The sequence below is a fragment of the Dipodomys spectabilis genome, unplaced genomic scaffold (genome assembly GCF_019054845.1).
Source record: "Dipodomys spectabilis isolate Male_0828 unplaced genomic scaffold, ASM1905484v1 ptg000436l, whole genome shotgun sequence".
Taxonomy (NCBI): domain Eukaryota; kingdom Metazoa; phylum Chordata; class Mammalia; order Rodentia; family Heteromyidae; genus Dipodomys; species Dipodomys spectabilis.
Window position 1 is genome coordinate 5,277,018 of NW_024871113.1, and position 72,089 is coordinate 5,349,106.

General features: G+C 36.8%; 1 protein-coding gene and 1 non-coding gene across 3 annotated transcripts; both read right to left on the reverse strand.

The window, feature by feature from the left end:
- Nucleotides 1-22,487: 22,487 nt before the first annotated feature.
- Nucleotides 22,488-50,962, reverse strand: Map9 (microtubule associated protein 9). 2 transcript variants are annotated; one of them, XM_042668454.1, is made up of 14 exons: nucleotides 50,850-50,962; nucleotides 49,098-49,213; nucleotides 48,245-48,329; nucleotides 46,376-46,696; nucleotides 41,140-41,363; nucleotides 38,707-38,800; nucleotides 36,853-37,094; nucleotides 35,229-35,299; nucleotides 33,852-34,020; nucleotides 33,085-33,174; nucleotides 31,861-32,022; nucleotides 31,587-31,732; nucleotides 31,297-31,429; nucleotides 22,488-25,616 (listed from the first exon to the last, which is right to left on the reverse strand). In XM_042668454.1, exons 2-14 carry the CDS (start codon nucleotides 49,170-49,172, stop codon nucleotides 25,494-25,496), a joined length of 1,935 nt encoding a protein of 644 aa, XP_042524388.1. In that variant the 5' UTR covers nucleotides 49,173-49,213; nucleotides 50,850-50,962; the 3' UTR covers nucleotides 22,488-25,493. The 2 variants fall into 2 exon arrangements, with proteins under 2 accessions (XP_042524388.1, XP_042524389.1); XM_042668455.1 differs by lacking the exon at nucleotides 50,850-50,962 and having other exon boundaries at nucleotides 49,098-49,245.
- LOC122097880 lies at nucleotides 34,305-34,431 on the reverse strand. Its single transcript, XR_006145602.1, has one exon. It is a non-coding gene; the product is annotated as a small nucleolar RNA SNORA40 (small nucleolar RNA).
- Nucleotides 50,963-72,089: the final 21,127 nt, after the last annotated feature.

The window sequence follows — 72,089 nt, forward strand, 5'->3', positions numbered from 1 at the left end:
TCAGAATGTGATACATTTTTCTTCCACATTGTTTCAATCTTCTTAGTGTGCACAAAAATGCATAAAATTTTCTTCAGGTTATATGTATATATTTTTTGAATGTGTGCTAGCACTGGAGCTTTAACTCAGACTAATGCTCTATTACTAAAGTAGACCTTGGTGATTAATTAGAGATAAGAATCTTATGAACTTTCTTGACCTGGATAGCTTTGAACTACAATCTTTTGATCTTAGATTCATAAGTAGCTAAGATTATAGACATAAGCCATCCGCACCTGGCTCATAAGTGAATTATGTTTAGATTTGGTTCTCTACATATCTTATTATGTAAGTATGCAAATGAAAATGCTACAAAACTGTGGAGAATATCTGAGATTCAAAAATCTTTTATTCTCAAGCATTGTGGATAACTGATATACAACCTGTATCATGAGGCCAGTTCTAATTCATGGCGTAGGAAGCAGTAGTTAATGCATTCTTTCAAATCTAAGTCATGCTTCATTGGACTTGTGTTTCCAATCCTCTCAAACTAGAATTTATTTTGAATATATCAGAATATTAAGCCTCTATCTTCCATAAAAAAGTTTGCTGGGTGAAATCCCAAGTACCAGGGTCAATATAGTTACATCCAAGGTTCACTCATGGCAGTGAGGCTCTGGCTGTGGCATTTCTGTGATGCTCTGTCTTACTGCTATTAGGAGCCTGTCAAAGCTGTGAAGCCTCTTGTCACTGTCTTATTCCCCCTTAGATGGGAAGAAGAGACTTACAGCACCTGTATAAGGGCACTGTCACACAAAAGGATCATTGTGGTAGGATTTCTTGTCTCAAGAGATACTTGGAAATAGGCATTATTACTGTGTATGTGAAAGGCTAGACTAAAGGCCCACCCAAAAATCAAGGTTGGCATAAAGGAATTATATTGTCTCTATGGATAAGGAACTATAAAAGATCACCCATATAGCACAAACATTGTGGAACTTCAAAATCACTGATGGACCATTCAGAGATGACAAACATGTAGATTCTTATGTCATATCCTGGTAATGGTAAGTTTCCCTGAATGACCCCAGTCTTTTTGTTCATAGAACTTCCTGAAATATGATTTATAAAATGCAAAAATAATTTAGGTAGAGGCTGAAATTGTGCAAAGTATCTTAAAAAACTACAAAGGGACAACAAATAACTCTTGAATGGTAATTTTGGTAAAAATAGTCTAGCTGAAACCTAACCAGATGCTAATTCTTGTAAATTAAAAACTTCTTCTGTTTTCTCCTAAATGGATAACTTGCAAGGTGATTTGATTTTGTCTCATGCAGACAGACATTTTGTGCTCATGTCCTAGGAGAGAGACAGAAAGACAAGACAGGAAAGGCAGGGTCTGTGGTGGCAGAGGAACCCATCTCTCAGTATGGCTGGATGCAAGTGTCCTCTTTAGTGGACAGGAAAAGCCCTGCTCCTGGAGTCATTATCCCTCATCCCCAGTTTTTGACACAGTACATCTGGAAAATAAAAGAACTATTTTTTTCATAATTCTGTATAGATCAAATGAATAAGACTGGATTTCCTCTAACTCCAGAGTAATCAATTTAGTGTAATGTGTCTGTCTTACCATTCAAACAGTGCAGTAATTGGCGCCATGCAAATTCAGGAACAGAGAGACAGAGAGATGGGAGACACAGAGACACAGAAATACACAGAAATGCAGAGAGACGAGGTAGAGATAGAGAGATCACTTCATTTGGATGTCCTTATTACTCTTTGGTACACATGTAATATTTACTTAAAGCTCTCATTCATTGTTTAGAATAATGCTTTCTTATATGGTAGGCTAAATTTATTAATTACAACACTTTTTGGCTGTCAGAAAGTTAGTGCACAATGATTTGATGTCATGGTTTAACACTCACAGAAGGATCAAAATCATGATTCAAATATAAAACTAGAGGCTCCAAGTTCAGTTTCTTACTAAAGCTCATGAGGAGATATGTAATTATTTTTCCAGTTCCCATGGTTATAGAGGAAATCCTCAGCATTATTTATAATAAAGGGGTTATTTAACTTAAAAGCTCACCTAAGTGCAAAACCAAGGATCTAAAACACTTCAAGGATGGTGATTTAAAAAAAAACCTTACCATCTGCCTCTTCTGGCTAGAGTTTAGGGAAAAATAATTTTATCTGGCACTAAAGCCAAGGACAAAAGTCTGGAACTCTATCAAAAAAATGAACTGACAGCAAAAGGGTTAAGGATGTGGCTCAGGTAATACAGTACTTGCCTAGCAAGAATGAGAACCTGAGTTCAAACCCTAGCATTCTCAAGAGTGCAAAAACAGAAAAGAAAGGAGGGGAGAAGAAAAGGGAGGAGAGAAATGAGAAAAAGGAAGAAGGCAGGAAGGAAAGAAAAGCTGCTTTCCTGCTTCTCATATCAAGGTGCAAGGGTAGTTTAGGATAAGATTACAGAGATAATTAGCTCATCATGGAAGTTGGTGTTGAAAGCTACTTGAGGGAAGAAAATTTTAAGCTGATTCATAAAGGACAAAGAAAAGTTGGGTAGAAGGGACATGAGATGGAGAGTGTCTTCCAGTCAAAGGGTACACTGTGAGATCATGGGGAGTTTCTTTGGGGACCTCCTGTGATGCCTCCATACTCTCACATTTTCATGAATCCTCTTAAGTTTTTCTACATCGTCCTCCCCCTTTATTTACAAGCGAGGGAAACTTATGGCAGAATAATTACCCTCCAAATGATATCGAGACCATAATCACTCCTCCCAAACTATAAATAGGTTAGAGGTTAGAGTGTGACACAGAGAGCTTCAGGTTGTGCTTGATGAGTGATGGGCTTGAATGTAAGAAAATTACCAGCATGAATGCAATATAATCATGAGCTCTGAATATTAAAGAGAGGTAGAAGACAGAGTCAGAAAGATCAGATCCTGAAGAGAATTTATACATCACTGCTGACTTTGATTATAGAGAAGATGATTATAAACAAGAAAAAAGTAAGGTGGCTTCCAGAATGAGTTTATATCTCAGAAGGAAATCCCAGCAAGATAAGACAGATCTTGGTTCTATGATGGAAAGGGAAACAGCCCTTGTTCAACAACCTAAATGTGTAGGAAACAGATTAGGTCATAGAGATGCCAGAAAGAGCACAGTCTGCCAACATTGATTTGATCTAAGTAAGTCTGACACACGGAAGTCCAAGTTTAAAAAATATATGTCACTTTAAGTGACTAAACTATACAAGTCATAAAAAAAGAAAGACTTTCTATTCATGAATCCAGATCTTGCAGCAGAGTAGATGGGCCTGCTGCCATTTTAAGTATAGTTGTTGAGAGAAGAGAGAGGTTCTTACTCTGTAACCAAGGCTTGCCTTGAACTTACAGTTTTTATGCTTCAATTTCCTGAGTGCTAGGATCACAGTAATGTGCCACCCTTCACACCTAGATCCCCTCCTCTCCTTCCCTTTGTTTTCCTCCCTCCCTTCTCTCTCTCTCTCTCCCTTCCTTTCTTTCTCTCTCCCTTCCTTCCTTCCAGCCTGCCTGCCTGCCTGCCTGCTTGCCTGCTTTCCTTCCTTCCTTCCTTCCTGCCTTCCTTCCTTCCATCTTTCTTTCTTTTTTCTCCCAGAGTGCCCTCAAATTCCAGATTCTCTTGCTTCTATTTCTACTTCTTGAGTACTAGAGTGCAGGCATACTCTGCTACACTCAGCTCCTATATTCTTCCATAGTATTTATAATTTATGATACATTTTAACTGGCTTTATAAATTGATAAAATGCATTAATTAGTGCACACCAATAATATAGCTATTTATATATTTCATATGATTTTTTTTTGGTTGGTTGTGGGGCTTGAACTCTGGGTCTGGGCGTTGTCCCTGCACTCTTCAGCTCAAGGCGAGTGCTCTATACATTGAGCCACAGAGCCACTTCCAGTTTTCTAGTGGTTTATTGGAGATAAGAGTCTCATGGACTTTCATGCACTGGCTGGCTTTGAACCGAGATCCTCAGATCTCAGCCTCCTGAGTAGCTAGGATTACAGGCATGAGCCACTGGTGCCTGGCTCTGTATGATTTTTGAAGTAATTCTTCATTTGAAGGGTTTATATTTTAAACCTTTAAAATGAGTTTGATGACAGGAAGAAATGTGTTAGTAGAAAACTAGCTTCAGAACAAATCTTTGACATAATCTTGCTTTTATTTTCTTGATAAATTACAATGGAAAAACATTTATAAAATTCAGTGTATCCCCTGTGGAGCTTCTAGTTTTGTTTTGAAACCAAAGATCAACTCATTTCTTGATGTTACTTGGGTAAATATTAAATGATCATGAACATTAAATTAATTGGTGTCCCTAGAAGTGCCAAAAACTCATTTTAAAATTATCTGCCACTAAGCATAGAGGCAAAACTCAAAATGTATAGTGATGTATTATCTGCTCTGTTAATTTTGATAGCAATTGTAGGCAATGTAATTAACAGCTTGCAATATTCTACCCATGACAGCTGTAGAGCGGCAACAGTATCTGTGAAGTGACAGGTTAATAGGTAAAGAGTTAGCTAATTGGTTCATATGTGATTATTTATAACCTAATCTAAGCTCATTCATATTTACTTTGGAGGAATTTCTGAATATAAAACAGAATTCTTAAGACTCTCTTGCCAGGAAAGCATTACCTTTAAGATTCCTGAACAAGAATACTTATAGGCCAATACTATAAGAGGAAAAGCACAATCATTTAGGAAAATTTTGTGACAGTTGCTTAAATAGTAAAACAAGCACTTGCCCTATGACCTAGCAATTCCAACCAAAGGTATTTTTATACAATGGAAATGAAAACAGAAAGAGTCACTAGTGGCTGTAATTCTAGCTACTTAAGAGACTGAGATCTGAAGATCTAGGTTTGCAGCCAGCCTGGGCAGAAATCTCCAATTAAACATGAAAAAGCTAGAAGTGGGGTTGTGGCTCAAGAAATAGAATAGCAGCCTTGAATGGAAAAAGCCAAATGAGAATCTGAGGTCCTGAGTTCAAGACCTGGTATAAACATGAAAAAGAAAGAAAAAAGGAAGAAGGTAGGAAGGAAGAAAGAGAGAAAAGGAAAGACGTTAGGAAGAAGGAAGAAAGGAAGGAAGGAAGGAAGGAAGACTGATGTCCACATTCTTTTAAATGTACTGTGTGAAGTTATCTCTTTCCTTATTTCTTTTTCTCCCCTTTGGTTTATCCCTTGTCGCTATTTTTTATTTTGATACCCCATGTCTTATCTATATGTATATCTGATTGGGGGAAGGGAAGGGGAAAAACAAAATGGTGAGACAAAAGACAAAGGGTGAACCAATGGAACAGCCACGCTCACAAAACAAACTTTACAAGTTGGCAGGGGAGGGGAGTTTGGTGGAGGGATAGTGGGAGAAAATGAGGGAGAAGAAGAAATGTACTCATTACCTTACTTATGTAACAGTAACCCCTCTGTACATCACCTTTACAATAAAATAAAATTGTTTATTTATTCATTCATTCCTTTATTTCTTCCTTCCTTCCTTCCTTCTTTTCTTCCTTCCTTTCTTTCTTCCCTTTCTTCCTTCCCTTTCTTCCTTCCCTTTCTTTCTTTCTTTCTTTCTTTCTTTCTTTCTTTCTTTCTTTCTTTCTTTCTTTCTTTCTTTCTTTCTTCCCTTTCTTTCTTCCCTTTCTTTTTTCTTCCCTTTCTTCCCTTCCTTCCTTCCTTTCTTTCTTTTTTTCTTTCTTTCTTTCTTTCTTTCTTTCTTTCTTTCTTTCTTCCTTTCTTCCTTTCTTTCTTTCTTCCTTTCTTTCTTCCTTTCTTTCCTTCTTTCTTCCTTTCTTTCTTCCTTCCTTTCTTTCTTTCTTTCTTTCTTTCTTTCTTTCTTTCTTTCTTTCTTTCTTTCTTTCTTTCTTTCTTTCTTTCTTTCTTTCTTTCTTTCTTTCTTTCTTTCTTTCTCTCTCTCTCTCTCTCCTTCCTTCCTTCCTTCCTTCCTTTTTGTCAGCTGTGGGGCCTGAAGTCTGGGCCTGGCCGCTGTCCCTCAGTTCTTCAGCTCAAGACTAGCACTCTACCTCTTGAACCACAGCGCCACTTCTGGTTTTCTGAGTGGTTTATTGGAGATAAGAGTCTCAAAGACTTTCATGCACCGGCTGGCTTTGAACTGCAATCCTCAGATCTCAGCCTCCTGAGTACCTAGGATTACAGGCATGAGCCACCAGTGCCCAGCTAAAATAAAATATTTTTTAAAAGCCTTGAACAAGACTGAGAACCAAAGACAGAGAAAAGGTGGGTATAATAGATGGAAGCAGTACAATAATTTGGTGATGTTTCTGCTAGTAATAAAAAGCACCAAACTAATAGATGATATATAGGATATAAATAAATCACCCAAATCTTGTGTTCAGTGAACAAAGCAACAATAATGACAAAGTATGAGTTCTGTATGCCCATTTATGTCAAGCTAGAATGGAAATCGGGGGAGAATGGGAGCCAGGGGAGCCCTGGGCTGGTGGGAATGTTCTGTGAGAAGACCATTATTTCTCATTCTGCCTGGATAACATTAAGAGCTGAGCATTTTATTATTTATAAATTATCCCTGAATAGAGAATTTTTTTGAATATTTTTATGTTTTTAAGTAGTTGTAGAAAAGAGTTGCCTTTCAACAGAGTATTTTATAAATACTTGATCAGTGTCTGCCCTTTAGCATTTTTACCTACCACTCTAACCTCTCTTTGTAATTTCCCCTCTGAACTTTATTTTATTTTAAAACTTTTTTAATTGTAAAAATACTGTACAGAGGGGTTACAGTTACATGAGCAAGGTCACGAGTATGTTTTCTATCGAGCATTGTTACCTCCTCCTTTGTTTTTCCCCTGTCCTCCCTACCCTCCCACCTCTACAACTACATAATTTTTAAGTTATATATTGATTTTTTCTGCCATTTAGAAAAGCAATTTATGTTTACGATGCATCTTGATCTGTGTCATTCTTTCAGAATTTTTACTCCTCCCTTTCACCCACCCATTTCCCTGTTCATTCTTCTACCCTTTTCCCCTTGCCCCCAACTCTTGCAAGTACTCATTTCCAGGTTCTTATTTTGTTGTGCTTTGACTTAGTTTTTCTAAATATTTATACTATTTGCATTTTCCATAGAGTCTACTATACTTCACTTAATTCTTTTATAACCACAATACCATGTGTTTACTTACAGATTTATAGGCACATTCTAGCTTCTAAAAATGAGGAAAACTGTGCAGCCTGTGTTTCCCTGGGTGTGGCTTACTTCACTTAATATATTTTTCCCAAATCTTTCCATTTCTTTATGAATGGTACAATATCATTCTTTCTGATGGATGAGTATAATTCCACTGGGTGTGCATCTACACCACATTTTCTTGATATATTTGTCCATTGAGGAGCATCTGGGATGATTCCATATCTTGACTATGGTTAAAAAAATGCTACAATAAACATGGTTGTGCTGGTGCCTTTTAGTATATCCTTGTTTGTGCTGGATAAATGCCCAGGAGTGGAATTGCTGGGTCAGCTTTCCAGAGTGGTTGAACAACTTTACATTCCCACTAACAGTGTAATAGAGTTCTCTTTTGGCCATGAATGCTGGCCAATAGAATGAATATTGACATTTCTGTGCTGCATATTTCAAACTGAAATGAAATAAGTTTGAGAGTTCAACTATAGAAAATAGGAAGTGGTTGAGGAAATGAATGTGTTTGCACTGGTTTTCATATTGCACGATGTACAGGTACTGAAGCATACTGTTAACCCATTCCTATGTACAATGTTGATGATCTGTCTATCAGTTAAAAATACAATTAAAAACTCACTGAAGTTTTCCTGTAAATTCTACCCATTTACCAATCAATTTTGAAAATACATACATGGATGATAAATACTTATGAACTGGAAACAGGGAAACAAATATGATTTAATAAATACATTTTATGTCAAAATATCATTTAATAAATACATTACTATAGGTACCTTGTAAATTACTTAGTATTCATTTTATTCAGGTTACACATGTGTAAATAGCACCAACATGCAACTATCAACCATATTCACTGTACTGTGTGGAGTATAAATTATTTGAAGTTCTTTAAAACACTTTGCAAGAAAAGCAAATAATCTTTTCTGTGTTACCTAAGCCATCACTGACGGATAAGAAAAGTTGCGACTATTTTCTACAGTTGTTGCTTTAATTTGTGTTTTTTAATGTAAAAGTGAAAACAGATCATTGTTATATGCGTAATTGATTTATATTGCATAATTGATTTATATTGGAGGTCAATTTATGTAAGTCCCACAGGGTCATGTTACTATAAAAAGGAGACCCAGTGGGGCACAGGTGGCTCACACCTGTAATCCCAGGCCCTGAGGATTTCCATTTGAAGCCAACGGGGGCAGGAAAGCCCATAAGGCTCTTATCTCCAATTAACCATCGAAAAGCTAAAAGTGGAGCTGTGGCTCAAGTGGCATAGAGACAGACTTCATCTAAAAAACTAAGAGACAATGCTCAGTTCTTCAGCAATCTCCCTTTCTCTCCCAGACACACAGATATATTCTATTCATAAACTGCTTTATCGAATGGCAACTTCTTTGTATAGCTACTTAAAGATAATAAAATAGTATTGAAAAAAAATAAAATAAATTGTATAGATTAGAAAGAAAAAAAGGAAACACAGTTTTTGAGTTGGACATCTAAGGGAAGGAGAGAGGGCATCACTGAAGTGACAAGAGGCTGCGATTGATCACAAGTTGTGGAATGAAGACATTTAACTGTGTTCAGTATCAGACAGACTGGGAATGTTTCAAGGGTAAAAATTTAAATCAAGGCTCAGATGAATAGAGAAAACCTAAGCAATTGGACAAAAGCAGAGAGAGAGAGAGAGAGAGAGAAAACCTCGTATAACATCAAAGCAGTGCCTGACTCCTCATGAAATTACATCCAGACAAAGCCGAGCTATCCAAAGCTAAATGTTGATATAACCAAATACAGAGAAATGAAGTGATTTTTATCTAGGACAATTCTGAAAATCACTCTAAAATGTCAGTGATACCTAAAGAAAGCCAGGAATATTTAGGATGAAGGTCCTTTCATTTTGACTATTTAAATAGCTGACATTAGTACCCATTCCCCAGACAGTTAATGAAGGATGTTATCCATTAATATGATAAAATTTCAGCAGACTATGAAAACAGAGTTTTTTTCCCAGAACAAAATGAATAAGTCTCAGTGTGGTCATCTGTAAAATAGAGATAAATAAAGAACACTTAAAGGGTTAATACTAGAATGCTTGCAAAGATGCTTAATACAGTGCTTAGGAGGGGGGAAAAAAGCATCCGAAAGAAGCTCAATTATGATATATACACATGTACACACTTTGACATGCATATATCTGCACACATTCATGCATAACATAATTTTAAATAGCAAACTGTGAGGTAAATTTGACAGGTGCACATCTAAGCTCTACTTATAACTTATCACAAAGTCTGGTTGCATATTTTCCAAATCTGTTTCCTTTGTGTCCTTTTCACAAATAGCTTTTTCAGGTTCTGCATCTGCCTCTGTTACTGTCCTGAGAGTAATATCATCTTTGTTTTGAAGAAAAAGATATCTTTGCTTCAATGTCTGGCATGTGCATTTCTTCTGTGTCTTCCTCTGACTGTTCTGTCTCTCTTTTTCAAGCTGAAGGACAGGAGAGTAGCTCCAGGATCTCTGGCTGCATGACTGAAAGTGTCAATACCTTTTCACCCCTACCTTGTATCCTAGAGATATAAGTCCATGAAATTTAGGAGTGTGCCGAATATAGTAACTTGTATTATTTACTGAATATAAACATTATGTATATTGTAAATATTAGCTTTATGGTTTTTTACTGTGCATATTAATAGATTTAACATATTATTCCCAAATTTATTTGGTTCCAAGTAATTGAAAACTTGCTTCCAGAAGTTTTATGACATAGATATTTCTTTTTTCTTATCATAACAGAGTTCTAGAAGTTAACAGCTATGGTCTTAGTTAAGTACCATATAGTATACACATGTATATATGTATGTAGATATAATTATTGTGCCTTTGTTTTGTGACGCAGCATGGTTGTAGCATTTCCTGTCATTATTTGAATCTGCAAGTACATAGACAGTAGAAAAGTTTCATTTTATTAAGAAATTTAATGGTTACCTCCATTTCTTCTAGTATACAACAGTAGTCATGAGTGGCTACCGAAGGAGCCAAAGCTAGTGTTTAAAAAGCTGGGTGTTGGTTGCTTACACCTGTGATCCTAACTACTCAGGAACCTGAGACCTGAGGATGGTGGTTCAAAAATCATCCCAGGCAGAGGAGTCCATGAAATTCTTATCTCCAATAAACTACTCCGAAAAAGCCGAAAGCAATACTATGGCTGAAATAGTAGAGTGCTAGCCTTGAGCAAAAGAAGAGACAGCCCCCAGCCTCTGAGTTCAAGCCCAGGACTGGCACTAAGAAAAGAAAAAGCACCTTGTAATCCACCCTCACCATGTTCTGTCATCAAGCAAGAACTGACTGATGACTGAATATTGGTTAGGTAGTAGGAAATGTCTACACAAAATCTATTTGTCAGTGTAAAGGATATAAAAATTCAGAAAAGAGGAAGGGGTGAGTGTGTTTTTGCTTGAGTGATGAATGTTAACAGAAAGATAAGCTATCTGAAGGAAAAAAAAGCTACATAAAGGAACTTGCTTATAATTCTACTCTCAAGTATAAGGCAACTTAACTCCAGAAAATCTAGTTCTCTATTCATGTGCTCTGCTCCTTTCCAGTTTCTAAACAATGGAAACAGATAACACATGCTACCTTAAAAAATTATAGCCTTGTGCCAATGGCTTATGCCTGAAATCCTAGCTACTCAGGAGGCTGAGATCTGAGAATTGCAGTTCAAAGCCAGCCTGGGCAGAAAAGGCTAAGAGACTCTTATCTCCAATGAACCATTCAGAAAACTAGAAGTGGCACTGTAGCTCAAGTGGTAGAGCGCTCGCCTTGAACAGGGAAAGCACCCAGGCCGAGTTCAAGCTCCACAACCAACAAAAAAAACCAAAAACAAACATATATATATATACATATATATATATATTAAGGGGAAGTAAGCCAAACCCAAAGAAAAATAGGTCTTATGGTTTCCCTTATTTAGTATACATCTAGGATAATCTTGGCAGATGAGCAGAAAAGGTAAATAGCTATATACATATGACCATATAAGCTGATGCTAAGCTAAATGAACTCCAAGACATGGACATCAGAGGTTTTGCTTTGTTGTTGTTCTTTTTAATGTATTATGTGATTTTTTTTTGTTTCCTTTGTATGTTCTTCACCTATGGTATATCCACTGTTGTCACTGTATTTGATTTTGGTACCTTGGTATTGTATATATGTTTATTTGAATTAGTGAAAGGAAGGGGAACAACAGAATGGCGAGACAAAGGATAAGGGAGGAACCAATACAAAAGTGACATACACAAGACAATATGCTGGAAATGGTCTGTACAACCTGGGGGTGGGGTGGTTGAATGGGAAGGGAAAGTAGGAGAAAAATAAGGGAAAGGGTAACAAGTTTGACAAGAAATGTACTTATTACCTTACTTATATAACTGTAAGCCCTCTGTATACCACCTTGTCAATAAGAAAAAACTTGTAAAAAGTAAAGTACATACAATTGTATGAATTGTATGGGTTAAAACAATTCTTTCATGCACTGATGCATTTAATAAAAAATTGGCCCTCCAATTTAATTTCATTTAAATTTTTAATTAGTTAGATGATAATCTCCTCTGATTGTATAATTAAAATAAAATGCATTAATTTTTTTCCTGATTTATTTTTCTAGGAGTTTATAATCAAACTATTCTGCTATATGACTCATAAGTAAAACATAAACTTTTGCCCAGTCAAAACATCTGGAAGTTGCTTTCATATGTGATATTTATGACAATTTTTACTTGCTGTCATGACTCATGGATGATAATAATTATCATTTATTTGAATGGTGACATTTTCTTTTCTTTTCTCTTTTTGTTTTATGAGAGGGTCAGTAAGCTGAGACACTCAGCAGCCGCTGTCAGATTTGATGAACTATATATGTAATCACACTATTTAGGAGCTCTGTTTATTTTCCTTACAAGCGTTTCCTTTATCACAGGAATAATTATATGTAGATACTCATACATAATACACTTTTGTGGTTCCATACTAATATAAGTTGTGACAGTTACTAAATTTTCACATAAGCTTATTTGTTACTTTCTGAAGTTTAAGCTTAGGCCTTGTTTTGTTTTGCTTTGTTTTTGTTCTTTAGGAGGTTGAAATCTTAAGGACTGAGGTTTGAAGGCAACCTGGGGAAGAAAATCTGGGAGACTCCATCTCCAATGAACCATCAGAATTCTGGGCTAGAGGTGTGGCTCAGTGTGCTCCAGAAGAGCATCAGACATGAGCAAGAAGCTAAGGGAGGGTGACATGCCCAGTTAAAACCCCAGTACCAGCATGAAAACTCTAAGGTCCACCCAGGAAGGTGGGAAGACTCTTCCTTCCTCTCAGCTAAGTCTCCACCCAGTAGCTGTGTCACCTAAGTAGCTGGTACACCTGGAGCTCAAATCCTTCCTTGTTCCTTGTTAGCAAAGTGTGTTAAAAGAGTAGATCTAATCCAGTTTCTTCCCTTCCCAGTTTATGTTGGACAAACTAAGCCAGTCTTTATATGTCATCCACATGCCTATAATACCCACAATTGTACTCCTGAAGCTTCTCTTCTTTGTTGTATAAAGGTGATGTACAGAGGGGTTACAGTAACATAAGCCAGGTAAAGAGTACATTTCTTTTTGGACAATGTCATACCTCTCCTCAATCTTTCCAAGTTTTTCCATCTCATCCATCCCCACGTACAAGTGGTATAGTTCATTTTTGACTTAATGCCTAGTGAGAACCACTGCTGCATTTGTTCACCCTTTGTCCCTCCATTTCTGTGTCCCCTCCCTTACCCTCCACAGACAGATAAACAAACAAATACAAAAAAAAAGAAACTAAAATAATAAAGATTCAAGCCTGTTTCTATTTCCTGGAGTTTATTTCAATAAATATTATTTTATATGATCAGATACATCCTTGTGTTCCTCTCCCAAGAGTATCCTACTTGGCTCTCACTGTTTGTGAATGCCTAGAGTCCTGTATAATTTATTATGTCCCAGTGTATTTTAGATCTAGCATCTGCATCTAAGGGAAAATATATAGTCTCCTTTGTTTTGAAATTTTAAGCTAACCACGTATTATCTCCTTCTGAAATTAATATTTCTGAGAAGTGTTTTCTCTTTCAATCTAGATTTTTCTCAGTGCTACTCATTTCAGTAGATGGCCTTGTCATTCATTCAGTTGCTTGCAAATATGATTCTTCTGTATTTTTTTTCCACCATCATCTGATACATTGACAATTTTGTATCTTGTTTGTCAAAACACTGTGAAAAGGGATGGCTTTGTATCTCTTAAAACTACTATCGTCTTTTTAATATCTGACTCTTTACTTTTGCTCTCTACAAATCCATTGCTCACTCAAATAGTCAAATGACATTCTATGTATCAGATTATGTGAGGTTTCTTTTGTTCCTCATAATGCCATATACAATCTAGGCATGTGTCATGTTCCTGTGATATCCTACAAGGCCAAATCCTCCTGTTGAAGGTGCTCATATAGTTTGCTCATCCACTGCTCTTAGTTTTTGTTCAGAACTCTTCTCTTCATATAGACCTCTGATAATCCCTACATAGCAACCACCATCTCTTTCTCTTTGCCGTGCTTATAGGTTAGTGTGATATTTCAGTGCATGTATCCATTAATTATAATGCTGTTTCTTTATGATGAAACCATTCAAAAATTCCTTCTAGTTTTTTTTGTTTGTTTTGGTGCTTGTCCAGGGGCTTGAATTCCAGGCCTGGGAGCTGTTCTTATGCTTTCTTCCCCCTCAAGGCTAGCACTCTACTACTTGAATATCAGCTCCACTTTGGTGTTTTGCTTGTTGGTTTGTTTTTGGTGCTTAATTGAAAAGTCTCACAGACTTTCTGCCCCACTGGCTTCAAACTGCCATGCTCAGATCTCAGCCTTCTGAGTAGCTAGAATTATAGGTGTGAGCCAGTGGCACCCAGCTCCCTTCTAGTTTTTTGACATGTGCAGTTTGTTATCATCACCAGTAGTGATCTTACTGAGCAATGGCACATAACAGCTTCAAATTCTCTTCTAACTGTGGCTTGGTGACTCTCCCTCCATCCAAGCACTCTTTTCAGCCCCTGGTATCTGCCATCTAATTTTTGGCTTTTAGGAAATCAATTCTTTCACGTTGCGTTCATGAGTTAGATTGTAAGGCATTTGTTATTATCTACTTGGCTTCCTCCTTACTTTGTGTACCAGATGATCACTTCCATCTATGTTGTTGTAAACGCCAAGATTGCATTCTTTATGATTATTATTCCATGGTACATATGTGTATCAAGTTTTCTTTCCATTGATGGATATTACATTGATTCTATGGCCTGTCAACTATGGACAGTTCTACAATGCACATTGATGTGCAGTTGTTTCTCAGATAAACTCATTGCATTTTCTTTGGCTGTATGCCAAGTAGTGGATTTTCTGGATCAAGTAATAGTTCTATTCTTAACTAGTTGAAGAATGTCTACAATTTTCCATAATGATCATACAAATTTGCCTTCATATTAATAGTGTGAATTTCCTGGCTGGCACTCCTCATTTCTAGTCTCCAATAATAGCCATGCACACAGGGAGAGGTGCTGCCTCCCTGTGGTTCTGATTTTGATTTCCACTGGTGACTAGTGATGTTGAACATGTTTCATGTACCTTTTGGGTATTTGTATATCTTTACAGAAAAGTCTATTTATTTCTACTGCCCCACTTTTTATTAGAGTTACTTATTTATGTTCTTGCTAACAAGTTTTTGAGTTCTTCACATAATGTAGACATTAGCCCATTGTCAGCTGAATAGTTGGCCAGAAGTTTCTCTCATTATCTAGGTGTTTCTTTACTGTGTTAATTATCTCCTTGGGTGTATGGGAGTTTTTACTTGATGTAATCAAATCATAAAGATTTTGGAAATATATAATGAACCAACAAAATCTTACCATTGGAACTTCTATTTAAAGATGTAAACAACCACAGGTGATGGTGGCACACACCTATAATCTGTTCTGAAGATCATAATACAAAGCCAGCCCAGGCAGAGAAGTCTGTGAGTCTCTCAGCTCCAATTAAGCACCAAAAAGCTGGAAGTGGAGGTGTGACTCAGTGGTGGAGAATAAATCTTGAGTGAAAAACCCAAGTGACTTGGTTTTGGTACCCTGAGTATTGTATATGTTTAGCTGAACTAGAAAAGGGAAGGTGAACAACAAATGGTGAGACAAAGAAAAAGGAGGAACCTATACAACAGCAATACCCACAAGACAGTATGTTGGAAATGATCTGTACAACTTGTGGGAAGGATGGGGGCAGGGAAAGAGGGAGAAAAATGATGGCAAGGGTAACAAGTTACACAAGAAACGTAATCACTACCTCACTTATGTAACTGTAAACTCTCTGTACCTCACCGTGACAATAATTTTCTTTAAAAAAGCCAAGTGAGACCTCAAGGCCCTGAGTTCATCCTCTAATAGCAGCACATTAAAAGAAAAAAAGAAAAGGGAAACAACTGTCCCCCTAGTACCAAATGCTAAAATGCTAAAATTTCTTACAAAAAATAAACTTTAAAATGGAATATTTCCTTATTAGAGTATGTCAAAAGAATCATGATCTTCTAGATTGTAGTGTGGTGTACTTATGTTTATAAAGGACATCAGTGTCAGACTGCAGCTAGTTCAAAGTACTTGGACATTCACATAGGTATGAAAGGCAGTAAGGGCTTGAAGACAGAGCTACATTTGTAGGAGATTCCACCTGATCTCCATTACCACTCAGCACTTGGACAGCCCTCATATCTGTGGTTCCTGGATATCTAAGAAATCAGTGCTGCCATCTGCTCACAGATCCTGTCTATACATAGTGATTCACAATGCAGCTGGACTTAGCAATGGATTCCATGTCACTGAGGGTGTTTAGGTCTGCCACATGTCCCTCTCACAGAAACAGAGTGGTACACCACCCAGACCAAAGCCCTTGCAGCCACCTCCTGTAAGTCCATAGGGAACAGTTTGAAGCCAGAGGTAACTGATTCCATTGGGCCTTGGTCCTCATTCTGTCTGCTCTAGTGCTGGAGATAAACGTATGGCATCCACTGGCCAGATGTGAGCTCTGAGTCATGAATGTGCCCTGGAAACATAAATAGGGAGTTTCTGAGAAAGAAAATATAACCAAGAAGCCTTGTAGATCTGACCTCTTTTTATTTGGTTGATATATCTTGCTTAAAACTCACAATTCTCCTGTCACAGCTTCCTTAATACTGAAATAACAAGTGTATATTACCTTACTAAATTTTGCATGTATTTTGATCCAGCAACCTATGGGGAGCATGGTTGATGTGCTCATATATTTTACAAGTAAAATTCATGTACAGGAATTCCCATGGCCTCTATGAAGCCCACTAATCAGATTCCCCAGGGAGAGGAAAGCAGGTCATTTCATTTTTTGTACATTTTTTATTGTAAAAATGCTGTGCAGAGGGGTTACAGTTACATGAGCAAAGTAATGAGTACTTTTCCTATTGAGCATTGTTCCCTTCTCCTTTGTTTTCCCCCTACCATCCCTTCCCTCCCACCTCCACAACTACACAGCCCCTGTTCCTCCCTCCCCTCCCCCCCCCCAAAGTTGTAAAGTTCGTTTTCAACAGTGTTTTCTACATCGCATTGTTATAATGGGTCAACAAGTATTCTTATTTAAGCATTTTGTTTTTCCGCTTCCCCACCCTGAATTAGAGAAACACACACACACACACACACACACACAAAATGCAGGGTACCAACATCAAATAGAGTGAAAACAGGGGTTATACCATGGAGGAGGAACAAAAAAATCACGATACATTATAAATATGTTAGAAAAAATAGCAAAAAAGAAAAAAAGATATTTGTGCCCTATCTTGGGGCTCATTTCGCTTAACATCATCTTATATGGTCATATGTACATAGCTTTAGACCTTTTCTGCTTGTCTCAGACATATACTAGTTATTGCAAATAAGGGAAACCATGGGACCTATGCTTCTTTGGGCCTGGCTTGCTTCACTTAATATAATTTTTTCCAAGTCTTTCCATTTCCTAACAAATGGGGCGATGTCATTCTTTCTGATGAAGGCATATATATATGTATATCTCACATTTTCTTGATCCATTCATCTACTGAGGGGTATCTGGGTTTGGTTCCATATCTTAGCTATGGTAAATAATGCTGTGATAAACATAGTTGTACTGGTAGCTTTAGTATGGCCTTGTTTGTGATAGTTTGGGGAAATGCCCAAAAGTAGGATTGTTGGGTCATAGGTGGGCTCTATATGAAGTCTTTTGAGGAACCTCCATACTGCTTTCCAAAGTGGTTGAACAAGTTTACATTCCCACCAACAATGCAGTAGGATTCCCTTCTGGCCACATCCTCTCCAGCATCTGTTGTTATTAGAGTTCTTGATTATAGCCATTCTAACTGGGGTGAGGTGGTATCTCAATGTTGCTTTGATTTGCATTTCTTTTATGGCTACAGAGATTGAGCATTTCTTCCTTTGTTTATTGGCCATTCTTATTTCTTATTCAGAGAAGTTTCTTTTTAAGTCTTTAGCCCACTTATTTATCAGGCAGTTGTTTCTTTGAGGATTTGCTGTTGGGGGATTTAATTTTTTGAGTACCAGGTGTATTTTAGATTAAGACCCTTGTCCATTGTATGGCTAGTGAAGATCTTCTCCCAATCCTCGGGCTTTCTATTGATCTTGCTAGCTATGTCCTTTGCCATGCAGAAGTTCTGCAACTTCATGCAATCCCACTTGTCCAACCTCTTTTTTGATTTGTTGTGTTCCTAGGTCTCTATTAAGAAAATTTTGACTTGTGCCAAGGAGACCTACCTAGGGTTTCTCCCATTCCTTCCTGAAATGTTTTCAGGGTGTCAAGCAGGTCATTTTTAAAGGTGATGATTCTTCTTTCCTTTTTTTTTTCTTTTCCTATAAATCTTGTTTTCCCTTCTTATCTCAATCTGCTAATTGGTTTACCTTGTTTGTAATTAAAATCACATGTTTATTTTAATGTAGTTCTATGTCTGATTTAGTATTTCATACTGTGACATGCAAGAATAGAAAACAAATCATTCTTCATAAGGGAAACAGTCAATGTATCAAACATACATGTAATCTAATGTCAGGGGAATTGATTAGCAGCTGGCTATGAATTATTTTCTTGAAAAAAATTTCCAAAATATAAACTTACCAGCACAGATATTACTATCTATATTCTTTTAATATACAGAATAACTGGGGACTGTATCTGGACAAATTAAAACTGATGTGTTAGTTATCTTTCCATTCTAATACCAATGTCTTAGAAAACCAATTTTGGAGGAGGAAAGGTATATATTTTTGGCTCATGGTTTCAGAGGTTCCAGTCCATTTTCAGTTGGTCCCATTGTGTTTGGGCCTGTGGTGGGACATCATGGTGGGAATGTTTGGTTTAGGAAACTGCTTCCCTTATCGTTGAGAATGAGAGACCAAGGTAGCACAATTCCCTTGGAGAGCAAGTCCCCCGTGACTGGCCATCTCCTCTTACAAGTCCCACCATCCCCAATAGCATCACACTGGGGACCAGGCCTTTGACATTGAGGCCTTTGGGGAACATCTGATTTCCAAAGTACAGCAATTGAAGACTATACTTTCAGGGATCATTTCTATAGTTCGTTACCAAAGTACAGCAATTGAAGACTATACTTTCAGAGATCATTTCTATAGTTCGTTACCAAAGTACAGCAATTGAAGACTATACTTTCAGGGATCATTTCTATAGTTCGTTACCAAAGTACAGCAATTGAAGACTATACTCTCAGGGATCATTTCTATAGTTCGTTACCAAAGTACAGCAATTGGTAGCAATGCTTTTTTTTTTTTTTAACCTTGGGAAGGGAACTTGTGGATGAATGCAGGAAAGGGAGACATTTGTTACTCATTTTATGCCTTACAAATTGGTACACTATGAATTGATTAGCTATTAGCTCTGGAACAGATTAGGTCTGTGTGTAATGTTTGACATTGATCTTCCCATATATTTGTTGATCCAAACTACCTGCAGTTACTGTAGTGCTTGCAATTTTAATGTCATTTTTATAAAGTTATCATTTTGTCATGACATAGTTCTTGCGTTCTGCATAATATTCATTTCAAATACTGATGCACCATATGTCCATTAAACTTGCTATTTTATCAGCCAAGGACTATTAAACCACTGGATAAAGTAGAAATGCCATGATGTACAAAATATTGCTCATCTCCTCATATAGTCCTCGCTTGAGATTTAGTTCTTAAACGGACAAATATGACGCTATCACTAATGGTTTAGTGTGAAGAAGGAGTGTAGATAAGTACTTTGGACATGTGTGAGATGGGTAAGGTTCACACAAGTCTTCTCATGATCACCACAGGGTCAATTAAAAATGTTAAATGCATACAAAATACAACAATCTATCCACCTGTTTGTTTTTCTTACTGATTCCAACCCCAAATATTTTTGAATTTTATTTTTTAATAAATATTTTTATTGTAAAGATACTGTACAAAGGGGTTACAGTAACATGAGTAAGGTAATGAGTATATTTCCTATGGAGCATTGTTACCCCCCTCCTTCGTTTATCCCCTAATATCCCTTCCCTCCCTGCTCCCCCCTCCCCCTCCCCCACCTTCCACCAAGCTGTAAAGTTTTTTTCAACAGTGTCTTGTACATCTCATTGTTACAGTGGTTCAACTTGTATCCTTATTTCAGTATTTTGTTATTTTCCTTCCCCTCCCCAAATTAGAAAAATGTATACATAAGATGCAGGGCACTAGAACCAAATCCTGTGAAAACAGGGGTTATACCATGGGGGAAGAACATACAAAAGAAACAAAAAAATAACACAGTACATTATAAATACATTAAAAACAACAGCAACGAAGATAAAACCTCTTGTGTCCCTATCTTGGGGTTCATTTCGCTTAGCATAATCTTATATGGTCATATGTACATAGCTTTTGACTTTTTCTGCTTGCCCTAGACCTATACTAGTTATTGCAAATAAGGAAAACCATGGGACCTGTTTCTTGGGGCCTGGCTTACTCATTTTTTTCCAAGTCTTTCCATTTTCTAACAAATGGTGTGTTGTCATTCTTCCTGATGGAGGCATAGAATTCCATTATATTTACATATATATGTATACATAAATATGTATATATATCATATTTTCTTGTGATATATATCACATTTTCTTGATCCATTCATCTACTGAGGGGCATCTATCTGTCCAACCCCAATTTTCATTGGTATATCTGCTTTTACAATTCTCCCAAAAATCATAATATCACTTGGTTTTAAAAGCTGAAAAGGATCCTAATACTAATCAAAACATTAAATGAGTAAGAAATATCTGCAGAAAAGTTATTAGACTTTTTTTTTTTTTGGTTTAATGTTGCTTTCTTCTTCAACATTCAATCTAGCTGTCCACCAGATTGGCATCTTCCTGGTAACTGTGATGGATCAGATCAAACCTTGGAATGTGCACAGTGGATCAAAGGAAAGGTTTTACAATTACAGACAAGTTTTCTATGTATCTATCTCACAGATGAACAAGAACTGCTATCAGTTTTTGTTGTGTATTATCTTTGTGTGCATGTGCATGGTACTAGGGATTGAACTTGGTCCTGCACTTTACCACTTGAGCTCCATTTCTGCTGTGTACATATTCTATGTTAAACAACTGCCTTTGTTGTGGAAGTATGAAAAGGCTTCTAGTTCATTTGTGCACTTTATGGCATTGTGATATGATCCATCTTTTCTATTTTGCTTGTGTACTGCAGCATGGACAGTCCTGTCCCTAAAATCTCCTTTGATGTAGCCTGCAGGTTTATGACATTTTAACACTAAATGAAAAGTGAAAAGCTTGTTCATATTAATTTCATAGACTTAATGAGAGTTACCATCTCTAATATGGTGACTGGCTACAAATACCTTTACTGCACTGTTACATTCTTTATGATAATAAACACCTGTAAAGAAATATTACCCAGTAATAGGTTAAACAAATTGTAGTTGATCAAAATTTTATTAGAAGTTCTGTTCATGATATATTTTTGAATTGGAAAATCTTGTTGCTACATATATGATTTTATTTCACTGAAAAGTCTGCATATATGCACATTCATATTTTATGATATATACATGTGTGTGTGTATATATATATATATATATATATATGTAAACTACCTATGTGTACTTATACAAATAACTAGTACAGAAATGCCAGGAGGAAACAAAAAACTAGAGCAGAGAAATAGTGAACTAGAGAGAACTCCCTTCTTTATTCATAGCTTTATTTCAGCCTCTAGGAACTAAAACTTGAAAGGGAAGAAAATAGGTTAAATTGGGAGATGGGTGACTTGTTTATTTGCAAATTCTAATGGTCTTAATATTGTCTTTAATTTGTCGTAAACATCAGGTTTTACATCACTTTAAAAGAACCATTTTATAACCAAAATTTCAGTCAGTTCTAAAATGAAATGTGTAGCCATTTTAGCCCACAAATAAGAATCAGAACACACTTTTAACACCATAATAGGAAGTCTGTTTACAAATAGCAGCAATATCACTCAAAATGTAAGTCCTGAGTGACTTTAATCATTATATAAAAATATGCCACATTAAATACTTCTTCACCAATAATTCCTTAATCATCTTAAACTCAGCATCAAGAACTCTGTAGATCCAACTTAGCATTATATGTTTACACATAGTGCACCTAGAACTCAAGAGAAGCTTCCAGGATAGCATTTACACAGCATTTCATTATTCTGTCAGCCAGTGCAGCTAGAAATTGGAAACTTTTTTGTTTTCTGTGGAACATGTTATAGGTGTACCCATTAATGTAAGAAAATGCAAGTATATATATGTATGTATATATATATATGAATATGAGAAAATCTAAGTTTATTATTAGAATGATTTTGGTGAACATGTACTTTTTCCTGTTTTATGAAATCCCTTCAAGACTTGAGAAACTTCACTATTTTTGCACATTTCAGAGTAGTGTTGGTATTCAAATAGCTTTGATTGATCTGGTGGATACTTATGGAGTAGGCAGGAGAGAAAAAAGTAGGGACAGATAGGAGATCAACAATCAACTACACTAGCAACAACTAACCGAAGTCAGTATGAACATTTTATCACACGACCAGAACCATGGAAAAATGGGAAGAATCTGACCTGGACATGCTAACAACAAGACATGAAAGATTACAGAAGTCAAAGTGTTTGGAAATCAGTTTATTCAACTTACAAATCAAAAATATCTAGGCAGGTTCATTAAGTAACATCACACTGAGGAACACACAACTAGGGACACCAAACTCCTATTGCGTACTGCTTTGGAAACAGTGAAGAATGAGTTTCCTTACAACTTAAATCAGTAAATTAACATTTCCTAAGTTTGTGTACATACCAACCACTGGGATACTGTTATTTTATAAACAGTTTTTGTTTCCTTATGTTAAAGAAGACTTTAACTTCTTTCTGATCTAAAGTGCAGTATATATGTTTCCTTTCAGACCTCTAAAATTACCATGTTTTTGTTATTACAGAATTTAAATCTATGTAAAAGTTTACTTTTTTATTAACAGATTTATCCATAAATAATACATTCAAAAGAATTTCACATGTTTAAATATTATAATATTTAACATTTTTAAATACTCACAAAATTCCTATTTTTGTTGAAATCTCTTCCTTCTTTTTGACCAATGCAATCTACAGAACTAGAAATTTAATATGCATACCTATAGCATTTATTGTCCTTAAGATGAATCAAATATTCTTATATAGCAATTAATGAAAACTTAATGAATAGACATTTATATTGATATTTGATACTTTCTGAGAAAAATGGGGAAATCATGATCCTCAAATAGATAAATATATTCAAGTGAGTATTCCAGGCATGAGTCTCCTCTCCTTTGGGTCTTAGAAAGTAAACAATAGTACAGTACTGAATTTTCATCCACTTACCAACACTCAGCTTCACTTCTCTATAGGAGAAAAGATGGTTTTTTTTTCAACCAGGTAATTTCAGCAAAAGTTGAATACAGTTTTATGCAAGGAAGAAAACATGTATTACCATATAAGACAAAAACAAAATCACATTTGAGGAAATGACTTGCTGAGTCTTTGCACACATCTTCATTTCATCCTATCATGGAAGGGACACTAAGAAGTCAGTATTTTGTTTCCTTTTTAAGACAGCCCCATGAGAAGGCAGTGCTTTATTTTCTTGAGTGATATAGCTTAGACAGGAAGGTGGAAAATCTGTCATGCCAAATAATCACTGTCAACTTGTCTGAGTTAACCTCACCTTCAGAAAGTGAGGGAAAGTGCGAGGTTCAGGGTTGTAAATAAGACTAAAGATTTACTTAATGCTCACAACTCACAGTAACAGGAAGCCACTAAAAATATAGAAGGAAATGATCAGAAACCTTAATAAAATATTTAATGTAAAATTTATGACATGCATTTAGCTTTGATCTCCTTTCCCTTCTTCTTTTTATTTTATGTAACTTGTAGATATATCTTTAGTGCTGAGTAACTGAATACGAGAAACACCAATACACTCTGACAGGTGTTGTATTTGGTACAACGGTAAACACATGGGTGATAAGAAATGCCCTGAACCTCATGTTGATAATACACATATGTGGTCATCAGTTCAGTTTCATCAAGTCTTTGTCCTGCTCTGGCAGTATCAAAGGGCCTCTAGTTTTATTTACATGAGATGATCTTACAAAGTGATTCCTTATAGCTTAAGTCACATACAAACAGAACAAGGTAATATTTAAGCTCATGAAAACTTCCAAAGCTCCTTTTGAAATTTATTATATAACATGTTGAGTTTTCAGATCTTAATACTAGACACTAGATGTTCAAGCAACTCCTTAAATCTTATGAATCCTTAGCTCGTTTTGTAGACTTTAGGAGGTTCACCATGTCTGCTAACTAGAAGCTACTTCTTCAGGATCAGCTAGAGTAGGCTTGGATTCATGCAAAGTCCTGATAGATTCTGTGATCAGTGAGGTTCCATGGGAGTGTGAAAGTGAAGAGGGAGCTTGGCGCTGGCCTTCCTTAGATGTGTAATAAGTTATTTAGTTTCTCTGGGCCTAAGGACTTTTAGCTGAAAAAGGCAGAGCAACATCTACCCTAAACAGTTGTTTTAAAGATGACAAATAATATTTATAAAGATCCAGCAGAGATGATAGAAGTGTTTCTTTCTTTTCCAGGTATAATCTATTGTCTCTGCAATGTATTATTGATTAAAGCAGCATTTCAACTCTGAGAGCAGAAAATTGGGGTCTTTCCTAAATCCAAGGAACAGGTCCAGGAGGAGATCAGTTAATACAAGGATAGACAAAGATCAAATAAATAAATACAAGTCCTTGGGAAAATCTCTGTATCAGTTAAGGGGATTGTAGTTGCCCTCACTATTACAGCTTTTATATGATATCACTATATCGATAACCTTGAACTCCTGAGGAATTGCCTAGGTCATGTGTAAGTAATTACTACCATGAAATGGATGTCTTTTGGTGTCACCAAATGGTCTACAAAGTGTTAAGTTTAGAAAGAAAAATTTCAGAGGTGATCCCATTTATTATAAATTGACTATGATTATCATATAAAATTGGAATAGATAAATTAGACTTAAAACATAAGGAAATTTCTAAATAAAATATTCATTGATTAAACTGCTGCTAAAACTGTTGTCTCAGTCCACAAGATTCTACCTTGGGTAGAGATGATGCAATTGCTTTGAGCTAAAGATCAATGTAAGCAAAAGTCACCTACACATATCTCCCAGCAGCAATTTATTTAAAAGCCCAAATCTAGATGCACACCAGAATCCACTAATCACTCTGACTGTGATACCAAATGGCTTGTACTTTATCATTGGGAATAAACATAATTAACATGCATAGTTTATATAAAGTAATCACAGATCATTTTACCTTAGAGATTATCAGGGCATGATAAAGCTTTCTGCATTTTCAGCACTAAAAGCAATCTAATTAGTAGCATTTCATTTGAGGCAGCTGATCTATGGCTTGAAAAAAAAATGTTCACACTGATTAAACTCCAAAGTATCATTTTCCTCGTTACCAGAAATATGTGGCACTTAATTGAAATCGATTAGTTTAACTGGAAGTAATGGAATGAATGGCTTTTAACCGATGGCTAAAGCTGGTGAGCTGACAAATAAGAAAGTTATCAAAACACCTTTGAAAGCATGGTTCTGCTGGGAGGGCTCCATGGAGGAAGGGACCCATTTTCAAGCAAGGAGTGACGTTTCTTCTGTTTCCTCTCAATTCTCTCCTGTCTTTCTTTCTTTTCCTAAAGAGATATGACAATAAAATTTAAAAATACATTTTAAGAATACATTCTTCTGTGAACATTATTTTTTAAACTTTATTGTCAAGGTAGTATACAGAGGGGTTACAGTTATAAACATAACTTTCTTGTCAAACTTGTTAGCCCCCTCCCTCATTTTTGTCCCGCTTCCGCCACTCCAATCCCCAAGTTATATAGTTCATTTCCAACATATTGTCTTGTGACTATCCTTGTTGCATTGGTTTGCCCCCTTCCCTTCCTTAGTTCAGATAAACGTATATACAATATCCAGGGTACCAAAATCAAATACAGTGACAACAGAGGATAAACCAAAGTAGAAAACACACAAAAGAAAAAAAAGAAATCACATAGTATATTAAAAACAACCTCAAAGAGAAACCTCTTGTTTCCATTTCTTGGCATTCATTTCTCTTAGCATTATCCTATATGGTCATATATACATAGCTATTGAGCTATTCTGCTCATCTGCTAAACTATCCTAAACATATACTAATTATTACAAATGAGGGAAACCACGGGATCTATGTTTCTTTGGGTCTGGCTTACTTAATATGATTTTTCCAAGTCTTTCCATTTCCTTATGAATGGGGTGATGTCATTCTTTCTGATAGAAGCATAGATTTCCATTGTGTATATATACCAGCTGCCCCTCAGTAGATGAATGGATCAAGAAAATGTGAACATTATTTTTATGAAGAACAAAGTAACTCATGAAAAGATGTTAACATGACTTCTTAAACTGATAATGAAGAAACAACAGCTAGAGCTAACTTATATGTGTACTAATGTTGCATCACTTAAAAAAATTAACTGTGTGTGTGTGTGTGTGTGTGTGTGTGTGTGTGTGTGTGTGTGCCAGTCCTAGAGCTTAATCTCAGAACCTGGGTACAGGCCCTGAGCTTTTCTTGCTCAAAGGTCGCACTCTACCACTTGAGTCACAGCTCCACTTCCAGCCTTTTATTTTGTTTTTGTTTTTTGATAGTTAATTGGAGATAAGTCTCACAGATTTTCCTGGCTGAGCTGACTTTGAACTGTAATCCCCTGAATAGTGAGGATTATAGGAGTGAACCATCAATGCCGGCTTTGCATCACTTTTTGTCATTAAGAATCATCACTCCCATTTGTAATTCAAATATAGTGGGACATGACATAAATTGCCATATGCAACAAGTGACAAGTGATAGGGCATGGCAACAAGAACTATTTTACATTTCTTAGAGTTGAGAATTCCACCTCTAGTTGCTTTCTATCACTGAGTTTGAGAAAATTCTCAATCACTGCATTAGCCCTTACATGAATTTTCTGCTCCATTATTTAGGCCACCTTATTATATATGGATATCAGTGCCTTGCTTTTTAAATTTTATCCATTTGAATGTTTTCAAATAATAAACATTATTTTCCTTACCTTTCAGTAGCCCTTAATTTTTACCAATATGTACAAGAATATTTCAATTATGAAAAGTAAGAGCAATATTCCAAATTTAAATGTGTCCAGTACTTCTGAATCTACAGTGTCCACTGGATCCTTCCTGTTCTCCAGCCTACTGAAGTGAGAGCTACTCTAACCTAGTGCTTACTTAGCACTTAGCACAGTACTACTGCAGTGTTTCTCCTAATATTTTTATTACAAACCATTCTCAAACCAAAAGCAACTGTTTCAGAATTTTAAAATGAATACAATAAGGTATCTACCATGTTATGAATATTTTTTGCAACCATCTATTTTTGTGTTTCTTTTATAAATCCACCCACATAGCTTAAGTTTTTCTTCCACATATGAAATTCCAGCATGTGTACAACATGTGTATTGTAAGATACATAGGCTAATTTTATATTTTTTCATCCCAAAACAATGCTGCCATAAACATGCTTGCTTCTTTGTGCACAAGTCATTTTGCACACATTGTATGAGTACATACATACAGTGATACACATTTAACCCTGCTGCTTTGTAACAGATGCATACATCCAACTTTACTGGACAATGTCAACTAATTAGGCAGCAGTAAGTGTTCACTTTCCAACCAGTACCTACAAGGACTGTTTATTTGATGAACTAGTAAGTTTAAATTTGGTAACTGTTCATGTTTGTTTTCTTTTACAATTTCTTGTAACAATTCTAGGTTTAGAGAAGTATGTCTCTGTGAGGTTTGATAAATGTTAAGTTCTATTTTTTTTGTCCTATTGTTTAGTATTTTACATTTATCACGTTCATTCTTTGGAGCTTCTTTTGGTATAATGCAATGTTTTGATGTTTTATTTTAAAATATTGCATTAATAATCATAATAGTGATTATCCTGTGTCCATGAATTTGTGTTGCTGTATCATATATTATGTCCTTATATGGAATAAGTTCTGAGGTTTCCTATGGGTCTATTATGCTACTGGCATTACATTGTTTCAATTTCTGCTCATTCATTCATCACTAAGCTCTGAGCTTTTTACTCTAGGTCAATCATAAAATGATCAGAAAATCCAAACACAAGCCAGGTCCATAGCTCATGTCTGTGATCCTGGTTCTTGTAAGGCTAGGAAGAAGAGGACTGTAGTTATAAGTCAGCCAAGGCTGAAAAGCTCATGAGATCCCTTCTCAATTCATAGTGTGTAAGGATAGATACTTGTCATCCCAGCTATGTGCAGTTCCAGCTCAGCTTGGGCAGAAAAGTCCATGAGGTGCTATCTCAATAGAAGAAGCTAGGTGTGCTGGTATGTACCTGCCACACAACTATGACAGGAATCCTAAAATAGGCAGATCACAATCCAAGCACAGGTCCATACAGGAAGCAAGAGTCTATCTCCAAAAAGGGCTTGAGATATGGGAGAGGTATAGTGCTTGCCTAGCAAGTGAGAAGCCCTGAGTTCAGACCTCAGTAATGCCTCCCAAAATTCAAAAACATACATATGGTCTCAGTTACCTAGAGAAATTTCAAAATGGACAGATAAAAAATAGACAAACAATGGTTTGTAAATAGGAACAGAGAATTCCAAATTGTGTGTATTCCTATGAAACATAAAATCATTTTTCAAAAAGAATCAGAGAGAGCACTTTCAAAGGAAAGTGGATTCAGCAAGTTATCAAAGTGAGACATAGAGAACAAGAGAAATCATTTGTGGTATGTTGGAGGAAAACCAATTCAAGTACAGAGAACAGCAGGAGTAAGCATCAGACAAGTGGAAGAAAGCTTGGGATATAGGGGGAAACAGACATCCAGGATGTTCAAATTTGATGCGAAAAGGAAGAGGATCAAATGAGAATAAAGAGGGAGATGAATAACACACGGGGCTCTGCATGCTGAGGTAATAATGAAAATTTATGTAAAGGATTGTGACTCAAGTAGCATTCAGAGTAATGCAGAGATAGAAGGAGAACTAGGGGAGTGTGACAGCCAGGAGAGGGGACAGTTATAAGATGGAGAGGAAACCAACCCAAGTTTGCTTCTGAGGGGAGAGAAGCAAACCCTGGAGTGGCCAGAGGGTCTAGGAAATCTATAATTTTCGAAGTGTAGTATGGGCGAGTAAGGGAGGCAGAGATAAGACTGTAGTCAGTCAGGGTGAGAAAGGTGTGAAGAATTATGGAAGGGAAAAGCAGAACATGTGGGATCATAGATAGGATGAAATGCTGAGTCCAAACAGCTTTTACTGATGCATACCTCAACTGGCACAGAAAGGCAGAAAGATTGCTACTTCATAAAGGAGACAAATGGTCAAGCTTTTTTTTAAATAGAGAAATCATTTTGTTTCATATCATTTAAATTATCTTCCACAGTTTTACATTTTTTACTACACTAGATAGACTTTGGAACTATTTCAAAACAGAGAACCTCAAAAGGAGTCTGTGTAGGAAAATGGATGAGGGGCATGGTATGGAATCTGAACATTTTCCTATGCAGTAACTTAGATTTTTTCCATTTGTTTGAGTCTCTGTGAACACTATAAAGTGCTCCCTCCTACTGGACATCTCCTCATATTCCTTCAAGAATCCCTTAGACAACCATGACTAGGGTGATGGCTTGGAAAAGACACTGGGTAAATTTGTGGTTGTCTATGCAACTTTCATTGTGACATAGATGATTATGAAATGTCGGAAGAGCAATATAAGATACAAGATTTGCATGTGCATAGAATGGTCACGTACAACAGTGCTATAACTGTTCCTTTTTCCAGTTTTAACATCTTTGCCTATGTTATCTGTCAAAAGAATGTTTGCAAGCTTGCTAATCCTATTAAAGCAAAGGGAAAACTTGTTGCAGAATCTTAACTGAGAAAAGAAACATTTTAACTAGATAATTGGCAATCATTTTAGTATTTTGGAGAAAGGCAGACCATCCAATTGAGTAGGAGATAAATCAGTAACTGGTTACGTCCACATTGACTGAATAAGCCCACATTGATTGAATAAGCTCTTTGTTCAATGCACTCAGCATTCAGAGAGAAAAACCAAAACAAAAAACCAAAAACCTTGAAACACATTTGACCTTGTTAGTAGAATCCTGAAAAGCCAGGATATTAAATAGGCCATTATTACCCTGAATAGTTATTAACAGGAATCAATAATGTTACTTTGGTAACAATTAAAGAAGTCTTTTGAATGTTATCTATAGTAGACAGAAATCTCTGGGGGGTTTTTGTTTGTTTTTGAGGTGGGATCTTACTGTCCAGCAGGCCTTAAACTCCTGGGCTCAGAATCGTTCTCATAGGCACATGTTTCTATGCTTTAGCATGTAACTTTTTCTTTTCTTTTTTTTTTTTGTTAAGGGTTAACTATGAATTAATCTTGGAGTTGGCATGAAGGGACACTTAGTTAATCTTCAGCCCTAAGTTTCTTCTAAAACAATTACCATCATCTACTTTTAACCCAAGCTAGAAGACATATGAAAATTTTGAAATGTTGTTTTATTTGAACATCAAGGTCAATTTACTACCTGACAGGGACACTTTGCCATTTTATTTGGAAATTTGTTTTTCACTAATAACTGGGTAAGACATAGAGATCTTTAATAGGTTGGTATTTATAGTTTATAAGCAGATTTATAGTTATACATGTTTCACTATAAAATGGAAAACCTTATCAATGATAAGTAACTGTTGTAAACAGTAAATTGAACTTATATATATGCATTTATGGGTAGGAAAGTCCAGGCAGATAGGTTCTTTCTAAACCTCAAATTTGTTTTTTAAAGTAGAAAACACCTACATGAACCTTCTTCTCAAGGTCACAACAAACATCAGAAGAAAATAAGAAATAAACTAACTTTCTCACCAGTAAATTCAATGATCCTGTGTGAATGACCATGTTCACCTAAAATATCATGGCATAGCTTCATGAAGGTACCTGTCTACTTTCTCCTGATGTGAGAACCTTTCTCTACAAGTGACATCCACTGCAAAGGAAGGATGGACATGACTTGTAGATGACCAGAGGTGGTAATGTGAATCCAGATGCACATTATCCTTGAAGTTTAAGTCTGGAGGCTTCAGTGAACAGTAGAAATGTTAACAGAAATGTGCAAATCAAAGAAAATACTACCCGTGCAGTAGACACTGAATTCCTCAGGTAGAAACAGCCAGTAGATATGAGACAAGTGAACTGCATTTAGGGCAGAAAAGGTACAAAAACAATGCTATAGGAAAACATAGTGCATTAAGAAGTAACACCTACCAGCCATTTCTCATATTCATTGATGGCTTGCTTATCTTTATCTTTTTTCTCAGCCCTTTTCAGCTCTTCCTTTCTTTTTTCATTTATTTTCTCCTTTTCTTTTTGCTTGAGAAAAGCTTCCTTTTTTTCATTCCTATGGAGGACAGCATAAAAGAGATCTATATATAATAAAGATTCCCTAGTAAAGCTTTGGCAATGAGATTGAGAGACATGTCAAGTTTCAAGTGAATACATTTTAGAAAAGAGCTAAGAGTTAAATCCAAGACTATCCAAACATTATTTTGGATTACCATCTCTCAACAGCAGTTAGGCTATCTTTCTTTTTTTCGGCAACACTCTCTTCTTCTTTCTGTTTCTTTGCTCTTTCGTATTCCTTTTCCTTTTTATTTTTCTCTTTAAGATATTCCATTTTTTTCTCTTTCCATTTTTCAAAAGCCTGAAAAAGTTCAGAATGATTTTCTTAGTCACTGTGGCTGTTACAGAAGAAGTAAAAACAAGTAAATACTATTTCTGATTTCAAATACTGAAACACAACTAAGAAAGGCATGAGAAGTTCCAGAGTACTTGCTGCGCTTCGCTTTTTCTCATGGCGTTTTCTTCTTCCGTTTTCTTCTTGTTCTTTTCCTCCAGCCTCTTTTTTGCAGCTATTTTCTTGGCTTCCTTTTCCTTCATCGCTTTCCAGGCCTCAAATGATGCTAACGCTTCTTCTCTCTTGGCTGCTCTTTTCTATTTCAGAAAATGTAGCAGGCAGATACAAATGTATATATAAGTAGACAAATACAGATGTAGCTATTATCATCCATCTTTTGTTGTTCATCATATATGGAAAATAAGTTAAAAAGATTATTTACTTAGAATGGGTCAGAAAAATTAATTCATAAAAAATGTTAATTGTATTGTTCAATGCATTCATTGTTCACTGCATCAAAATAGGCTATGTGGTGCGAGAAATGGATCAGTAAAAAAATAAATCTGGAAAGTTCTAAGTCACAGGAAGTAAAATTAACCAAGTCACACAGTCAGGTAAAGATCTCTAGCTTGATTCCCATTTCCAAACAATAAAGTTTTAAGTATTCAAAGACATATTAAATATTAAAAATAAGGCCAGGCTTATAATATGACCCTGGCTACTTAGGAGGCCAAGATCTGAGGATTAAGGTTCAAAGCCAGTCTGGGCAGGGAAGTCCAGAGACTTACTTGCAATTCACCACCAGAAGGCTGGAAATAGAGCTGTGAATCAAGTGGTAGAGCACCAACCTTGAATTAAAAAGCTCATGGACAGTGCTCACGCTCTAAGTTCAAGTCCCAGTACCAGTACACACACACAAATCCTGAGAATCAGTTCCAGACTAGAAAATACATAGGTAGTGACCATATTATCTTATTCAAGGTTGGTCTTGAAGAAAAATATAAAACTCAAAAAAGAATAGAAGAGAACTAAAGATGAATGCTTGGTGCTCCTTTGTGTTCTTGGCTAAGATCTAACTGAAGTCAAGTTTAAGAGTGATTAGGTGGTCATAAATAATAACAAGCTCATTCTCAGTCATGCAATACCTATTTCATGCTTAATAACTAAACTAAAAATTGCTGTTTCTGTGCTTCCATGGAAACCTGCCATATTGAAGTCAAGCTAAAAGTCTATAAAGTACGAGGAAAATGAATCAGAAATCAATTCTTTTATACATGTCATTTCACCACTAGAAAGACAGTTGATTTAGGAAAGTTTAATATTCAGAGATACTCTACTCCCATAAAAATTCAGAACAATTTTCACTTCATTCACAATACCTGTTCATTTTGGATCCTTAGGTTTTCACTTTCAATCCTTTTTATTCTGTGCATTTCATGTAAATATACATTTTTCTTTTCCAACCACTCCTGTGAAAATATGAAAAGGGACATATGGTAATTAACATAGCCCAAATGAGTTAGAATGATCAATTTCTGAAATATTTGACTAAAATGTCAAAAATGAAAATACAAACATAAATTTTGTATACAAACCAGTATAATTTTCTAACAGTATTCTGATCTATAAAGATGAAAATGATTTAAGAAAATTACATGTGTATTATCTCCCTTATATTAACCATATATATTTAAAATATTAACAGAATGGGAAAACATTAACATTTTTCTCTAAAATGCATATGCACAACTTTGTAATGTGTATTATTCTATATAACAAAACAAAAAGGCCTTTAACTGTGAAAAAAATAGGAAATTCTTTCATAGTGTATGTTTTACAAAAAATGGTAGAGACTATTCATGCTCATTAATATAAACTTTAAGAACTATTATAATGAACATACGTTGTACAAGATTGGTCTTTACTATATGGCACCTTCCCTTAAACACAGCTCTGATCAATTAAATGAAGTATAGAAGCAATAATTTAGTAAAAGCAGCATTCTGCATAGCTCATATATTAAAACCCTTCCCGATAAAAGCAGCACTAAATCATCATTGCTGACAGATTCATTTTATCTCTAATGAACAGGCTGCTTTATGGCCATGAATAAATTCTCCTTTGCTTTAAAAATATTCTCCCTTACTTGATAAACAGCTGCTCTTATGTGATCTGCTCTGTCAGGTTCTATGTTCTGCTTCTGTGAAGGTTTTTGGTCCAAGACCTTTAAAGTCCCTAAATAGTGAGAAGAGGTAGTTGCCGATGGTGTTCTCCTTGTAGAACTGGGCTTCTTTAAAAATTCAGAGGTCATTAATCTGAAAAGTTCCAAATGGAGCAAGATAAGCTATTACAATTATATTCAGTAGAAGAGATAGGTATAAGAATATGCAATTGCTGTATTTAAAAACTGCATTATAATTTAGTTAAATAAATTATGATTATTTTGAATATGATCTAGGCTAAATTTTGTAACTTTAGCTTATGTTGGTATAAAGCCATTTCTTTTTATAAATTAAGAGCTTTTTCTTTTTTAGCTTTTACACCAATTTTATTCTCAGAGCCAAACAATAACCCTATCATTTCAAACCATTGTAGGGATCATATTCCTTCTAAAATGTACCAAAACTCATACTCAACAATGAGTTCTGGGTTGCAAAAGAGGATTTACTATTTGCACCTATCTGTAAGTATTTGTTACAAATTAAACAAAGATGCATAAAAGTGCTATGCAATTAGAGCCTTTTAAAGAAAGATGGATCAGATCACAAACTACGCATGATTAATAAAATGAGGTTTAATAATCCTTTTAATATTTTCTTGTAATATTTTGTTACACGAACTACTCTAAATATAAAGGCAGAAACACTGCTGCTTATTTCAGGGTTGGCGGGGGACTGAAGCCTCACCTGTTTGGTGAGTAAATTATTCCACTGTAGGTACAAGTCACTCATCTCCAACTGAGCGCTTACAGCAGGAAAAGAATGGTCAATAAAGCCTAAAACATGTCCTTTTTGCAATTTCCAAAAACTGCGGCCGATACTGCTCAATGTGATTAATAATAACTTTAAAAATCAAAGACTTGGATTAGTCTTTATGGATTAGTACTATTCATCATCAATCAAGACGAAGCCATGGAGCTTCTTACTGTAGCGAGCCTACCTAGTCCATAAAGCTGAAGACAAAGTGCAATTTTTCTTGTGCAAGACAAAGATATTGAGAGAAGAACCATGCTGATTCAGTCTGATTCTACTCTGTATCTACTGTTCCAGCAAAAGAAGAAACAGCTCTGTAATGTCCCAGACATTCAAACCATCACTAATATACTTAAGTCATTTTACTAACTACATATTATAAAAGAATGCAATCAATGGAGGGGTTTTACCATGAAGTTTCTAATCCTTCCATCTTTCAAGTTAAAACCTGAGAGTAAATACTAAATAAAATTTATTTTATAGAATTTAAATTAAAGTGGGTTTTGTGAGAATGCATATACATAAATGAGAGAAGTTGATAATTTTATTACCTGCCAGATGCACTGGATACTCTATTATTTGTTGGCTTTTTATTCTTCATTTCTCTGTCTTCAATTGTTTTCTAAATAAAACACATCATAGCTAGATCATTCAGTATGACTGTCAGTTACATTAAGAAGCTAAAATTAGGTGCTGGGAAGGTGGCTCAGTGGTAGAGCGCTTGCCTTGCATGCATGAGGCCCTGGGTTCGATTCCTCAGCACCACATAAGCAAAAAGAAAAAAGCCGGAAGTGTCAAGAACAGTAGGTATTAGGAACAGATCAGTGAAACAAATGGGCTCAGGCACACCTAATTTTACAAGGTAACAAGACAATAATCACAAAACAAAAGCTGCAGAAAAGACAGAACCGGGACAGTGACAAGGGGTAATGAGTAGTCACCTTAGTAAAGCTGATTTGAGCAAGCCTCTCTGGAGAATGGAACAAGGGCTGAGAGTGGAAAATGGAAAAGTCTCCAAGAAGTCCTCAATTAGGAGGAAAACACCTGAGGATTTTATGTTGTTGAGGACACGCACATCTCATGGAGCTAACACGTAATGAGTGGTAGGGGGACATGGTCACAAAGAATCAGGGAATTATGTGACATCAGTGGTGTTAAGGAGTTTGGATTTTACCCTCTTGATGAGAAACCAACAGACAGACTTTAGCAGGGAGGTGGTTAGATTCAGAAGTGAGAAATACTACTCAATAGAGCTAGAGAAAAAAGCAGGTCTAGTAAAGGAAATATGATCTTGTTTTGTAAGAATTACCTCTAGTAGACATTTTTAAGATCCCTTCTCTTTACTATAGACTGTTCTTCCTACTTGGAAGGAGTCACTAGTTTCCACACATGGGTTTGGGGAGGCGGGGGCAGTTCTTGCAGTACAGTGAGAGCACAGATATGAACACACCCTAACGTGGCAGGAGTATTTTCTAAGGAAAGTGGCTAAGGATGAATGTACCTGGTACATGCCTTAATGAACCTACTCCACACATTTTAATAAAAGACTGCATCTTTTATGAAAGTCCTGCTCAACCACCAGGTCTCAGCTAGCATTGTTTTTCTCCTGTAATAATGGATAAACCTAGCTGGGAGCTGTCTGCAGCTGTAAAAGATAAAGATAAAATTCAAAAGAAAAAATAACTAAAATATTATCCAAAATATTAACTAAAATAATATTATTCAATGAACTTAAAAGTAGAGTACTCTGCTACAACTTAGCACAGGTACAAATAATCCTACATACTACAAATTTGCTTCTCAAGATTATAATAGTAATGTTTCTAGTGGCCCTGTCCAACTATTTTAAAAAAAAGGATGTTAATAAACATTTTTCATTAAAATTCCCTAAGCATTTTAAAATGACATTAATATTTTACCAAGTTGAAATGTGGGAACTCCAGAGAGCTGTATTTTTTTTAAATCTAAAGACCTATTTGTGCTAGTTTTTAATGCAAAACTAGGTTTTATTGTGATAATTGCAAATTTTCTTTAAAGAAAAAATTCTATTAAGATGTACTTGTCAAAGGATGAGTTTTTCAAAGGTAAGACAGATACAATGAAAGAAAATAAACTATTTTAAAGTTCTATTTCACATTTTCAGCTGTAGTATAGAAGACACAAATACACAGATACCTTTGCAGATTCCTTTGCACTGGTGGATATTAACATACTCTGAGATTTAAAAAGTGGCAGATCAAGTGGATAATCATCCCCTGATTTCAATTCAGCCTGCTTTTCTTCAAGGTCAATGGCAGTCACTTGACTTTCCTTAGTTTTCTCAAGTTCAGGAGAGACACAGTCTGTTAAAACTGAATTTTCTTTGTTTCCATTTGATATCAAAGCATTAGAGTATTTGGTGAGGTCTCTATCCAGATCTAGGTTGAGACAGAGTGACAGCACTTAAGCATTCTTTCCAATTCATAAAATGGATGAGTCATTTATTTTCTATTAAATGAGAACTTTCTAGAGCTTCTTTTATCTTGCTTGTAAAATATGAAAATATCATATTCAACTTGAATAAACTTTTTTCAAAAGTGATCTACAAAAGTAAAAATGGCCATTCAATCTAAGGAAGCATTAGATGAAACTGATACTTAGAAAAACAGCCTACTAATATTTAGAATGTAGTAACTACAACAACAAAGATAAAGCCAAAAAGAACATGTTGATGTGCAAGCCACATAATGGAAGTGCATGATCTGTTTGGTTAAAGCAGAGAGAAAGAGAGAAAGAGAGAGAGAGAGAGAGAGAGAGAGAGAGAGAGAGAGAGAGAGAGAGAGAGAGAGAGAGAGAGAGAAAGAGAAAGAGAGTGTATATGTGTGTGATACATCTTTATGTGCTGCAGATACTCAGACACATACACTGCAGAGATGCAGGCAGAACTAAGAGCTAACATCATTTCACGCAGATTTAAGTTTCTTTGCCTCCATGAAACAGTACTATCACACTGAAGGCAAACCTATCATCTTACTCACTGCTCACTGGTATAGGCACGAGCTCTGGCATGAGAGGACTTGGATGTGCTTTTATACAACTGCTTCTATTCAGACTATGCCACACTTTGGAGTGCTCAATAGAAAGAAATCATCGCTATCTGTGATGTCATCAATGTTCATTTCTACCAGGATCTATGTCCTGGCCAAACCTAAATCTTCACTGCCCAACATCTTCCTTCTAATGCTTTCATTATGGCCTTTTTGTGGGAAACTTGTCTGGGGGGAAGTTTAAATCATTACAATTATATATATATATACATTTGAAGAGTACCTATGGCTCACTAATTTTTTGATTCACATGAGCTATACATCAATCTCTTCAGTGAAAACAGGAAGTTCGAACTTTGGAGCCTTAGTAAAACTCTGTTTTAATTTGTATTTCAATCTGTAAAGTGATAAAAAAAATTATACTACATAGTAATCACTTGATAAATTTTGCTTTAAATCTCACTTCTAGAAATGGTTCTGCCTTGCAGCTGTCATTAAGCTACATGTTACAGCATTCAGAAAATAAATCTTAATAACTCATTTTGCTAGGTACTTAAGACGGTATATTATAAGTGCTTTATATGTATTATTAATTCATCTAATTCTCATAATCACCCTAAGGTATATTACATTGTAAAGGTCAATACATAGGGCCAAAGAACTTTGTTACTTTGCTCATATATCCCTGGATTAAAAGTTCACCCAACTATCTTGTTGCATTCTACACTGCTGCATTTGCACACATAATAATAGCCTCTATAATGTATCATGGCATTTAATCTCCACATTGGCCATTTGAGACAAGTAATATACTTTGATAAAACTGAGGTACTGAGAAATTAAGTTCTGCATCTGAAGCCACAAGTGCATAGTTGAGATTAAAATGCAGGCAAACACAAACATATCTTCCCTATAACTACATGAAGTATCATTTCTCTTACAAATAGGGCTCTAAACTACACAGAACTTTGAAATAAGATGCAAAAAGCTAGCATACACTCACCGTTTATCGATCCTTCTTCCCTAGATCCTGGTGAAGAACATCTTTCAGGATTTTCTTTAAGGAATGATGATGACAGGCTTTTTAACAATGAGCCCTGTTTTTTTTTTTAATTAAAAAAAGGACTATATAAGTTTATCCTTGAAGATCATGGAGGGAAATAGCATTATTGTCTTATGACTTTAAAAATGCCAAAAGTGTTACAGCACTGGAAGCAAGTAAACCTTACTTTCTAGATTTGATGTCTTGGTCAGTAAAAAGTAGTCTCTCATAGGTCACTTAATTCTTTAATTATTACCTCTAAATTTGTAGTGGTCCTCAAAACTCAAAATTCAATCTAAAATTCAATCTTTATAAACATTTCAAGGGACGAATAAATAAGATAGTAAAAACCTTTAGTTTCAAACAAATGCTATTCATGTTCTAAAACCAGGTGGATAGATTATATTCAAATGAAACAAATATACCTGTGCCTACAATAAATTTCTCTTTATAGAACAATATTTTAGCGTAAAGTGGTTACATAATATAAGAATTTTTGTTGCATAGTTTAATTTCCTTCCTACAACAGTTTATGGGTACAAAGAAAGTATATCGAAAGCAATGAAGAGAATGTATTTGGAAAGTGGCAGAAGGGCTGAGCCACTGGGGTCTACTCTGCTAGACAATGTTTCCCCTGAGGAGATTTTCAAGTCAGCAGTGTTTGACTGAAAGCATTTTCCAATCAGAGGACTGCAGACTTCCTGGACTAGCTTGTGAAGTCCTAGGTTACTTAGGACCAGATAAATTAGTAAGTTCAGAGAAGGGCAGTAGCCACAGTATTTGAATATGAAATTTACCTAAAAGCTTGGCACATGTATACAAGGCATAAAGAAAACCTTAGAAGTTAGAAACTGAGTGAGCAGGTGTCTCTTGCCAGGGAGAAAGTGATGAAAATTCCTATGTAGCCACTATATTTTCTTTCTAGAAAACTCATTCACTGACACAGATTTGAATCTAGAATCTTTACAGTATTATCATTCATAATATCCAGTCTTAAAAGTCACTAAATAGGTGAAAGGAAAATAGACTGAAAATTATGACATACACTGATGAAAACAGTAACAAAGAATAGCCAACAGGGATGACCAGGTAACCTGATGACCAGTTCAAGAATGACCCAGATGTACAGTTAGAAAACAAGGCTGGTAAGGTGGTCAACATAAGAATGTTTGAGCATTGTCAGGAAACATGTTTGTGATGTCTGAATAGACAGGTATCATACACCATAGGAGGAGGCTGCAATGCTTGATAAGAAATGTATGCATTATCCTGCCCATGTAATTGTAACCCCTCTGTACAGTATGTTCACAAAAAAAAATAAAATTAAATTAAAAAAAAAACATATACAGAAAATTCAAAAGGACCATGTAACTAGTGAAGAGCTGAAGGTTATCCACCCAGAGGCAAAAAGGCTTCATCAAAACCTGCGTGGTTTTAAAGAAGACTCAGAGCATAGTCAGGAAGACTTCGTAGTGAACATTATGGAAATTAAAATTTTTATGAGTAAGTGTCTAGCAATAAGATAACAGTTCTACATTATGGGCTATGTAACAAAGCTGATTTCAGATTTCTGGCTTTCAAGAGAAAGCCAGAGAATGTGGATGTGGTCTTAAGACCACCTAGTAACATCAAAACACTGTTCAATGGTAGAAAATAGTATCTAGTACCCTCAAAAATTCAAGCCTTCTAGAAGAACTTACGAGCAGATATAATTAGTTAAAATCAATACACACAGGGTTAGGGAAAACCCCAAACCAACAGTGCCGTTCATTAAAGAAAGATGAGGGTGATAGGAAACCCAGGGAAGAAGGCCAGTGGGGATGAAGGTGGGCAGTTGAGCACTGCAGGAGGAAACTGGAGAGGCCGGGGATGCTGCAGGCTCTCCTCAGGCCTTTAGGAACATGGCTCCTGCTTAGTTTAGGGCTGCATTTCAGATTCTGGCTTTAAGACTAAGGCAATAATTTCTTCCAAGTTATCCAGTTTGTGACAATTTGTCATAGCAGCTACAAAAAATTCATGTAATATTCCATTAGCTAGACATTTATATTGAACGAAAATAATTTTTGTTAAAAGCCTACCCAGGCAGGAAAGTCAGTTAGACTCTTATTTCCAATTAAGCATTTAAAACAAACAATAAAATGGAAGTGATCTGTGGTTCAAGTGCTAGAGTGCAAGCCATGAACAAAAAAAAAATATCAGGGATAGCACATAGGCACTGAGTTTAAGCCCCCGGATCAGCATTTAAAGAAGGGGGAGAAAGAGGAGGGAATGTGAGAAAATGGGACAGAGAAAGAGAAAGCGAGTGAGTGAGAGAGAGAGAGAGACAGGGGGAGAGGGAGAGAGAGAGAGTTCAAAAGCCAGATTTCAGGAATACAATTCACTAGGAGTACCAACCTCAAGGTCAACATTTTCAGAGGATGCTTTTTTCTCTACCTCCAATTGTCTGCCATTCAGACATGGAAGAGAAGGATCAGGGTTTAAGTGTCCGTGTGGGGCAGTTTCTTTAGCATCTTCTAGTCTGTCTTTTTCCTCTGTATGGCTACTTTTCTTGAACATGCTCCTTGGAAGAGGTGAAGGCTTTAAGTAGTCTTCTGTTTCAAAGCTACAACTATTTTCTGCTAAGAAACAAAATATTTTACCAAAAAATATTCAGGATTTCAACTATCCCCTGTCAGGTGACAACATACATCTGTCTAGTGCCTTGTCCATAGGACAGTTCAAATGAATCCTAAAACCCTTCTCAATAAGCCCCCAGAAAATATAGACAAGTATTAGTTCATAATCCTAGATTTAAAAACTGCCATCCTGGAAATAACTAATATACTTTGTTTCATGAGAATTTAGCATTTCAACTGTATTAATTCTCAATATTCAAAAAACTTTAAAACACAAAACAAAAGCCTATTTCTATACAAGACCTTGTACATAATATTGCTCTCATAGTCATTCAGACAATGGCTCTGTCAAATGATTTTATAGGTTAGAGTGGGTGAGTATTCTAAACAAAATTATATGACAAAGTAACTGCTATACACATATGAATGTGATGCTACTCGCCCACACAGATAGTACACCTAGCTCTAACTGGAGGAAGGAAGGCAGAAGTAGATGATTAATGAGTTGTCAATCTTCAAATCTATAAAACTGCCCTAGCGGTAATTCAAAGTTTACACTTGGGGACAGGAGATGTAGTTCAGTTAGAGTATGTGCTTAGTGAGCATGCAGAAGGCTCTTGGTTCAGCCCATAGCATCACAGAAACTAACAAATAACAAAAAAACACATGGAATATTGTAGTTATTATTTCTATTACTTTTGACTTTAAAACAAGAAGCTAATAGTGTTATGTTCCTACCTCTCAAAACACTGAGGAACAGTTTTTCATGTATTACTTTTTCTCCTCTTAATTTTACCTGTAACATGTTTATTTTTCCACTCTTCTACAAATGTATTCTTCTACTTCACAACTAGACTAATATCATCTACCTCCTCTTGACTTACAAATAGCTTACAATGGCTATTAAAAGATTCCACAACCACATCAAACTGGTACTACTATACATGTCTCTTTGCCAAGTTTAGCTGTTTCTAAACTCTGGCCGAACAATGCTTGATAGGAAATGGACTCATTACCTTGCTCATGTAACTGTAACCTCTCTGTACAGTATCTTTACAATAAAAATATATATTAAAAAGATAAACTCTGGCCAATGGTCACCCTAAAATCCAAAGGTCATTTGAGGTTTTCCCCTACTACTCCCTATATCCAAAGCACCATTGTAAATAAAGCACCTTTGATACAGCTTTAGGGCTTGGGAATGTGGTTTAGTGGTAGAGCATGTATGAAGCTCTGGGTTCAATTCCTGAGTACTACATACACAGAAAAAGCTGAAAGTGGCATTGTGGCTCAAGTGGTAGAGTGCTAGCCTTGAACAAAAGAAGCTCAGGGACAGCACCCAGGCCTTGAGTTGAAGCCCCAGGACTGGCCAAAAAAAGATTCTAATTCTTAATGTAGCTTTAATCAGCCCCACTATTAGCTCATTACTGATGCTTTCCTAGACCCTGCTTCTGTCAGTCATATCTGTGAAAGGAAAGTCAATCACTTCTCTCCATCAAATTCAACAAGGGTTCCCCAGCATGCAGTCCTACACAACAAAAGCTCAATGACCTCTGAACAACATCAAAATCATCAATGACCTTGTCACTAGCTATCTATGCTTCCCTGTCTCCTCACATGCATTTTGTAGCTTGTGATCCTAGGAGGCTGTGCTAAAGGCTGTTTTGCAGACAGGCCGCAACCCTCTGCTACTGTAACTTTATCCAAGCTGATTCCTTTGTCTAGCTTGCTTCCAATTTCTCCTCGTATCAAAGGCATACATTTGTTTGCAGCCCCAGCTTAAGCAGAATATTCCTGAAAGGTACTGAGCCCAGTAAACTGTAATGACAACATTTACCATGACATCTTTCCTGTAAAATATGCTTATGTTCACAATGCATTATAAATTATAGGAAGAATCTAAAATGTATTATTGTTGCCTAACTAAAAATTTACATTTATTTAATAACAATTCTCAAATACCTAACTCTTTTCCCTCTTCCAGCCTGTAGCAAGTACCTCATATATGAAGCATGGCTTTGATACCTATTAGTTCTATAACCTTACAAAGATTATTTCACCACTATATACCTTGGAGGTTTTCCTATTGGTCAAATGAGTTGCCTGTGTCACTAAGTGAGATGACATATAAAATAATACATGGTAAGTGCTCAGTGAACATTAACACTGGTGGTAAGCCACCCTGTTTTTGTCCTTTTCGTGGTATGTCAATCACTCTTTCATTCTTTGTTTCTCCTTGACTCCATCTATGGTTATCTATGATAAATCAGCACTAGCCCAGCTACAAAGTTCAGGATTTTAGTTATTCTGGCAATAAGATTAAAATAGCATATCCTCAAAAAAAAATGCTTTCTACAGTCATTATCCATGTGACAGTTGCTCTAGAAAATGATCAAGAATACAAAAAACTCTGTGTGTGTGTGTGTGTATGTGTGTGTGTATGTGTGTGTGTGTGTGTGTATTTATCTTCTCTGGTGCTAGTGATCAAATCCAGGGCCTGATGAAGGCTAGGCAAGTGCTTTACAACTGAGCTAAATCTTAAGGAATTATCTCAATTTAACAGTATCTCTTATTAAAACTAGTTAATTCCTAATATTTTATGAAAAAAGAAGGTTAAAGACTTAGATAAGGTTTCACATTCCACCATCGTTGGTGAGTGAATCATTAATATATTCATGTATACATTTAGATACTTCATGGATTCTATATGCAAAACATTACAGTAAGACTACTAGTTTTAAAGAACCCAAGAATAACGACTTTAGTTTATTTCATAACAAAATTCTGCTTCCAGAAATATTGTAAAATTTTAAGAAAGACAAAATGCATTGTGTAAGATCATAGACTATCTACTTAAATCATTATTTTTACGTTACTCATACTGAAAGTAATATTGTAGCTACCTACGTAGAGCATTTAGAATCCTGCTGCCACCTTGTGGTCAACATATAGTATTTCTTTACTCTTGTTCATTAACCACAGCTAAACAAAATGCTTAAATAAGGATACAGGTTGACCAATTGTAACAATGAGATGTACAAAACACTATGTTGAAAACTGAACTTTACAACTTCAGCAGTGGGGAGGGGTGTTAGTTGTGGAGGTGGGAGAGAAGGGATGGTGGAAGGAAAACAAAAGAAACAACAATGCTCAATAGGAAATGTACTCATTACCTTGCTCATGTAACTGTAACCCCTCTGTACAGCATTTTTACAATAAAAAACGTACAAAAAATGTATAAAAACACATTAAGTAAGTGGGCTACTGCTTTAAAGACTACAACTATAAAGCTTTAGGTATACACTTCCACCTAATTCAGATCAATTTTTTCTTCCTATGCTCATATTTTCATAATAGCCAAGTTCAGCTATGTCCCCTCTTCACTGTTGATTCTACTCATTGAATGGAAGGTTCATCATGCTTCCTGTTTGCATTTTTGTAGTGTTTTTAATGGATCCTCAAAGCAATTTTGTAGGACAGGAAGATGAGGTTATATCCACTTCTTCCTAATGAGAGTGAAGCTTAACTTATTTTCTTTTTTTTGGGGGGGGGGGCCCAATCGTGGGACCTGAACTCTGGGCCTGGGCACTGTCCCCTCAGCTCTTCAGCTCAAGGCTAGCGCTCTACAACTTGAGCCACAGCCCCACTTCCGACTTTTTTCTTTTGGTTTATGTGGTGCTGAGGAATCAAACTCAGGGCCTCAGGCATGCAAGGCAAGTGCTCTACCACTGAGCCACCTTCCCAACCCAGCTTAACTTATTTTCTATAGACATACAAAATATATCTGGTGGCCTTGCCCCAGTGTCTTAGACAGTATTTAGTGTTCTTTCTTAAGCTTCTATTTTCTTCTCTCATTTCAAAGTTAATGAAATTGTGTGTGGGGGGGGAGGGGAGGTATTTCCTCAAATCATGTTTGGAATAAATTTTCATCTGATGTTACCAGTGATATCTAACATTTGCTATCAAATATTTACAAGTACTGTCTTTACTGTTGATATAAAAGAAGATTAACCTTCAAAAAATCTCATAACTTCCTTTATTACAAAACAAATTTGAAGACACTAACTCCTTAATCTTATGTTCCCAGACCTGTAGCTTTCCTAGGGCCTTCCAAAGTATGGTTGCTCCCTGCTCTACCCTTGCTTCTCAGGAGGTGGAGGGTCAGAAGGATAGAGGGGAGATTTTCTACTACCTGAGATCAAAGTAGTAACTTCCCTTCCCAAACTAAATTTCAGTGGATTTTCCAAGGCAACAGAAACATCAAATGGAAATTCTGTATTTACTTATGTATTTATGTATGTACAGATACTGTTTTTTTGAGGCCAAGTCACACTATGTAGCCCAAGCTGACCTTAAACTTACTCTCTAAGTAAACCAGAGTAGGCTTGAATGCAAGATCTTCCTGCCTTAGTCTCTCAAGCACTAGGATTATCTGTGCCCTACTCCACTGGTGATATTCTGTTATCTTAAGGGGAGAATAGCAACTTCAATAAACAACAAGAGTAACAACAAAATTTTCTACCTTTAAAGATATAAATGCCAAAAAAATGCTCTGACAAAAATACATAGTATGAAAGTGAATGACTTTTATGTTGCTACTGCTGTTGGTTTGGTTTAGTTTTCAGTGCCAGGGATGGGAAGAAGGGCCATGCTAGGCTAATACTCAACCACTCAGCTATACTTCAAAGTCTTAGAAATGATTTTTGTAAAATAATTTAACTGATATGGAAGGGATTAGAATGGATTCTAAGGCAAAACTGAACCTTACAATCTAGGGTGCTTTGGGAGCTGTCATCCATGGGTGACTGGAACTTCTCTGGCTTTTTATCAAGCACCAACAGATTCAACTGGATATCAGAAACAGAAGTTTTTCTCTATGGTTCTATTATCTTATGTCTACAAAAGTAAAAAGCTAAATATGACTTTTCTACCAAAATATATACTCGCTACCATATAAAAGTATTTTGTTAACTTAAATTATCAAGAATATAAATTATAGTAATCTAACAAATTACCTGAAGATGTACTTTTGATTGGAAGATTTCTGGGTTTAGGTTTCATTTTAATTTTCTGTTGTTCAATTTCTTCATTTTTATTTTGAGATTTGGATGAGGAGTTCATGGCCTGATCTTCACAACTTTCATGTGTTACTTCTTCATTGTTCATACTGACAAATTCTGGCTCATCTTTTGTTATGCTATTGTTAGATTTCTTAGTTTTCAAAAAAGATGGTCTTGGAGAATTATTTTCCTCATCATCTGATAAATGAAAATCATTCACTTTTTTCTGAACTGCATTTTCATCTATTGAGGTATCAGAAAACTCACCTAAGGAAACTGAAACATGGACAAGAAAATAGTTTTAATAGTAAATTTAAAACGTTTTTTTTTTTTGTTTGTCGGTCATGGGGCTTGAACTCTGGGCCTGAACACTGTCCTTCAGCTCTTTAGCTCAAGGCTAGCGCTCTACCATTGAACTACAGTGCCACTCCTGTTTTCTGGTCGTTTATTGGAAATAAGAATTCCGTGGCCTTTCCTGCCTGGGCTGGCTTTGAACTGCAATCCTCAGATCTCAGCCTCCTGAGTAGCTAGGATTACAGGTGTGAGCCACTGGCGCCCAGCTGTAAATTTAAAACTTTTAAGGTGATATTAAAAAATCGATTGCCTTAAAAACTAGAAAGGACTAGAAATGAATTTACAATCACAAATAGGTATGGTACAACTTTCTTGAAAGCAGCTCTTGAAAGCAGCTAATTTAGAAAGATTTTACTTTATGAAATAAAACTTTCAATTTCATAAATCTTTTGAAGCATGTTTCTCAAGTGCCTATAGGGTACTGAGTTTGGTTAGGGAAATGATTTATGCATGTTCCTCCTGATAGAAGCTTCAAGCATTTAAACTCTGTTTAAAAGTAAAATCTTTCCTTGAACATAGTATCATCATGAATTATGCAACTTGTGTGGATAGATGGAGTTGGGAAAGATGGAGGAGAATGATGGGAGGGATGACATTGAACAAGATGCATTGTACTCATAAATTGATATGCTAAAGGGAAAACCCTTTGTACAACTACTTAAAGATAATAATTTTAAAAAATTAAAAAAATACTTATGAGTAGAAGAATTTAATCACCTTTTTTTTCCCCCTATACCATTTAGGAAGCAAAATATTATCTGTTCCCAAATACTACAAGGTATAAATGGAATGCTCATTAAGAATGCTAAATTAGTCGGGCGCCGGTGGCTCATGCCTGTAATCCTAGCTACTCAGGAGGCTGAGATCTGAGCATTGCAGTTCAAAGCTAGCCCAGGCAGGAAAGTCCGTGAGACTCTTATCTCCAATAAACCACTAGAAAACCAGAAGTAGCACTGTCGCTCAAGAGGTAGAGTGCCTGCCTTGAGCTGAAGAGTGCAAGCATAGCACCCAAGCAAGCCTAGAGTTCAAGTCCCACGACTGACCCAAAAAAAAAAAAAAAAGAATGCTCAATTGACAAAAAAGCAATCATTAAACGTTTTCTCTGAAATATTCTAAATGACAGTTAAATGTATATTTGGTTAGTACTGTTGATTGGTCACTAAGTAGCTATAGTATAGCCAGTGTTTTTGTTGAAGTAGTACTTTAAAAGACCTTTCCCCTCCAATGAAGCCTACTAACAGTTACCATTTTCCCACAAATCTAGAATCAGCTAAATTAATTTTTCAAACATTCATTTCAGGGAAAATTATAAAACTTTAAAATTAAGAATGATTCTAACTCATTCAAAAGTCAGAACTCTAATTAATGAAGTCATAAGTATTAACATAAGTGATGGGAGAGGGGAGAGCAGAATGTAACTAAGGAAGTAAAAAGCAGAACAATCTTGGAATTTGCCATCCTTACACATACCAATCTCATCACTGTCAAAGTCATCTGAGTATTCAGAACTCCTCTGTCTGGCTGATCGAGCTGTTATTGCTCTTATTAGCTCATCCTGAAATGAGATCATTAAAATTAATCCCTATTTATACATGGTATTCTCAGAGTTAGAATTCTTTAATCTAATAACACTTGATTCATACCTGCTTTCAAACTAAAGCTTCACTAATCTAACAAACATTCACTCGAGTTCACTTTTTGCCATGCACTCAAGTCATCAGACTCAATTTAAATCATCCAAATAAGAGTCCTCCATCAAGGAGCATAAAACTAAAGTGAAGGAGATGGAACTATCAAACAAATTAAGTGCAAGTTATAGTTTGAGCTAAAGAATAATGTATCAGGAGATAAAATTTAGTCATCTACCTATCTAGCTTCTTACCTACCTACCTACCTTTCTATGTGCTGGAATAAAACCAATAGCAGATCACATACTAAGCACATAATCTCCCCTTTCTGAGCATGTTGCAGAAATAGATAAAAATCAATAAAGCACATTTGAAAACTGTAAAGCAAAAAAACTGTAGTAACCCAACCAAAAAGAAAATCACAAATTACATTACTTCCAAAAAAGCGTTTACAGAAAAATACAATTTTAATCTTTTTAATTTGATGAAAACCGAGTATTGTGGTTATTTGATAGTCTGGTCACAAAAGAGAAACTTTGGCAATACTGGAACCCAAACATAGTGTCTCATCTACTACCACCTGAAACAGAACTGAAGGTGTTCAGGACCATGCTTAAAATCACTAAGTACCATACTGCTAATACATGCTTACATGGTAAAGTCACACAAAACAAAAATGCTTTGAAATAGTTTACCTGGAAAGATGTTCTTTTGGTAACTTTTGGACTTTTCGTATATGCCAAAGTAGTACTGAAAACGTCCTCAGACATAGTGTATCTTTTTTTGTTTTCTCTTGAGCTTTATAAAATAGCTAATAAGTAATTGGAACAATTCAATCAATCTCTGATGGTGAAAATATTTTTTAAAAATTGCACATTTGAACATTTTACTACAACCGATAGTGTAATTAAAAAAGAGCCAAACCAAATACGAAAATATATCATAAACTTTAAACTATAGCTTCCATCTAAAAATGTAACGTTTTTGTAATATCAAAATCTCACAATAAACCTGCTATCAAAAAGAAAACAAAGAAAATGTCAAAAGATGTTAACCTAAAACAGTTTTGCATCTATTTTTAAAAATGATCAATTGTTAGCCGGGCACCGGTGGCTCACACCTGTAATCTTAGTTACTCAGGAGGCTGAGATCTGAGGATCACAGTTCAAAGCCAGCCCGGGCAGGAAACTCCGTGAGAATATTATCTCCAATAAACCACTAGAAAACCGAAGTGGCGCTGTGGCTCAAGCGGTAGAGCACTTGCCTTGAGCCGAAGGGCGCAGAGACAGCGCCCAAGCCCAGAGTTCAAGTCCCACAACTGGAAAAAAAAATGCAACAAGTAAAAATATACTAAATAAAATAACAATATATTGCATTTTAGTCCTATTCATAAAAACCCAGTATTTCTAATAAAACCTGCCATGCTTTAAAAAAGGCGTGTCAGGGTAAAACATGACAGAAGCACCACCCTTCTCCATGCAAACAACTGCTTACATATGACTTCATTGCAAGAAAAAGTTCAATGTTCTAACTCCGAAAAGAGATTTTTTTCAAGCCTCCCATGTGCCTTCACAAAAAGTGCTAACAGCACTTTAGGGCCCTACTAATCTGTTCTGGGGGCCCATAAGGGCCCCATGACCTTCCGTCCCGCTGCGCATCCTCCCGACTGCGCATCCTCCCGAAGGGCCCAATGCATCCCCGCCGCTCCTGCCCGGGCCCCGCGCATCCCCGCCGCCGCTCCTGCCCGGGCCTCGCGCATCCCCGCCGCCTCGCGCATCCCCGCCGCCGCTCCTGCCCGGACCCCGTGCATCCCCGCCGCCTCTCTAGCCCGGACCACGTGCATCCCCGCCGCCTCTCTAGCCCGGACGCCGTGCATCCCCGCCGCCTCTCTAGCCCGGGCCCCACGCATCTCCCCGCCGCCGCTCCTGCCCGGGCCTCGCGCATCCCCGCCGCCGCTCCTGCCCGGACCCCGTGCATCCCCGCCGCCTCTCTAGCCCGGACGCCGTGCATCCCCGCCGCCTCTCTAGCCCGGGCCCCACGCATCTCCCCGCCGCCGCTCCTGCCCGGACCCCGTGCATCCCCGCCGCCTCTCTAGCCCGGACCCCGTGCATCCCCGCCGCCTCTCTAGCCCGGGCCCCACGCATCTCCCCGCCGCCGCTCCTGCCCGGACCCCGTGCATCCCCGCCGCCTCTCTAGCCCGGACCCCGTGCATCCCCGCCGCCTCTCTAGCCCGGGCCCCACGCATCTCCCCGCCGCCGCTCCTGCCCGAGCCACAAGGATCCCCCGCAGCTCCAGCCCGGGCCACGCGCACCCCGCCGCCGCTGCTTCAGGCCCGACAAGGGGGCGCCTGCGTCCCGCCAGCACCACGCTGCGCCCAGGCCCTGCATGCTCCCGGACGCGGACTTCCAGCACCCTTCCGCTTCTCCCACAATCCGTGCATTCCGTACCCGCCCTCGCTACTCCCAAGACCGACTCCCTGCGACCCCGAGAACCTCGCGGCCAGCTTCGGGCCGGGGAGTGTCCCCAGGGTTGGGGCCTGGATGCGTTCAGAAGCCCCGCAGCCCAGTATGCCAAGGGGCGGGACTAAAGTTGGAGGAGGCAGGCAGTTGCTAGGCAACGGCGTCCCAGGGAGGAAGTGACTTCCACACCGCCGAGTCTCTTGGGTACCCCACACAACCCTTCGGCCCTAGGTGTTGCTGGGGCAACTGTACCGTACAAGGAAGTGACGTCACCTGCCTAGTGGTTGGGCCAGCCTCCTATGTGCTTCTGATGTTGTCTGGGAGACAGGGCCCGCCCACATTCCCGCCAAGGCCGCGAGAGCCTTGGGGGAGTGTGGGGGCCGGCGGGGGAGGTGATAATCTCAAAAGCTGCTGGGACTATTGAATGAAATAATTCAGGTGGGAGACGTGAAGGAAGCCTGGATTACATTTGGTATTAGATACAGGCTTTATACAACTAAAGTTAGATTTGGTATGGACTGAAGTATCCCTAATGCACATGGCTGTGAGCCCATGTCACCTTTTGCTTTAATGTATAATTTCTCCTTGGTTCACTTAGTGGGTAATTCTGTGAAAACAAAATCAGTCAAAAAAATAATCTAGTAAGCTGGAGGACCACCTACTGCTGACTTTAGCAGCTAAAGGAGCCAAGGTCACACTGAAAGGATCCTCAGGACCCTTCCAGGGGACCATGCAGATGGAGGCAGGCAGAACAGGAGAAACATTATTGTAAGGTTTATATCTCCCGGGCTGAGGGAGCACATGGCGTCGGTCCCCATCTGGGTCTAGGTTGGGTCTGGGCGGAGAGAGGGAGTGGCCAGAGGGGGGAACTCAAGCCAAGGAGGAGCTCAGGTTTGGGTGGAGCTGAGGACCAAAGGTGGGGTTAATACACACACTGGTAAATTAACAAAGATAACACACAAAAAACTGTCATAAGGTTACTTGTTTAAAATTTTTAAATAACGTGGAGTTCAACTACTTTTAGCTTGTTAAAAACGTTTCCAGCCTGGTGCTGGTGGTTCATGATGTAATCCTAGGTACTCAGTAGGCTAAAATCTAAGGATTACAGTTGGAAGTTAGTCCTGCAGGAAAGTCTATGAGATTCGTATCTCCAATTAACCACAAAAAGCTGGAAATGGAGGTGTGAAAAAGCTAAAGGACATCATAAAGGCCCTGAGTTTAAGCCCCAGTACCAACACCAAAACAAAAACAAAAGCCTTAACCTTGTTTGAATCCTAAAGTAATTCATGTACTAGTAAACTTATGGTTTTTATTTTTTCCTCATGTCTACAATATTTTACTTATTCAATATTTATAAATAAATCACGTTGAGGTATAGACTTAATAAGCCAGCATACTGCAAAATTGCATAAAGCAAGAAATACAAATTCTTAAAAGCATACCACTTTTAATAATACTTGCAATGTACCTTTTAAAAATGTTCATCTTATGTTCATGTTTGATCAACATTGGCTTGATTTCAAGATTTACAAACATTTCTGAGAATCTCTGCATAAGAGAAAGATTTTCAATTCTCACTAACTTCTCAACTATGTAAATTATTATTTATCAAATCTGAATCCTTTCAAGTACCTTCCCACAAATACATGTACCTACATTTTACTCTTATGTGACACACTAATTTACTCATGCTTACTTACATTCATCCCAAAGTGTCTGTTCTATTTATTTATTTTTATTCATTTGCTAATATGTTTTGATTTATACATGATTTAAGAAAATAAAACCCATAAAATGTCAATAGAAAGAACCTTTGAGGAAAGATCTATTTTTTTTTCCCACAGAACACCCTAGATTTTTAATTCTCATTAGTTAGTAATTGATAATAATTTGAGATGATGTAAAGCTATGCCATGGAAAGCTGAAGTAAACAGAAACAATTAAATACTGAAATGACTAATTTCTCCAAAGGGCCCAAAGTAATCTTTGAACTCCTATCTTACTTAAGCTGCAGAATTTGTGACATATTAATAATTTATAGCAGCTTCAGTATATGTTAATAGTAATATTGCATAATACATGATTTAATGGCACAATTTTGTCAAATTCAATAGAGTTGACAATAGCTACGAAAATGTTGAACAGGTGAGATCACCTATAAATTAATAGTGCTTCATATAGAAAATTTTAATTGTTGCAAAAGAAGCTCAAGTTCTCTTAAAAATCAAAAATACACCTGGGTGGTGGTGGCTCATACCTGTAATGCTAGCTACTCAGGAGGCTGATATCTGAGGATCACGGTTCAAAGCCAGCCAGTCAGGAAACTCTGTGAGACTATTTATTTATTTATAATAAGTTTTTTATTGTGGAAATACTGCACAGAGGGGTTACAATTACATGAGCAAGGTAATGAGTACATTTCTTATAAAGCATTGTTGCCTCCTCCTTTGTTTTCCCCTACCATCCCTGCCCTCCCATCTCCACCACTATACTCCCCCACCCCAAAGTTGTAAAGTTTGTTTTTCAACATAAGGTTTTGTACATCTCATTGTTGCAATGGGTCCACCTGTATCCCTATTTAAACAATTTCTTTTTTCCCTTCCCCGCTCCAAATTATACCAACATCAAATACAGTGAAAACAGGGGTTATACCATGGGGGAGGGACATACAAAGTAACAAAAAAATCACCTTATAAATACGTTAGAAACAATAGCAAGAAAGAAACTCTTATCTCCAATAAACCACTCAGAAAACTGGAAGTGCTGCTGTGGCTCAAGTGGTAGAGCACTTGCCTTGAGCTGAAGAGCTGAGGGACAGCGGCTAGGCCCAGAATTCAAGCCCCATGAAAACAAGAACACTATAGCACACAAAAGGTCAATACTTTATGCAATATTTTCTTCATACAACATTTGAATTTGATAGCATTTCTAGTTCTGAAGTTTGCCTTCACTCTCTTGTTCATTTCTTTAGTGTATTCATATACATAATATATTCTGGGTCTGGTTTTAAGAGTCTAAAGATAAGATAGGCCTCCTAGAAGCTAGAGATGGTTAGAAGACTGAGTACATACACAATGGTAATATATTGAGATGATTAGTGCCTACAAGAGCAGAGATGCTTTCTAGAGATTGGAGAATTCTTCCTGGAGGCATTAGGACATTTTCAGAGTTTAGGAGATGGGAAATATACAAGAAATACAAATAATACAAGTATACAAGAAATACAAATGAGTCAAGAATGTGGAGCCCACTTCACAAGGATACTGAATGAATATTGGTACTGCCTAGACCAATGCTCAGGAGAGACAGTGGTGGTGGTTTGCTATAATGCTTGTTAGGCAAGAAAGGGTGTTGAGAAGGCCTATTTCCAGAACAAGAAGCAACCTAGAAGTGACATTCCTTGAAAAATCTTTACTCTCATCAAGCCAATTATTTATGGTTTTGTGACTAGCAGCACATTAGAGATTAGAAAAAAATTAGAATTAGGCAAAGGGTCTTGTGGTCAGAGTCTCCATTGGATGAATTATAACAACTACACTGAAAATTCCCCATTGGTGAAGAAAAGAAGGAAGGTAGCACTCTAGATAGAAGTAGAGTGAACACTGCTGATTGGTGGGATGAGAATTTTTGTAAGGAAGGAACTCATAGAAGGTGAAGCATGATTGTATCAAGCCTGTGACCAAATGGGGTAAGGAAGGAGGAAAGAGATGTATAATCTATCTAGAAGTTAGTGGTAAAAGAAAGAATGAGTATAAAAACAACTTGAAGCTGGGCGCTGGTAGCTCACACCTGTAATTCTAGCTATTAAGGAGGCTGAGATCTGAAGATCACAGTTCAAAGCCCGCCCAGGCAGGAAAGTCCATGAGACTCTTATCTCCAAAAAACCACCAGAAAAATGGAAGTGGCATTGTGGCTCAAGTGGTAGAGTGCTCACCTTGAGCTGAAGAGCTGAGGGACAGTGCCCAGGCCCAGAGTTCAAGACCAACAACTGAAAAACAAAACGACAACAAAAACAAAACCAACTTGAGACACAGGTAATTCTGAAAATCATATTTATGGAACTAGAACAGTGAAATCTGTTGCAAGTGTTCTGGGTAGTGATGGTGGAAGAAATTGATCCAGGTGCAGAGTATACTTGTATGGAAGTATCACGTTGTACAACTGAAGAATGCTATATATGATTAAAGAACAAAATGCCAATGGTTCACACTGTAATCCTATCTACTCAGGAGGTTAAGGTCTAAGGATCATTGTTCAAGCCAGCAAAGGCAGGAAAGTCCCTGAGACTCTTATCTCCAATTAACCTCCAAAAACTGGAAATGGCTCTGTGGATCAAGTGGTACAGCTCCAGCTTTGAATGGAAAAAGCTAAGGAACAGAGCCAGGACCAAGTTTTTCCTTTCTTAGAAATAAAAAGGAGGAAGAGGAAGAGGAGGAAAAGGAGGAGGAAGAGAAGGAAAAAAACAAGAAGAGAATATACTATTACTTTCACTATGTTATTATTTCATAAAGTTTTAGGAAATTTTTTACATTTAATAAGTTGTTACATTTATAAAACTAGATTATTCTTACTAAGAAATTGATACCGTTTCCTCTTTGCTAATTTTGCATATACTGGCTAGATAATTTTGATGCAGTGTTTCTCCTCTGTGCAGTTGGTACCTTTCTGCTCTGTGCACCTGCACTTAAGACAGATATTGTGGGATAGGAGATGATAATTACTTATTTACATTACTGTTTACTCCCATGTTATGTTTGCTTTTCACAGTTTATCTGATTTTATGGAAATGAAAAGCCAGCTACTTAGAAGGAATTTCCTTTTAAAAGATCAATTATTTCAGGATTCTCAAGGATAGTCCAGAATCCAACTATAGGTTCATGAGAACAAACCAAATTATTCAACATTATGCATGAAAGCTAAGTTTGGTTTGTCATGTGTTCATGAGAAAATGGAATCATCATTCTTCTTTATCTTCCAGAGAAGCTGCTGTAGGAGAAAAAGCTCCTTTTGCTTGCACCAATCACAAAGTGCCAGGAGGTGGCAGTAAAGGATCTTCCACCTAAGGTACAATAATCTTGAGCTGCTATGCTGCTTTAAATGATTTGAAATTACTTTGAAACTTTTCTGGATATCCCTTTTTTTGTTTTTTTGTTAGTGGTAGGGCTTGAACTCTGGGCCTGGGAGCACTGTCCATCAGCTCTTCAGCTCAAGGCTAGCACTCTACCTTTTGAGCCACAGCGCCACTTCTGGTTTTCTGGTGGTTAATTGAAGATAAGAGTCTCAAGGACTTTCCTGCCTGGGCTGGCTTTGAACTGTGATCTTCAGATCTCCGCCTCCTTAATAGCTAGGATTACAGGGGTGAGCCACCAACACCCAGCTCTTTTTTTCTTATACAGAGAAAAATATTTTCTATTAGAAGGTTAGGACTTATTGTAACTAGAAAGGGGTTAATTTTTTTAACACTTAAGTTTATCAGTTGTACAAGAAAGTTTCATTTTAACTGTCCATATATGCATACTTTGCACCTTGTTCAGACTAGCCCTGCCCATCACTCTCCCTCATCCCCATCCTCCACCCTATTTTCAAGAAGTTTCTTTGTTTCATTTTTACACAGGTATATTAAGTATGCTTTTAAAAAAAAAACCTTTAAAATAGGCTGCTCACCAATAATTTGTTTCACATTGCCCTAATTCAACTACAATCAATAGTAATAATTATAATTATTTTCAATAAAAAATTTTCCAAATACATATGAATATTCACAAAATATATAATTTTTATAGCCTTCACAAAATGAATTGTGTTCTTTATATGAGAGTGTTGTGTGTGGGAGGTGTGTGTGTGTGTGTGTGTGTGTGTGTGTGTGTGTGTGTGTGCCAATTCTGAGGCTCGAACTCAGGGCCTCAGACTCACAGATTTGATGGTAAATAGCTAGTATACCATTTAAACCATGTTTCAGTCCGGAATATTGCTGGTTAACTGGAGATGTGGTCATCCACATTTTCTTCCTTGGCTGGCTTTGAACTGTGTTCCTTTGATCTAGAGCCTCCTGGATAGGATTATGGGAGTGTGCCACCAGTGCCTGGCCCAGACTGCAATACTGTATGATCCCACAATTCTATATACTTCAAAATAACTACTGATGGTGCATTTTTTTCAAGTTTCCATGAGCACTGCTAAATAAATGTGATACATTTAGCTACTAAGTTAGTACAAAGTCCTAAAAATAGAATCATTAGGTCAAAGTGTATAAGTGTACATCAAAGTGTATAAACCATTACTATACTTGATGTCACAAATGCCTTCCAGAAAAACTGATATGACAAACTCTCCTGTGAATATCATCAGAATGGTTTTACCTAACCTAAATGTAATAAATAATCTTGTACCATAATATGATGTAACATTTTCATATTTTTTCATACTTCATTTTGTGCAACTCATTTAGCCCTTAAAATAATTTTCCATGTCTCTAAATAAAAAACACCCTAGATATAAAATAAAAACTTATATGTGAATGATTATTTGCTTTCTAAATTGAAATATATGAGGAAAAGGAAAAGGAAACCATTTAAGTGTAACTGGAAAATTCTCTTCTGTGGGTAAAAATAAAACATTTTTAATTTAATGTGGTCTTGTAACTATTATTCCTAGGAACTGTTTAATAGTACTGTGTTGAGGAAATCCATTAGGCTTCAGGAACTAAAAATAATATAAATGGAAGCTCTTCATGTTTAAAACAAGCTATGATGAATGCTAAGGCATTACTAAATATTTTATGTAGCTTCAAAGCCTAATCTTGAATTAAACTTCAGGCATTTTATATACATATTCTTTAGCCAATTTTAGAGTAAACTTTGATAAAAATGTGCTATTCTGCAAACTACTTAACCTTAAAACGAACTTTTTAGTTTTTGAATAAATATTAGAAGGTGATGCTTTTATCCTCTGGCCTGAGTCCAGATGGCTGCTTCTCTTTTTATAACAGCATATTTATGCAAGCCATAGCCAACGGTTTTTTCTTTCTCTTATAGATGAAGAAAAATGTGCCCTGTTTTTTAAATATTGTTTTCATTTTTCTGCTCTCTATATAGAAGTGTTGCCTTTCATTCAATAATAAAAGCCTACAAAATGTTCCCTTTAATAAGTCAGTATTCCATTTGTTAGTTAAGAAAAATTTTCCCTAGTAATTGTCACGGAACCTGTTTCTTTTTGAAGTTTTCATTTTGACGTTTCTTTTTGAGCTTGATTTTTGTTTTATTTTAAACATTAGAATGCTGTGTGTCTTAGATTTGTGGATGTTGAGAGAAAAAAAAACAGTACTATCCAAAAAAACATGCAAGTTTTTAGGGCTGGGAATGTGGCTCAGTGGGAGAGTTCATTGCTTGCATGGGGCTCTGGGTTCGATTCCTCAGTACCACATAAGCAGAAAATGTCAGAAGTGTCGATGTGGCTCAAGTGGTAGAATGCTAGCCTTGCGAATCTGACAGATTTAAAAGAAAAAGAAAAAAAAAGAAAAACAAAACAAAACAAAAATGCAATTTTTTGAGTTTATAATCAAGTCCATTAAAAGTTCAAATCACAAATGAATTGTTATATTTTGTGTGTGTGTGTGTGTGTGTGTGTGTGTGTGTGTGTGTGTGTGTGAGTGTGTGTGTGAGTGTGTGTGTGTACCATTCCTGACCTGAGGCTAAAGTCAGACCTGGGTGATGCCCTTGAGCATTTTTTACTCAAGACTAGCACTTGACCACTTGAACCAAAACTCCACTTTTGGCTTGTGTCTTTGTATGTGTGTGTGTGTGTGTGTGTGTGTGTGTGCATGTGTGCATGTGTGCGCACATGTGGTTAATTGGAGATAAAGTCTCATGAAGTTTATATGCCCAGACTGGCTTTGAATTGTAATCCTCAGATCTCCACCTCCTATGTAGCTAGGAGTACAGGCTTGATGCACCAGCCCCTGGGCAGTAAAGTAATGAAATACCAGCAGATGATAAAATGAAATACCAGTTTGTATCCAACCAGTGCCATCTGTCTTTTTTGTTGTCTTAAGGTTTATATTCAAGTGTGTTTTAGACAATTTCCTGTAGACAAATTCAATAACATCTGCTCCATGTAGAGAGTCTCACTGTCTAGTTGAAAATCTGAACTCACTGAGCTTTCACTATACTATAAACTTACCATCCCGAGCACCATGAGTGTGATAATATGATCCTTGGTGTATGACTCAGTCTAACAATAGGAACAAATCTATTAGGATACAGTCACCTAGACTGAACATGTCAGTATAGGAAGAATAGATTTCATTGTTGGGCAGCTCAGTACAATTTTTCTTCATGTTTAATGCTTTTTTTCAGGTGGCATACCAAGAAGGTTGAACTCAAGCCTTCCCACTTGTTTGACATGGATGGTGCTCTACCACTTGAGTCATGCATGCTTCCCAACTGGCATTTTACTGGTTAAGTGGTGGCTTTCAGATTTTTCTGTCCAGCCTAGCTTCAAACTATTATCTCCAGAGAGATCAGCACCCTGCTAGACAATTAAATGGAGAAAATACAGATGTATGAAAGTGGAGAAGTGTGGAAGGTACAGAGAAATAGAAGGGATAGGGTTGAGGCATGATAGCTAAGAATAACAGGTAAACTGAAGGAAATGCATTGTTGCAAGAAATATGAATTAGGATATATTCTAGAGCAGAAAAAAACTCTCAGAGGCAAAGCTGGAGTATCAAAGTATCAGAGAATAACATCTTTGGAAGAACATTCACACTGTGGTTGTACTTAACAATTTTGTTCTTAACCAATGAGTATGGCTCCTGAATTGTATCAAGGTTTGTTGAAACTCAGTAGAAATCTAACAAGTTACTAATTTGACAAATAAAACCACAGATTAGCATGCCATTTTTGTGTCTTTATTTGTCAACTTTTACTATTACTTTAATAAAATTAAGTCCGTGTATCTTGTATTTTTTTCCTTTTAAGTGTTTCTGTGACCAAGTGCTAGTGACTTATACCTGTACTAGTTACTCAGGAGGCTGAGATCTGAGGATAATCATTCAAAGCCCACCAAGGCAGGAAAGAGCCTTATCTCCAATGAACTACTAAAAAGCTGAAGTGGAGCTCTGGCTCAAGTGGTAAAGCACTAGACCTTGAGCACACAAAAGCTCTGACCAGCACACATATACACATAAGCCCCAAGAGTAGCGCACAGACAAACATGCAAACACACACACATACACACACACACACACACACACACACACACACACACACGCTTCTGTGCTTAAATACTTTTTCATGTTTTGCTTCGATATCTTCAACTTTAATGTAAATATTGAAAATAGACATTGAAATTTACCATCCCACTGGTATTTTGTTTTCATTTGTCAATTATACTTGAGCTTTTATATCAGAACCTTGCTTGTACACTAATCCTCTCTCTGCCACTTCATAGCTTTGTGATCTTGCACCAGCTTCTCTGAGTATTGGCATCTTGCCTCTGTAAGACAGAAACAAAACTGAGCCCTATCTGACTACTACTGAGAAAAAAAGTCATGGAGATAAACACCATATGTTTGTTGCAATGCCTTGCTCAAAGAGGCAATAAACATTATGGAGTTGTGATTATAGTTCTATATGTGATATTTCTTATTTAATATTATATATTTTATCATTAATGCTATGGAATGCATACATATGTTTCAGATAAATTCTTTATACTTCTTACTTGTCTCTTTATACTTCTTTATACTTCTTACTTGTCTCTTTATACTTCTCACTTGTCTCTTGAAAATCAATCAAGCCAGTATTTTTTTGGTGGGAAATGAAGTGAAATTGGCTTAGCTCCCAGTCTCAACTTCTAGTTCTATGGAAATCCTGTTTGTTTTCCTGACAGACCCTTATATTTTGTCCAACAATTCATTAGAAGAGCAGAGGGTATCATTTCAAGGATCAGAAGCAAATTTTCTTTTGGTAATTATCTTTGATATTGGGGATGTCATTGAGAGAAGTCTTTCCTCCTTTGATCCTTTTTTTTTTTAAATGTGTTTAAACCAGTGGAAGAGCCAGCCAGAGTCAACGCTATTTGGTCAGTGTATGAACTGCATCTTGTGGGAGGGTTGTTCTACCCTGATCAGTAGAGTGAATGAGTTTTCAATAAGCCATACAGCCATAGTATTAAGTATAATATACAGTATAAACACAAAATCTTATAGGATTAGCCACATGTGTTACAAATTCTTTTATGAAAGGAATTCTGTGAGGGATACCTTGAGGTAAATATGCCTTTTAGTCCACCTTTAAATGGTAATCTTGACAGAGTCATCTAAACAGAGAAGACAGATATACACAGAGCATGAACATATATATCATAGTGAGTCTAAAGTTTACTACCGATTATGATGGGTATTATCCAATAAAATCAGCTATCTAAAGGTGGCTAATAGGACCATCCTTTATATTATGCTCTAAAACGTGTTTAGATTAATGTCAGTTGTTAGCTGGTTAGATACTCAATAGTAACCATATCCAAATAACCTTTCACAAAAGATGGTCAGGTGATCATAGCTCATAGATTGTAGAGAGATCAGCACCACTCTGTTGCTCTGTAATTCAACAAAACATGAATAAGCAGATTAACAGTATAGGGTTCCTCACTCCCACACTGCTTTCAATCTGTGACACTGCAGTTGTCCGCTTGGCATCCTCACGCATTGTGTTTTCCTTAGTGCAGTGCTTGTCACCATGGTGGATGGCTACTAGTACCTGGACATGCCTCAGTGATATTCATCTTTCTTTCAAGTGCCCAGACCTGGCAATCACTACTTTAGTGACATATATCTGCTCTGTTTAAATATGCAGTTTTCTGTGCTTACCTTTTAGAGATCTAGAAAGGCTTCTTAAATTGATATAAGGGATTTTATTTCTCTAAAAGTAGAGTTACTACTCTAACTTGGGCACCTACTGTGGAATCAATACTCACCCATGTCTAAAGATTAAGCGCTGCGTACATGGCCTCTTCACCTCTCAAATTCCACCCTTCCCAGTGAAATCAATGAGTATGCGTTGTTGCATATATAAAGCATCCTTCCTGGCCTGTAGAGAATCTCTGCAGAGCTTTTCAAGGACATTGAGGTGATCTCACCAGCATAGTGAGTAGGCTATGAGGAGCCAGCTCTGGGAATTCTATGGGCATAGAATAGAGTTAGGGGTATAGATGGACAAGTTACACTCCAGAAAAGTGCCAGTGACTCACACCTGTAATCCTAGCTACTCAGAAGGCTGAGATCTGAAGATCACAATTTGAAGCCAGGATGTGTGGGAAATTCCACAAGACTATTAACAGTAAAAAAGAAAAGAAAAGAAATTAACATTAAAAGAAGCCTGAAATGGAGCTGTGGCTCAAGTGGTAGTGCACTAGCCTTGAGTGAAAAAAAGCTGAGGATAAATATCCAAGTCCTCAGTTCAATCCCTAGTACTAGAACTGGTATGAAACAAAACAACAACAATAAAAACTTCAGTTTTTGCCTCTCTTTAGAAAATATAATAATAAAACTTTTGGGATCTCAAGTTCATTCATATGTCACCTCTGGGACCAGATTTACAAGCAGCTAAGTAAATTACTGGAACTCATCCTAGATACTTGTGCTAATGCATTAAGTAGAGAACTTATGATTAATGCATCCTATTAATAACTTGGCCTGATAGTGTTGGGTTAGTTCATATCCAGATTAATTAATTCCCTTGGATTCCATTCCCACAGATCTTCTTCAGGTTTGCGTTAAAAAAAAAAAAGGTCAATATGTCATTATTTTCTTATTATGCTCTTTTACTTTTCCTGACATGTGCTTTCTATTTGTTCCCGGGGGACATACTGGGATCTGACTCTAAATGGTTCTAGAGATGTGGGGAACACATTTTGAGGAATTAACAAATTCCTCAAGTATCAGCCATAAAAGTTTCCAGGAGAGGGAATCTAATACCCTGAAGTCAAAGTGGGGAAGTATTTCTTCTGGACAGACATGCTATAAATTTGAGGAATAAAACAAATCAGACTAGCAGGGCACCATTTGATTGGCTCATACTTATAAGCCCAGCTACTCAGGAGGTTGAGATCTGATGACTGCAATTTGAAGCCAACCCGGGCAGGAAAATTAGCTTCAACTAATACCAAAAAGCTCAAGTGGCAGAGGACCAGCTTTGAGCGAAAAAGCTCAGAGACAGCATCCAGGCCTTGAGTAATGGCACAGAAGAAAAAAAAAAGGAATGAAACTTCTCTGAATACACCTGTATTTCTCTACACCAATTCTTTAGGACTATACTTTCTTCATCACATCTTAACTTTCCCAGGAACTTATTTTGGTCAGTTATGGGGCTTGAATTCTGGGCCTGGGCGCTGTCCCTCAGCTCTTCAGTTCAAGGCAAGTGCTCTACCACTTGAGCCACAGCCCCACTTACACATCTTAACTTTCATGAAAGAGATTTGATCTGATTGTGAATAAAACTTGCACCATAACTTTGTAAGTAGCATAACAAAATTCAGTTTTCTTTAGTAGACTGTGTCCTTGGGACAAGAAGAAACAATGAAGTCTCTCAGTATAGAAATAGAAGTTCTCTAGGGGCTGGGAAGGTGGCTCAGTGGTAGAGTGCTTGCCTTGCATGCATGAGGCCCTGGGTTCGATTCCTCAGCACCACATAAGCAAACAGAAAAAAGCCGGAAGTGACGCTGTGGCTCAAGTGGTAGAGCGCTACCCTTGAGCTGAAGAGCTGAACTGCTTTTGGTTTGCACCGGTGAATTGGTCTAGTATGCATTGTTAAATTATCATTGTTTACCTATAATTGGATGCTAGTCCCAACTGTTCATTCATTAAGATTCATTAAACCCATGCACCTATGGTTTAGGCCTAAATGAATGTTTGGAAGCTCAGTGGTCTTCATTAGCTAAGCACAAAGCCTGAAAACTACAAATCGCGGTCCTCACAAGTCTCCCTGAGTTATATTTAATTTATAAACTTTCTTACTGGTTTGTCTTCAAAAGTTCTCACTTGAATGAATTACATGCAAGGTTTTCTTCTAATTGAGATCAAAGTTATGTAACTTAAAACTAACCATTTTAATGTAAGCAATTCAGTGGATCATTCAGAATACTGATACTCTATAATTCCTACCTCTATAGAATTTAAGAACATTTTCATCACTTGACAACAGTTCTTGTACTGATACTTGTTCCCCACACCCTCTCTCTCCATTCCTCCCATCCCAGTAACTACTAATTTCTACTCTGTGGAATGATCTATCCCAGATATTTCACGTAGATGAAATCAAACAAGGTATGACTTTTGTATATGATTTCCTCCTCCTTGCACATAATCTTTGCATTACCTTTTTGGTAGCATGCTTTTTTTTAAAAAATGTTACTATGCCATTATATAGGAAGATCACATTGGATTTATCCATTAATCTCTTTCTGGACATTTATGTTGTTTCTACATTTTGGCTGTTGTAAGTGGTGTTAAGATGAACATTTGAATACAAAGAAATGATTAAATACCTATTTCCAACTGTCTCATGTATATACAGTAATCTTCTGGGACATAGCATAATTCTGTGTTTAACATTTTCAGGAATCTCAAGTTGTTTCCCTATACTCTATAAAGGTTCTGTTTCGTATATATCTTTGATAGTACTTGCATTATGATTTTTTAATTTATAGCTATTCCAGTAGATATGAATTAGTATCTCATTGTGGTTTTTATTTTATTTTTTCTAGTAAATAATAATGTTAGTTTCACTCCAATTGCCTATTGGGATATCTTCTTTGCTTTTCCCCCTCAAATTTGGTAGGCTGGTGATCTACCTTTTGAGCCATGCCTCCAGGCTTTAAAATATCTTCTTTGGAGGTATGCCTTTTCAAGCCTTTAGCCTATTTTCTGTTTGTACTGTTGTTTAAATTGGGCACTTTGTCTTTGTAGTGTTGAGTACAAAACAAAATTAATTTCAGAACTACCCATAAGGAAGGCAATTCAGCCTTATTGTTGATGAAAGCATCGTGGATGATGTAGCTTTAATCTTCCTTCTACATTCACAGTGAGATTGAGATGTAAGACATGGGTTAATCATCCACTTTAATAAAGATACTTCCTCTTTGGAACTAGCAAATTAGGAGAAACCATCTTCTCACAGAATTTTTTTTTCTGCTTTTTCATTATGGTTTCTGTCATGGACTTGTTTTTTATTTTTTATTTTTTTTGGGGGGGGGCTCCAGTTGTGGGGCCTGAACTCTGGGCCTGGGCGCTGTCCCTCAGCTCTTCAGCTCAAGGCTAGGGTACTACCACTTGAGCCACAGCACCACTTCCGGCTTTTTATTTTTTTCTGCTTATGTGGTGTTGAGGAATCGAGCCCAGGGCCTCATGCATACAAGGCAAGCACTCTACCACTGAGCCACCTTCTCAGCCATGTGGACTTGTTTTTGAACAATGGAATGTTACCATCTGTGATGCTTGCATTTATTACTCTTAAATTAACAATGTTTTGAATCTGATTTCAATAGGTACATGTTCAAAAGTATAAATTCATATTTAACAAGCTTGAACATTATAAGTGGGTCAATATTGTCTCTTGGTCTTTTTTTTTTTTGTCAGTCATGGGGCTTGAACTCTGAGCCTGGGCGCTGTCCCTCAGCTCTTCAGTTCAAGGTTATCACTCCATCACTTGAGCCACAGTGCCACTTCTGGTTTTCTGGTGGTTTATTGGAGATAAGAGTCTCACAGACTTTCCTTCCTGGGCTGGTTTTGAACTGTGATCCTCAGATCTCAGCTTCCTGAGTAGTTAAGATTACAGGTGTGAGCCACTGGCACCTGGATTTTGGTTTTCTTTTTATTTCACCAAATATTATTAAATTGCATCCCTAAAAGCATATTATCTATTAGAGACAAGAAAAACATCCCCAAATCTTATCTAAAGCAAAACTAATCTTCAGAAAAACAAAGTAATTTAATTAGAATAATGCCTTTTATTCTGATATTGCTATGCTATTTCGATTCTGTCAACTACATAATTGTAAGATTGTTTCTATTGGATATATTGGATAATTGAGCTGATAATTTTATTTCATCATGTTAGACGCTAGAAGCTCCATCTCATTAAAATTCATGCAAGTTTTTGTACATCAACAAATATTTGTTAGAGGAAACAGTTTATAGATATTTATTTAGGGGATTGTAATCAAAATGTTTACAAATCACTGAGTTGTCTTTTCAATTTGGTGCATAGTACTATTAAGATATTCACTATAGGGCTGGGAAGGTAGCTCAGTGGTAGAGTGCTTGCCTTGCATGCATGAGGCCCTGGGTTCGATTCCTCAGCACCACATAAGCAGAAAAAGTCAGAAGTGGCACTGTGACTCAAGTGGTAGAGCGCTAGCCTTGAGCTGAAGAGCTGAGGGACAGTGCCCAGGCCCAGAGTTCAGGCCCCATGACTGGCAAAAAAAAAAAAAAAAAAAAAAAAGATATTTACTATAGAACCAGTAACAGTAAAATACAGATTAAGTGGAAGTGGTGCTGTGTTTCTAGCCTTGAAAGCAAAGGCTCAGAGATATCGCCCAAGCCCTGAGTTCAAGTCTCATAACAGATATAAAAAAACAAATAAACCAAAAAACCCCATAGAAGATTAGAGTTGACTGTTTTCTTACAATTTTATTTAGAAGTTAAAATGAAAGCAAGTCTTTTGGCACACTCAGCTACACATAGATTTTTAACAGTAACAAGAACATAACATTCATATTACATTTTTAGTAAGCTTTGTGAAGTCCAAGTTTCTGTCTTATCTCTCTTATGAAAATTCTACTTTAGAAAGATTAGAAAATAGTCCAATGAGGCAGGCTGCAGCTTATCATCAATTAATGTTAAGAAAAGACAAAGTCTCTGAAAACCAGTGTTACAATATAGGATATACCAGGTTTCAAGTCTTGAACACCAATGTCAACTATACAGTCCCTTTGACTCATTAATTCATTCATTACTGTTAACTCATTAATCCTGTTCCTGCCAGGATGGGGCAGGTCTGATATCATTAATTTTACTGTGAGAATCCATTTACAATATCTATTAAGATATTTAGCAAATCTTCTAGTATGGATGGAAAATTAGTATCATAGATAATAGACTCTAGAGACTGCTTTCAGAGAATCCTAGCTGTCCTCTAACAGAACCTGCATTCCTATTAAGAGGAATGGATGACATCTATGACAAAGTTTAAGATGGCATGTACATAAAGTCATCCTTCCTGTGCAAAAATGCATTTAACTGAACCAAAGCTTCCTATGTCCTGGAATGTGTGGATAAATAATTAAATACTATCACCTTGGGTCCCAGAATGACTACAACAGTTTGTTTTTATACCAGTAGAGAAGCAGACTATCTGAAACAAGCCACCAACATCCCTTGATACTACATAATTTTATATTCTCTTTTAGATTTCAACTTACATCTTTGATTGACAATAGATTTGGACATTTGCTTCATGCCATATTTTCAAATATTTGTAGGCCAGTTGAATCTCCTCTTCCATGAATTACATGATTATATCCTTTATATTTCCAGTGAGTTTCTTGCTTTTTACCTTGTTGATTTACACTTCTTAGTAAATGTTGCGTATTAATTAAGTTCTTCACATTTCAATAAATAGAGGTCATCTAAGTTTCTGTTTTAGGAGGTTCTTGGAAAAGTACATATGAAGTACCATTGACTCAGGAATACAACCTCTTGGGAATCTAGGAAGACAGAGGTCTTAACTGAAGTCTATTTTTCACAGCTGGAAAACTTTAAATTCCAAGAAGCTCTGGAGACTAAATCACGTCTTTGCCTTTTCTCAGTCCTTTTGAGGGTGCTCCACCCATATCCTTTTAGGAACTCTGTTTATTGCTTTACTTGGGTGTCTCCTGCTTCCTCTTCTTTGAAGTCTCTTCCTCTTTCTAACAGCCAAAACATGAAAATGTTGCCCAGGGGGCAGCCTTTGGTCTGCTGGATTCATTTTTGCTAATGTAGTAGAAGCCAGATTTCTAGAAATTTATGCATCCTCCAGGTAGCCCTTAAAAACTCACTACCTCATTAGCGATTAAGGGAGTCTTAATTCCTTTGTGTCTCATGGGGTAACTCCAGAGGCCCATCTTTTTTTTGGGGGGGGGTCCAGTCGTGGGGCCTGAACCCCTGGCCTGGGCGCTGTCCCTCAGCTCTTCAGCTCAAGGCTAGCACTCTACCACAGCACCACTTCTGGCTTTTTGTTTTCTGCTTATGTGGCGCTGAGGAATCAAACCCAGGGCCTCAGACATGCAAGGCAAACACTCTACCACTGAGCCACCTTCCCAGCCCCTCCTAAATTCTTGACTGCAGAGCAGTCAAGCTAAGTTGGCAACTCATCCCAGCTTGCCTACACCTTTTCCTTTGTTAGCAATGAAATCCCTGAAGGAGACCTTCCCTTTATAAATAAGTTCAAGCAAATTGCAGGGCTTGAAATAGAATCCTAGGCAAATCTGGTTGGGACTTGACTGATTTTCTGGTCTGCTTTCCTTTCTCTGTCTTGCTTTCCTCCACCCTTACTAGTTTCTATGTAGAATAATCCTTTTATGGAAGATGTGCATATGAAACATCTCAAGATCAGCTTCTGTGGAAAGTAACTCAAGGATGCTAACTGACCTGTAGTTTACCATCCACCTTTTTGTGCCCTGTACTACCATGACTCAACTAGCATCTGTGATACTATGGTTCTGTGCTTTCTACTGACAACATCTATCTCTAAGTCTCAAATTCTAAATTCCAAAGAAATGATAATAACCAGATTGATTTGTTAGAGATTTATTAGAGATTTATTTAACTGGATCTTGCTGGAAGGAATATATCTATATACCTATATATCTATATCTATATCTATATATGAAAGCTAGCTCTTCTGTGTAGATTTTCTACTATGGCTACCAGAATAATAATGTATTTATTCATGCATTTATCTACTTATTCATTTATTTATTTTGCAGCAGTTTTGGGCATTGAACTCCGAGCCTTGTCTATGATAGACTAGCACTATTCTTAATCAACTTCATGTAAATTTTTCAAAAAACTCCATTGTTTTGTGTAGCTATTGGAGAAAATATAATAAAAATGTAGAAGTAGCAAATTCTTATTTTAGAAAAAATATTTTATTTATTACTGCACATTTTGTAACATCACTGAGGCAAGCAGTATATTATAATTTACAGCTTATGAATACATAAGCAATTCGGATTCTATTTATTTTCCTGATATTATCATATTTCACATAAACCACTTGCAGTTTTGGTTGAAGATTTTGCAACCATGAAGCTTGATTTCTTTTTCAGGCCCTTTTGCTTGAATTTATTCATAAAAAAACACAAGTCAGCTTGTTATCCTAAAAGTTATTCAAGTATGTCCAATTTGCATTCATACACATTCAATTTAGTTTACTTTCCATCACTCTTTCTGACTTTCTTAAAAGGATTAAGAATGACGTGTATATTTTTGGATGCTTCATAGCTATACTTCCCAGAAAATCTGCTTAATTTAGAAAATGATTATCTTTTTATTTTAAGCCCACTTCCTTTTCCTAGAGAACAGCAAAGATTATAAAGACTTAGACATCTCTAAGGAGCTGGTATATATGTCAAAACTTCCTGATTAAAATGGGCAACTACTGTAGTGTTGAAATATGGATACTGGATTTAAGTAATTGGATGCCATCTTGGCATCTTGCTATTAATTGTAGGTGAGGACTTTCTAAAAACTCTAGAGGTTATAGAGGACACTCTTTGGATTGCAAAAATGTCATGAGTTGTAGGGCTCTAGGAAGCTCCTGCTTCCCCTAGATAATTGGGGTCCTGATTGTCCCTTATTGTCCCCCTGAATAGTTCACTTTGTTAGAGTTAAGGATCCCCACCTAGTCACTTTGCCTATGAATAATCATTTTATTAAGAATAAGTATTTTCACTTTGCCTTCTTATAACCACTTCGTTAAGAATAAGTATATTCACTTTGCTTATGTATAACTACTTTATTAGGAATAAGTATCCTCATATAGCTTGCCTTGTTTTATGTATGACACTTTTGTTAAGGTTGTTAAGACTTGGTCTCCACTCCAAGCATGTGTTCTTGTTTTTATTTATTTATTTATTTTTTTGGGTCCGGTCATGGGGCCTGAACTCTGGCCTGGGCGCTGTCCCTCAGCTCTTCAGCTCAAGGCTAGCGCTCTACCACTTGAGCCACAGCGCCATTTCCGGCTTTTTTCTTTTTGCATATGTGGTGCTGAGGAATCAAACTCAGGGCCTTGAGCATGCAAGGCAAGCGCTCTACCACTGAGCCACCTTCCCAGCCCCCATGTTCTTGTCTTTAAAAGCTGTGTGCTAGCTCTGTTCTGGGCTGCTGGTCTTTGAGATAGGAGTACACCATGCAGTTTCTGGCCTTTTAATAAATACTCCAAATTCGACCATTTGTAATTGTGGCATCTCTGAACGCCATTAATTGAGGCACTGTACAACAGTGTTGTATGGGAATTCGATTGGGAGATCCAGAAAAACCACATTTTTTTTCTTTTTTTCTGTTATTGTGGGGCTTGAGCTCTGGGCCTGAGCTTTGTCCAAGAGCTCTTCAGCTCATGGTAAGCTCTCTGCCACTTGAGCCACAGCACCACTTCAGGTGTTCTAGTGGTTTATTGGAGATAAGAGTTTCACAGACTTTCCTGCCTGGCTTTGAAACACAATCCTCAGTTCTCAGCCTCCTGAGTAGCTAGGATTAGAAGTGTGAGCCACCAGCACCCAGCAGAAGCCACATTTTGAGAGGTCGAATCAGGAGTCTTTATTAAAAAGCCGGCTACTGTGAGGGGACTTATGTGTGTACCCCTTACCCCCACACCGCAAAATCTGCAGCCTCCAATGCACTTAATACTGTTAGGAAACTGAGACAGATCAACTCTAATGGAGAGTTGAAGAGGGACGCCATGGTGACCTAAGGAGAGTCAGGAGACAGTGCAATGGCAGCAGGGGTCCAGGGACCTAAATAGCGTCATGGTTAGGGGACAGGGTCACAGGGAGATGAGAGTTCAAACAAAATCTCAGAAGTTCATGGTACAGGTCTGGTAGGTCCCAAGTCCCCACCCAATCTGCTTCTAGTTCGGGCACCTATTACTTGGGGATGGAGATGGGGAAGTGGAATTTCACCACCAGAGATATTAGAAAGTCACCACCATCCACCAAGATGCCAAGATGGTGCCAATTAGATCCAGTATCCATATTTCTATAGCATTTAATTTTTGCATATAGAATATTATCTGTATCCTCAGCATGAACATTGAAAATACTTTTAATTTAATAATGTTTTTGATATGTTTTTTATCATTTACTTAAGAGCATTAGTATGACTGATGGATAGCCCTTTATATCTTTCTACATTTTCTATGTTTTATATTCTACATTTTTCTATGTTGTCAGAAAAACAAAATCAAAAATATTATTTTATCTTAATGAATAATAGCTGTATGAAATAAAAAAGTTTGAAGGCTTCTTTCTGCTCTGAAAACAGATTATAATGCACTATAAAAACCAGTCTTCCATTCAATGTGTCCTCTCAAATAAAATGATTTTCATTTTATTTAAACAATTTTGCAAGGCATTGTGACTTATTATATCAGAACTAAATTAATTAGAGACTAAAAGAACTATACAAAGTTATTTAGAAAAAATGGATAAGCCTTTAGCAAACCTGACCAAAAGAAGAGGAGAAATTACAACAATTAAATTTGTTTACTTTTCAATTCTAAATATCTTTATTGTGATTCATTGCTTGTATTTTTGTTTTTTTTTTTTGTTTTTGGCTAGGAAACCTAATGAGGTGAGATCATTTTCTCACTCTTTTCTGTTGAATAATTTGGTCTCAACATAGAGTAATATAATTCCTTGACACAAATCTGGACACTTATCAAAACACTACTGTTGAAATTATAGTATTTATGATTTATCCAACGAGCTAAAACACTAATGAGGAGTGCTTGTGGCAATGGATATCTAGATTATTTTCTAAATAATCAGAAGAGAAAACACAGTTAGAAATGGGGAATATGTATAAAATTTAGATTACTTTTCTATATTTGTTATAGCCATGGTGTTTGATTTATAATGTCTTCTTCCTAATATTAACAAAGTAGATTGAATACATGTGACTTCTGTAAGGAA

What these genes read in the sequence shown, in the direction of transcription:
- Map9 (XM_042668454.1), bottom strand. Translation starts at nt 49,172, where the DNA reads ATGTCTGAGGACGTTTTCAGTACTACTTTGGCATATACGAAAAGTCCA. An exon ending in CTTTGACAGTGATGAGATTG is followed by an intron (nt 46,697 to 48,244) that starts GTATGTGTAAGG and finishes TCCATGTTTCAG; the next exon opens with TTTCCTTAGGTGAGTTTTCT. An exon ending in GGAAGAAGGATCGATAAACG is followed by an intron (nt 37,095 to 38,706) that starts GTGAGTGTATGC and finishes GTCTCAACCTAG; the next exon opens with ATCTGGATAGAGACCTCACC.